The sequence below is a fragment of the Nymphaea colorata genome, chromosome 10 (assembly GCF_008831285.2).
Source record: "Nymphaea colorata isolate Beijing-Zhang1983 chromosome 10, ASM883128v2, whole genome shotgun sequence".
NCBI classification, from domain to species: domain Eukaryota; kingdom Viridiplantae; phylum Streptophyta; class Magnoliopsida; order Nymphaeales; family Nymphaeaceae; genus Nymphaea; species Nymphaea colorata.
This window is the reverse complement of record NC_045147.1, coordinates 16,456,714-16,527,022: the sequence shown is the minus strand read 5'-3', so window position 1 is coordinate 16,527,022 and position 70,309 is coordinate 16,456,714. Positions and strand designations below refer to the sequence as shown.

Sequence of the window (70,309 nt, the reverse complement as noted above, 5' to 3'; positions counted from 1 at the left end):
TACTGCAAAGCTATGAAACACCCAAAATGACATGGTTATGTTTATTTTTTGCCTTTTTAGTCGGGTTATTTGGTTGGGAGATTTGAATTACCGAATCTCATTGCCCGAGTTGGAGACCAGATCTCTTGTGGAGAGGCATGAATGGAGAAGTTTGCATGAAAATGACCAAGTATAGTCTCACTCTACCTTACCTATATGTGTGTTTGCTTATATATATATATATATATATATATATATATATATATATATATATATATATATATATCTGGTTCTTGTTTATGGCAATATTAAACTCACTGTTATTAAAAGTTTCCAATGGCTTGACATGTGAAGCTAAGGGTAGAGCTCTCCGAGGGTGGAGTTTTCCATGGATGGCACGAAGGAACCATAGAGTTTGCGCCAACATATAAATATTCTCATGGTTCCGATGAGTACTATGGATCCGATAATGGTGGAAACAGGAAAAAGAAGCGCGCCCCGGCATGGTAATTGTTTTCTTGCTTGATTTCTTCCACTTGTAAGAGATCATTAGTTACATAAATGAAAAATGTTTTGAAACAACTAGTTTTAATTTAAAACAGTAAGTACCCTTGACAGAAATATGGATGACATTTGCATGAATTCTTCAATCTGTAGGGATGCATGGTCAATGGCAACGATCTTCCGTCCAAGTAAATAACATGGTCGTTTTCTTCCTGTACATAGGTGTGACAGAATACTGTGGCATGGGAAGGCTATAAAGCAAAACCTGTACGAGAGAGGAGAGATGAGGCACTCGGATCACAGACCAGTCCGTGCCACTTTCACGATAAGAACGGATGTAACCAATAGCACTAAAGCATCGAAGAACCTGATCTTCTCGTCAGCAAGATGCGAAACGAGAGAGAATTGGTCAGTTGTTGGCAATGGAAATTAATTAGCCGTTTAATTTGTTCATATTCCTAATGGCAGACGTACGCAGAAGTGGACATTTGCGAGTTAATTTCTTTCTCTCTCTCCCTTCTCTACCCGCATGCAGCGGGCTTTCAAGCAATCCATTGTCTCTGTCGATATCTTTCTTTGTCGTAAAACCTTTTCAAGTAATATAACCTTAAGAGGATTCAACTAAGACTGTACAACAGTGGAGCCTTCTCGAACTCCTTTTTTAACCAGGCTCTTACGGTTAACCTTGACCAGAAATGAGTTGAGCTTGAGATTAACTGAAAGCTTGAGCTTATAAATGAGTTCAACTCAAGTAAGCTTCTTTAATCTAAGTTATGTATCTATCTTTTTGTAACTTTCAAACTTAAAACCAAAGAAATGAAACAAGTCAATCAAGAGTTGGTAAACGAGCCGACCTCAACCTGGGATTCGGTCTATCTAGTCGTCCTCAAGCTGATCTTCTACAGTTCAATTCAAGCTCCAGCCGAGCAATATATGAGTCGAGCTCGAGAAGATTCAACTCATATGTAATGCAGAAATCAATGTGTCGTACAAACTCCACAGACCAGCATATCAGGTCACGACTTCTGACCAAGGGCCTTAATTTCCGCCCACTAGGGAGCACTGCACCTGATTACTTAGAACATATATCCAATAGCCACACCTAATCCATCGAAGTTATTATTCGTGACGGATCACAGACTATTGTAGGTCTGGCTTTCTGGAACTCACAGTAAACCATTTAACTCCTGAGCCAAAAGGTTGCAGGTAATTGCTGTTCATTTCAAATCATCTAAAGCATGATTCCTTTTCTTCTGAAACAAAACTGAGTGTCCTGCATAATTTGAAGGATGAGACAGCATGATGCAAGCACTCTGCGATTGCTTAGTTCCCATTTTTACAGAGAACCGGATCAAATATTGGGAACCCATCCTGACAGAAGAAACTTTCTACTAAAATTTCCTAAAACCACGAAAAGGGAAATATATATTAGTGAATATTTAGAGTGATGATATGATCAACGATTCATGGTGTGGATATTTTTTTGCAAAATTGTGGCGAATATATACCATCAATCTCAGCACCATCGAATAAGTATTTTGGTGAGCAAAAAGGACGGAGGAAGCATCCGTTTGTTCTTTCCTGGTTGCTGCCCATATGCATGCTGGTTCGTGCCTAAAACTCATAAAGCTGACAACGGTAGATAGACAAAGACCGGAAATTTTCTAAGAAATCCCAAGATTCTCGGCTTGTGGCCACAGATTTTTCTTAGTTCTTTAACAGACAGAAGATATTTAACGTCCGGCTCCTGCTTCGGTGAGCGGCAGTAGGAAGTCGCCGCCACGATCAGTATCAGTCACATCAGTTCACATCTGCCAACAGTATGCCACCAAAGACTTGAGGCTTGAGCTGTGTAAATATTTTAAAAGAGTTTTTGCATGGCGTTTTCCACCACAAGTCAAATGTGCAACAGCATGGCCGTTGTTTGCAGATTGAAGATCTGAGAGTTCTTTAATAATTATGATGTGGGACGCATTCAGTGCTCGGAAACTCCATAGCCACAAGTATCTGAAAGAATCTCCCTCTGCAATACATATGCAAGGGACTCCTAAAAACAGCGGTGCGGCAACTAGCAGGACTGTTGAAAATTATCATGAGATTTGGTTTTCGACGGAGAAATTTATGTGGCATATCTGGTAGCAGGCTTGCCATCTTGTAAATTTTTGTCTACAATGTCGCACACCAACAATGGTGTATCTGCAGTTTCATTACTTTTATCTTATTTGGGTTACAGCTGCTCATCTCGATGTCACCGATTCTGAGTGGTCGGTTCTAAATTAACAACTGAATGCGCTTGTTTATATCTACCCCTTAAAGAATTGGAAGGAAAACAATTAAAGAATAACAGGAAGAGCAAATTCTCAAGAGATCCTGCAATTTGCGATGACAGGATTTTGTTTGAAATTTCGTTAGTAAAACTGGCTTATGACAAGGATCGCTTTGTTGAAATCTTCTCATGTCCAGCTTATTCAAATTGAGTTATATTATGAAAATGAAAGCAAGGAGGAGGGCTGGCCATAATGAAGCTGCAAGCCAGAAAAGTCCTCAAGAAGTCCGCGACCATTCATTTCCAGGAACGATGGCGCCAGATTGTTTCAAAATTGTTCCCCGTTCAGTGGTAGAGTCAGAATTTTCTTTCTAAGGGCATTCTAAGATTAAATTTCAAACTTTAAGGATCACTCCTATTGTAAAAAACTGAAAATCAATGAAGTTTATATATGCAAATAAAGTTTATTTTGTTGGCTGGTGTCACCACTAGCCCCCGTTAACAAACTGTATTTTAGTAACCTACCCTCAATAGTTTGAGGTGTTATTGAAGATGACATCTAGAGGCATCTGAAAGAGCAGTGTCTTCATCTAAAGAACTTCATTTAATGATCTCAGCACAAAACTTTGAATTTATATGTTGATCTCGGTGGACCTGGTCCAGTATAGCAGGTAGGCCCATGAGACCCAGATCACTGCCCCAAGGTCAATTGAAAATTTGTTAATTATATATTTAGTACTCTATAAAAAAAAAAATTGGCTGCCGCCTTGGGAACTACAAATAACAACAGGCAAGTGTATACCATATTGCATATTGAATGCCCACATTCAGTAAACAATTCATTGTTGATATTATCCAAATAACTGACAAACACTGGTAAAGTATTTCCGCAAACTTTTCAATTTGCCATCTAAACGATGTTGTCATGGTTATTAACCTAAAACCCATGAATCATACAAATAAGATCGAAAATATACTTGGAAGTTCATTGCAAAATCTCTGATCCCCACTTTTCTGGCTCAAACTGTTCAAAAATATATTCAGCAGTACTGTTGATCATGTGTTCAACCTCCCTCACAACACGTCATAGTTAAAAAAGGCATTATTTTATGGAAAATTTTTAACATTTATTAACAGTTTATATGGTTTATAGGAGAGTACTTGTGTCTCGAGCATCCAAGCTATTCGCGCCTGCATGCGCATGCAATCGGCTTGGAGGTCACAGCAGAAGCATTTCATGGTGTGACCTTTGAGGACCTGATTACCAAGTTTTATAATTAGTATTTTTAATGTGTCGAAGTACTTGCTTCACTTAACTGAAAGTGAAATTGAATAATTGCATGCATATGGCAGTTCACATAGTATAACATATGATGCTGAATGATGTGGAAAACCAAAGCAGAAAAACGGCGACATCAAATAAAACAAAACAGTAAGCGTAAGAGGATTATGATCGCCTTCATTGAATGAATAAAATTATGGTTCATTTACAAAGACATGGAGATGTATATAATTGCCTTTCACTGCTCTTTTGAGTAATACAACAGATAAACAAGAGGGTTGAATATATCTCCACACGGAGAAGGCAGTAATCTCCTTAACCAATCAGCTCTGCCCCCATCTTTCGTATGATCTGCATTTTCTTCCGACTTTGAAGCAGTTTTGTCAGATACCGGATCCAAATCGGATTTATTAAAACTCAAGTCAAGTCGTTCATTTTCAAGTGCCTTTGCATTCAATATTAAGTGTACACTTTGTAGTATATATGCTATCATATTGATCCCTGCTTATATTTTTTCCAAAATTAAATGAAAATCAAGTTCTACACGCTTTGTCTGTTTGTGACATACAAATTTAGTTTGGTGAAATATGAAATGATGCCTTATTATCTCAACATAGCTCTAGATGGGTTGTCATGCATGAGACCAAACTCACCAAAAAGGCCATCAACCAAACCAATTGACATGGGGGACATGTAAATTTTTTTTTTAAAAAAATCATTTATTCTATATAAAAGATTTAAAAAATTATATTTTGTCTCTTGTTAAAATTTTGAAACTATAAGTTGAAATCCCTCATAAAAAATTTCTGTCTCTGCCCTTCTAGAGCCATTGATTGGTAAATAAGGAGTTGGATGCTACTAGTGAAAGCAGCATGGTTATAATCACTATATGTTATAGTCCCCAACATGGGACCATGTGTTATGCGATATAAATGACGAAAATGCCTTCACTTGTTAAATGGAAGACTCTCACCTCTATGAGGGCAAAACTGGAGCCCAAGAAAATTTTCTCCAATAAAATGATCAAAATGTCCCTTTTCGTATAAGTGAGAACATGTGTTCGGGGCATAACATGGAAAGCCTCCTTGGATTATCATGTGACCGAGCTAAAAATATCAAATCCTTTATTTCATTGGATCGAACTGTTCAAAATTCCAGCTGTAGTATGCGCAGCATGAATTACTACTCATTTGTCATATTTAAATTTTATTATTATTTTTTTTATTTTAGATGTTTTTCTTATTTTTTAAAAGAAATAAAATTGTAATATGTCGGTTAACTGACTCAGTTTGGATCATCTAATCAATCCAAGCCCGCGTCTCGATTAAGTCCGAATTTAACTAAGATGTGAACCCATGAGGCAAAAGTTGCATCCCGTATGCAGTCTCCCTTGTGTTTACATATCTTCCAAGTTTATTCTTGCAACCGAGCTAGTTATCGGTAAAGCCATGAGCTTCTTTCTTACCATCATGAGGGTCGTTCATGATTCATCATGGAATAACACGGTTTCCCTAAACACTCGATTGGCTCGTAAGGGAAACTGAAAAGATCGGGCCGCCGGTTTTTCGAATTTTTAAGGGCGTAAGAACGCATGATCAACTCTTCAAAGTTGCAGGCTTTTTGAGTCAGAAAGTCGCTGGTCGATTGAAGATCGGTAAAAGAAAGAAAGGTCAAATCAGGTCACCATTCTTTAATTGTTTCTTTCAACTATTTTAATTTTTTTATAATGTCAAAGCATACTTTAATCTTCAAAGTGATTCTGCCCTTATAAATCATCTTTTTAGGTTGTTTTTTCCTAATTTTTGGCAAACCTTTTCAATTTTCGCGGACCTTTCTTCCTAAATTTTAGATTATTAAATTTCTGTTAATTCCAAAGTTGGGTTTTGTCATTGGTAAAACAACTTCCTTGTGGTTAATCTGGACCGATTCCCCTTACGGAAACGGGTTCCATTTAAGCACTATCTTGATGCCGTTCCTTTCTCTTTTGGCTCCGATCTTAGATTCGTTACCTTTCACCCTTGCCTTGGTCCCTGTTATTCGCTGCTTTTTCGCGCGGCGTTCCCTTTTTTGCTGTTCTTCAACCCTTTGAAATATTGCAGGATGCTCGCACCTCCTCCTTGTGTCAAAAGGATTTTATCAGATAATGCTGCGGTGGTCCTTCCTTCTCTAACTGGGAGGAGGGAGAGATCTTCGTCACTCCCATAGCGGTCGCCATGGATACCAAGAAGCTTCAGAACAAGGAGAAGAAGTCTAAGAGGAAAGAGGTCTCTCTCTCTCTCTCTCTCTCTCTCTCTCTCTCTCTCTCTCTCTCTCCCTCTTGCGTTGATGGAAGTTGAGGTGGAGCGCACCACCATTGAGGTTGAGGTTGAAAATAGTTATTGCCCCACTTGTTTTGGAGTATCTTCCCTTTCATTTTCTTTTTTGTCCATCTCTTCCTTAATAATCTTCCCCAAAATGCCCATTTTTAGATGGCTATTGTTTGCGTGATTAGATGAATTACTGAGTTTAAGCTCCATATTTAGCTTCTCTATCTGACTGTTACTTTTGATCCTTGTAATCTTATAGCAGGTTGGTCCTTGATAACACATTAAACTGATGAATTTTAGCATGTTGAGATTAGGACCATGTGGTTTCCAACGTTACCGATGGACTTGTGTAGTCAGAAACTAAGAACCATTTTCCCTTGTCTACTCCTCCTACTAACCTTTTCTTGTTGGCGTCTTAACATTCCGACTGATATATCTGTTGTAGCGAATGATGGAACATGTAAATCAATGGAATTCATTAAGAACAATAACTTTGTAGACTCTAGAGCTACAATAAGTTCCACGACCAAGATATGGTGCCACTATTGACTTTCAGAAAGAGGATTGTATTAGTTATACTGTAAGTTGAGAAGGTTTGTAATTTGGTTCAAAGCTGTCCACCCCGTAGTTTATTATTCTGGGCTCTGTGCAGTTTCACTCGCTCGGCTTCTAAACCTAGTAGGAGGACGACGTCTGAGTTGGTTGCATTGTCTTGGGTCCTATTACCCTAAATAATTTCCTGTAAGGTTCAACTGCCCTTCGCACAGACTAGAGGATAAATAACCATTCGAACATGGCTACCGCTCTGTATCATAGCCTCCTGGAGATGCTAGAAGTTGAATCTGTATCTCATCTTGCATTCTGCAATTCTTGGAAGATAGTCTATTCTGTTAAGCACGGGTTATTAGCCTCTTGAATTTATTTCGTGGAGAAAAGTGTGTGTACTGTCTCAATTCAATTTCTACGACTTAAAAGTCTTGCAGGAGATACCCAGAATTAGTTTCTCTTGCCTACTGATCCATCGAATTGGAGAGGAATTATACTGTAAAGAGAGATGCTCTGATACTATAGTTTACCAATAGCAGGAAAAGAAAATCCCTTTCCTCACGGCTGGAGCCTGGGGTTAAGCATTTGTAACATGCGGATTCAGCATTAGCTCAGGACTGTTAGTCTAATTAAATGGCGAGTACAATTTCTACTTTTACCTTGGGGTCAGCAAGATCATTTTTTGGGTTTCTGCCCATGAGCTATTTATTTAATTTCTTGATGGAAAGATTTAGGTCGAAAGAATCCCACCTCTTGTATGATGATAATAAAGTAAGAAGTGGAGATCACTAGAATTCAGAAATTTTAGAGTTTGGTGTTGTAAATAATTAAACGCCTGATACTTACGCCTAAAAACATTCATGAGAAGCGTAGGTTTGGAACTCTCTTTCCTTGTAAAGTTATCGCTGGCAGATTGTGCTGATATTGGCACAAACTGTGCACTATATTTATGTTTGGGTTCTGCTTGATGCTTCTTTGAACGTGCTGATTAAAGTTGGCATCATTTTTAATTCCTTTTTTCTTTGAAGCTCATATTCATACAATGGATGGAAGCTAACTGGGTGCCTCTGCCTTTTGTGTTGGTTGAATTCTTATGAGCTGTTGTTTCTTTGTTGTCAATTTTTTTGAAGGTAGTTGAGCAGGGCTTTTTACTTATCATTTTGTGATTATATTCGTACAGGTTGTATTCTACAATAATATGCTAATGTCGAACTTGTCTGATTGGAATAGGTTCTTGAAAAGAGAAAAGCAATTGATGGCATAATAAAAGCTGCATCAGCTGAAGCTGACCATCTTGCTTTTTTTCAGCCCTTTCAGAAGTTTGATAGGAATGGTTAGTTTTGATGCTTCATGGGAAGCTGCTACCTTTTGTTGCTCGATCCTGCCAATTTCTGATTGCAATGTCCAGCTATACATATTTGGGGAAGCAGATATATTCTGTAATAAACTTGAAAGAGAACTAAAAGGAGCCTCTGCTTTAAACTATGCCATTGTTTGTCCATTCAAACGATCTCCTTCCCATTCCTTAATCTTTAGCCAACTCCCATTATTGATTTCCTCTCTTGTTCATTCAGCAGCTCTATTGACAAAGTGCTAAGTTGCAAGTTTACTTGAAGAACCTGATGTCATGTTCTGAACTTGTCTACATCCAGGACTCACACTATGTCTGGAGTCAGGAATTGGTGACCAACTTTCTTCTCCTATGAAAAAGTACATTCAGTGTCTGTTAAAGGTACATATGTGACTTTTCTTTTTCCTGGTTTCCCAAGAAATAGGTGGTGATTTTTGTACTCTTCAATTGTTTAAGTAGTGTATCAGCCTAACCTACTATAGATTTTCAGCTTAATATGGAAGGTCCATATGGACCAGAATGGCCTGCTGAAGAGAAGATCAAACGCAGAGAAATGGTTGCTCCTGAAGCACGTTATATATTTATCCGAAGAGCCAGAGGAACAGTTGCTAAAGAAACTCTCAACGATGATTCAGATGAATGCCAAATCCACTGGATGGCAGATGGAGATTCAGTTGTGGGGTTTGTACAGTATCGCTTTATTGTGGAGGAGGACATACCTGTTACATATGTTTATGAACTTCAGTTGGAGCCCTGTGTGCAAGGGAAGGGGTTAGGCAAGTTCCTGATGCAACTCATTGAGCTTATTGCTCGAAAGGTACTGTTCATATTTCTTCATTAAACAGTTGCAATTTACTAGTTATTGAATCTTTGCTGTTACTCATGGGCTTAGATAAAGGTTTTCTTTTTCTGTTGTGTTCTACTTGGACCTTGCATTTTTTATTTTTTTTTTACTAGAACTATGCAGAATCAGACTATATTCTTTTTTGTGTACAGAATCGAATGGGTGCTGTTATGCTTACAGTTCAGAAGGCAAATGTGTCAGCCATGCATTTCTACACAAGTAAACTTAGGTAATGCATAATGCATTGGTGTGTAATCATAATAACTTATGGCTGTTCTATATCAGCTTCAGGCTGAAGCATGACTTTGTATATAAACATTGATTTCACATTGTTTTGACAGATACACAATTTCGACCATTTCACCTTCGCGAGTTGATCCTCTGGTGTGTAGCATCTCAACTAGAGGAACATCCTGTTAACAATCAGTATACAGTTCAATTATTGTTTGCTACTCTTTCTTTTACAACTTGCCATGGTGCATTTGGCATCCTCAATGGATTACACGGTTTTGTTTCCAGATAGGAGCTGAGAAGAGTTATGAAATACTGTGCAAAACATTCCATCCTGAAGCTAAAGACAAATTAGAGGTTAGTTATTATCCTCAATAATGAAATTTGGAATGCTATTATGTGTTTTATGCATTGTAGGGGCAGGTTTCTGGTTACTAGATGAGTAGGGGAAAAAGACAGACCGTGAAAGTAATGCAGATTTAACACAGCCAACTCTCAAGTGTTTTTGATGATCTGATTTTTGTGCAGGGAAACAGCTTTACAGGTGAAGCACACCATTGATCCTAAAGTTAAACCATGGGCATCTCAACTTTTTCACACAGTAGGTGATGGTTCCATCTGAAGCTCTTATCAGGTCAATGTCAAGTGGCGTGTATTCTTTTCCACAATGTGCATATATAGTTGTCTTAATCAAGGCAAAAGATTTTGTTTACGAAGACTCAACCTTGGTATAATGAAGTGAACATTGACAGGCATTGTACAAATTAAGTCAACCTGCTGACATGATATCTGTTCACATACATATTGAAGTCCTTGGCAAATTTTGTGACGAGAACACTTCCCTGTTCTGTTCAACATAAACCTCCTGCGCTGTTACCAGTTATTCTGAGTTTATCTGTTTCATGCGTTTCATATTCTTTATAGAGATTACATGGATGGAGGAGGCAATGGTAACTTGATTATTCTTTGTATTCACAAATACTCGTGTTACTACAGTCGAGAGGCATGCATTTCGCTTTCTGACAATAAGCGATGGTGACTTTCTCAAATTTGCTGCATAGGCCGATCTCCCCATTTCTACATTTGAGCCAGGATTGTAACTTCTCATCATCAATCTCATATCTTTGTTTCCTTTTCATATTTAGAGCTTCCTCGGACTGCCTGCTCCCTACTATATGTCTCCTTTGAATAACGTCTCTGTTGATGAAATTTCCAAGTCATTTGCAGTGTTTGTTATGATCTAGTAACGCAACCAAGTAGAGCAGCCGTCTTAGTGTATTTTGGGACCGCCCGTGTAATGATGAAAATTCGTGTCTATTTCATGGAGGTAGTTATTTTGGCTGAACCTCTCACAAAAATGAAAATGGGTTCTCTGCGCCAAGCCCATACATGCACACGAAAGCGCACTGGTATCCGTATATCATGGAAATTTTTTGCTTGTGGAGTGGGAGTACAAACAAATATTTGTGACACTCAGCAACATGGTACAAATAAAGAATCTTGCCAACTGATGTGAGTTCGTTGATTCTCCTGTTTAAGTGGGTAAGGTGGTGCACCTGTTTAAGTGGAATAAGGACTGGCCTGCTTGGTTCTCCTGGTGAGTGCTTAGTCAAGTGGAAATGGTTCATATAGGTGGAATGTTCTACAATGTGGGTATCATGAGCAAATGACTGGTCGTAGAGGTATTTCACTCTTCCAAGTGAAATCAACGCGCGTGACTTGTGTTCACCCTTTTTAAACAATTGGATATGGGACATGGGTTTTCCACAGTGTACAATGATGAGCAACTATTCGAAATAGCAGAATTATTCAGCACTTGCATGATATGAGAGGGTTTGAACTGAAAAATGAGCAAAAAGAGAGCAACGAACCATGGGAGAGTGAAGGAAGAGTTTTAGTTCTTACTGTTTAATTTGCATAACTGTCATCTTATAATTGATTGAATAAAAAATGATGAAATTCATATTAAAACGCACACGCCTCAAGAAAGAATATAAGGAGTATGTGACTTGTCTATTGCTGTCTAATTTTGTTAGACGATATTGTCTAGAGTTGCTTACTCTAAAAATTGGTGTCTCAATGAATCTAACCCCTGCTATATTTTTCACTTTTCTATAAAATTTCTGGACCCTCTGGGCAGCTTGAGAACTCCCCATGTGACAAGACTCTACATGGTTGCCGTATTTCTCATATTTTTGCAATGCATTTTTCATACAAATATGTTAACTAGTTTTTGCTAGATCTCCGTTAATGGTCAGGGTAGTAAGCCTGGGCACTGGGCTGCACTGAGCTGGTCCGTTTAGCTGACGTTGGGCTGACCCATAAAGGCCCAGCATGCTTATAAATGCATGAACAAAGCTCACCCCTGGGCCCAATAACAAATAAGCCGGGCCAGGCTTTGAATTGTGGGACACAAGTCAGAAAATCTGTTCAGTACTCCTTCAATTTAATTTAAATGGATCATCAAAGCCAACTCCTAACATGTACGTATCCAGCCAACAAAAGTTCAGCCAAGATCTTTCTGTGAGCCAGCTCACAGTTTCTTTCTGAAATAGGTTATTGCATTCTTCTCCTGTTTCACAGTTTGAGGAGCAGTCAGAGAAAACGAAGAAAAAATAATAAGAGATGGGTGATAATGAGGAAGTAGGCCTGTAGGGTTACGGTTTTCTTTATTGCACCCTTAACCTGACTTTCCTAATGAGCCTAAGGGTTGATTTTCAACCTGGGCAGAAACCAGTTTTACAAGGGACTTCGGATGAGCAAACCTCTCAAACCGAGGCCTTCGCAAGATTCTTTCTATCGTTACTACCTTCTTCGGTAACTAGCATTCCTACTGCCCATAGGTTTTTTTTTTCTCTTTCTTTCTTTTCGACATAGGCATTTCACATAATTCTGATATATATATATATATATATATATATATATATATATATATATATATACACACACACACACACCCTCAGCAACTTTCTTGGCTTGGCACTTGTGGAAGCTGCATGTAACTGGGGGACGGGAAAGTACACCCAAGGGAATGTAAGTCCCTAATCTCACATTCACTGTCAGGAGATCTTGGTTTGAAAGCCACTCCAAGAGTGGGATGTGAATTTCTCCCACTTCGTCAATTAGACCTGAATATGAATCACTTAAGTTCAGTAAACAGTCATTGGTGGTGTGACGAAACCCTCGTCACAGCAGGACAGCAGGCAATGCAATGAAAATGCACATCGACAGCTCGATTCTTGTTAGCGTAGTACCTAGTCGACATTGTACTATACCCACTTCCTACACCAAAACAACCCTAAACTCTGGAAGCAGGGGGAGGCTTCAGCTCCCATTCGGGCATCAGGTTCCTCCCACTTGCCTGAAAGAAACCGTCATCCTTTTAGAGAAGTTAGTTATGGACCTTCCCTTGATGCTTCGGGATGACATTAACACTGACATGGTAGGACCTTTTTCATCACTCTGCCTTCTGCAACTCTGCCTTCTGCAAGTCGTTCTGGAAGACCAATACCTTTAAGACAACAGTTGGTCGGAATCCCATCAAATGCGGGGGCCAAATTGTGCCTTGCGCGTGAGAGCTTCCTCCTTTACCTCCCCCTCCTTGACACTTTCTCCGTTAACCAAGCAGATTCCGCAGGACCAACGTACGACCCCACTTAAGTCCCTCGAGGCAAACCTTTATGACCTTTTTTCTGCCTTACCATGCGGAAAAAAGGGCGCAAGCCTCACAGACCTTGACCGTATCGGAGGTGATCTCTCCTTCATTAGCATCGAGCCCACCCTGTATTGATCGTGCGTTCCTTTCACAATTGCAAGGAAGAAACTTGTAAATCACCACACTTGGGAGTGAGTTTTATGGGCCTGCGAGATTTCCTTCCCCTTTCAGGATTTGAGAAAGCTCCAATCTAAAGAACTATCGAAGGATGGGATCATAGGAGCCGCCTGTATCCATCTTTTGAATGGATTACAATTCGACCAGTGTTACCTTGCCAGTTACCATCATTCCCACTGGCTAGGTTTCCCCTGGTGGTTCAAGCTCGGAGATGACCTTGATCATGGTGCATTCTTCGAACTGAGAACCCAAAAGCCAAACCAGAAACCCCACAAGCTCGTTGTTTTTATATTATAGTTTCCCTGAAATACATTTTTTTAATCAAAAACCATTATTTTTTCACCTAAAATTGATTCCTATTTGAGGGAATAGAGATTCTTTTTCAATGAAAAACATTTGATAGTCTCAAATCTTAGATCTGAAAAATACGTTCACGTATATAAACTGAAGATCTCAATAATGTGGATCTTAAATCCACGTTACATAACCTGTGGATTTAAGGTCAGATGGTCCCATAGGAAAGGGAGGTCCAACCTTGAATCCATGATGATTTCAGACCGCCACGTATCTCACATCCCCCATGAAACAAACATACTCTTGGTGAAAAAAAAAAAAAAAAACTTAATACAGCTTTCAGTCTTAGGGAAGCGCACCTCTCCTATATAAAAGGCGTGCTTCTTAATCCTGGGAAGCTCACTTCCCACGTCCATAAAAGTGCTTTTCGCAAAGCAGGACCCACGTTCAAAAATGATTTGATAGATTGCACATGCAAAGTCTAAATTCATATATCAGATAAGGCTAAAACAAAACCACACTAATCCGGTAAGTAGAAAAACTGAGGGGTGCAAACAAAAGCGGGACATTCAAAGCGGGACATTCTAAGACAAACCGAGAGATCCATGTGGTGTGAATCTTCTCATCCCAACATCACTTCGCCAGCATCATCCTCACAAACTCCTCGTAATTGACCTGGCCATCTCCATCGATATCAGCTTCTCTAATCATCTCATCAACTTCTTCATCAGTCAGTTTCTCCCCAAGATTAGTCATCACATGGCGCAGCTGCACTTATATAAATCAAATCAGAGAGAGAGAGAGAGAGAGAGAGAGAGAGAGAGAGAGAACAAGCTACCTCTGCTGCAGAAATGAAACCATTTTGGTCCTTATCGAAGACCTTGAAGGCCTCCTTCAGCTCCTCTTCAGAATCAGTATCCTTCAAACATAAAACCCACAAGATAAAAACTCATACAAGCTAGAAAAAACTAGGGAGAAACAACCCTTGAATGACCGGCACTATGAGATTCCTACACATTCATTCGGGGGCCCGCAAGCTTTTTATTTTTTTTTTTAAAAAAGCGAGATTCAAAGAAATCAGATTCAGAAACGACTATTAACTTCATAATCCCAGAGACCAAAAGTCTGATTTCTGCATGAAAACCAAGTTTGGAAAAAACAAGTAGGGTGCTTTTGTCAATTGGTAGTCTCCTAAATTAGCTTTCCACCTCCCAGTGTAAAAACCACAAGAATATGCAAAATTCGAACCATAAAAGAGGAGAAGTCAAGCATTAAGTGTCATTTTAACAGACTACAAAATAAGCTTGAGTATTGGTGGTTCTGAGAGTACATGATTTTGCAGCTCCTTGGTTGCAGGTTCAAGAAATAGGAAAAGAAAATAACATCAATAGAACATAAGAACATAAATATGTAATGCAAACTATGACATGCTCAATATACTAAACTCACTTTCATCTTTCGAGCCATCAAGTTTAGAAACTCTGGAAAATCGATGGTGCCGTTTTGATCTGCATCAACTTCGTTAATCATATCCACAAGCTCAGCCTCAGTTGGATTTTGTCCTAGAGATCTCATAACAGTCCCCAACTCTTTTGTGGTGATACAGCCTAAATCAAAACAAAAACTCAATCAAACAGAAATCAAGTTTGCTCATCCTTGATTTGTATATGATTCCAGTGTCACATTTCTGCGGTAGGAATCTAAATGACATCACAAATACTGAAACATTATGTTGTAGCAGAAGAGCTCGTAAAACAGCCAGTTCCTCTCTAGAATACCAACAAACAGAAATGACAATGCTGAGCAAATCCAGTATTTGAACAATAATTATGCCAAAATGTCTACGTGGTCTTCAGAAGATTTCACAGGCCAGAATTAATACATAGACAAAATAGTGCAAAGAAAAAGAGAGAGAGAGCTTTTAAATTGCAGTTACGATGCAGGCACGAGAAGGGGGGGGGGGAGAAAGAAAAATAAAGAAAAAAACCCAAAACTCTCAAAAGGAGAGAAAACTAGAAAGATTGTCTGTGTTGATGAGCTGGACTAAAGGATCTAAACTTCTCGAACAGCTAACATACAGAAGAAACATTCGTCAGAGTGACCAATAGAACCACAGCTTAACCATGATAAAAGGACTAACAGAAATAAGAACAGGAAGCATTGAAGAAAGCATCTACTAGATTATGAAGAATGCTTGAAAGAAATCACTGATAACTAATGACAAAGTTTTGTATACTCATAAGTTAGTACACTCACATTTTTTTAATGTATCAACCTAATTATGTCTCCAGATAGTTGTGCATTTAAACAATAGAAAAATTAATAAATGAACAACAAATAAAATAAAACACATAGTGTGGATGGCGCTTCTCAAGTCTCTCCCAGTCTCCCCTTCTAATTTATGAGCTTAAAGGGAAAAGGAGACCTAGAAATTACATACTGATACTGTAGAAAACCAATAATTGAAATTAACATAGGAAGCATGTTAAGACCTAAAAAAAAAAACAAAAAAAGAAGAGAGAAATCTAGATCTAGATGATTAAGAAAAAGAAAAGCAGAAACATGCAGAATCTCGTATCTAAACTAAGAGGCATCTTGGTTTACTATACTATCAGGAACAGAGAAATATTCCATCTACATTATCTTTAAATTGGATAAATAAGTTGAAAACCAAATTTACAATCCTACACCACTTCCCATTCTTGTTTGATGCATGCAGAAAGAGCAGTAATTTAAGGACACGAAGGTGACGCAGCTCAAATTAACTCTATCATAGTATCATGAAATCACAATCTCATTATCGGATCTTTTCTATGGAAAAAAAAAGAAAAACAAATTCCATTTTTGCGTCAATCCTGACTATGCTAATATTTGTGAGTATACACTATCACTCCTTTCTACACAGTGCTTACAACAGCAAAGAACTACTTTATCATCATGTACTGGTAATGGAGGACATAAAGATCATCGATTCAAACCATACTTGAAGCAAAACTTTGGTTATAACTCTATAAATACAAAAAAGTTACAAAATTCAGCATCTAACAGTTAGCAAACATAGAAATTAAATTAAAAATCCCTACCATCTGATACATTGCTGATGACAAAAGGAAAGCACGGGCATAAATCAATAAGTACATCGACCAATAAATCTTCATCAGGAAGACCGTAAGGCGAAGGAGTACGAGGAAGCTAAACAGCACAATGGAAAGAGAGACTGACTCATATCGAAGCATACCGGCAACAAGCAAAACTTTCAGTCCCACAAATACCATACCATTTTACTACATTCACACAGAACAAAACAGAAACAAGACGCAGATCTCCGTTTCTATTTGTGACATTTCTCAAACGAAGGAAATACCCACCCAGATCTCCTCGGAAAAAATTAATAGAAAGAAGACGAAAGGGAATGAACAACTAAAAGCCCCTCGATCAACGAATAACTGAATGTGCCTCTATGTTTCCAAAAGACCAGTACATAAAAGCCCGAATCACCTGGATTTGGCATCGAATCACCTAAAAGGAAGATCCACGTGAGGTAGAAGGGAAGCAGAGAAAAACAAAAAATGCACCATTTCCCGCCAGAACTAACACTCTGCAACACTTTCCCTAGTTAAGGTAAGATCTATCCAGGTTTAACTCCAACAAAGTACAAAGAAGACGGTGAGAAGGACACCCGAAAGAAAAGAAGAGAGCACAAAAAACGCGAGAACGAAAGAAAAGGAAAAGCGAAAAGAAAAAACCTCCTCTCTTCCTCATTTTCGTGCCTAAACTTTCCATCCCAAGAAGACTAACACAGTGAGAGCCCGATCGATTCACTCAACAACAGAAGCGCAACCAGAACGGCATACCGAGAACCCTTAATCGCCCTGCTTCAATAGAGTCCGAGGAGATGAAGTAACACGAAAACGAAAACGAAACAGCCGGAGGGAGAAGGTAGACCAGAGGGCATACCGTCGCCGTCTTTGTCGAAGAGGCTGAATGCCTCCTTGAACTCCGCTATCTGCTCCTCCGTCAGCTGCTCCGCCATCTTCCCCGCGGCTCACAGAGTTTCCTACTTCCCCTCTTCCTCTTCCTCCTCTGCCGCCGCTCGCTTGCTGGCTCTTCTCTGCCCCCTTCTGCACGGCACAGAAGGGGAGAACTTGTACGGCCAACCCGGACGTGAGCTGGCGAAGTCAGAAAGAAAACATTACGAAGTCTTTGGAAATTTTCTCAAAATATAATCACCGCCTCTAGAAATAGCATAAAACCCTGAAAATGAGAATTTTTTATTTAAAATGTAATAAATTCCATTAACTTTTTTTTTTGTTTAATGAAACCAAATATAAAACTCTCTGTGGTAAAAACTCACCGATGAAGCCATAGAAAAAAAAAAAGTGTTCTCTCAAGACAATATAAGAATTTTTAGTGATATTTAAATCCATGGGTTGAGAGAAATATCTTTTAGTTTTTGTGTCTATTTTATTTATGTTTGGATGGATTAGTAGGAGGTTGTCCTATCACCTATAAATGAAAATTGAAGTTACTTTTTTCTTTCTTAAAATTAAGAGCTGTGTGATGGGACAGCTGCATACACGAGACCACCCAATTCTTTGGTATAGAAACATAAGCCCCCACAAATCGAATTAGGGCGTGCACACATGTCTCATGTCCATTCGTTTGAGCTATGCGACTTGAGGCTGTGTCAAATGTTTTAATAAAAAATTGAATTTCATTTTAATATAATCCAGTTAGTAGACCAAGAGTCAACTTAGAGAATAAACCACGAAACTTACCAAAGTTCGAAAGTTGACTCATCAAACTCTAAGAATACAAAACAAAAGTCTTTATACAAGTTTTGAACTGCAGACTTGGCTAAACCTTAATAACACACGGTGTTTGAGTTTTTAAAAGTTGATGGTTAATCTAAATGGCTAGTTTTACCTTCTTATATACATTAAGGATTCAAGTAAAAATTATCAAAATACATTTCTTCCAAAAGCTGTTGTGTAAATTCTCCATGCTGGAAAAACTCTGTCACTCGACTTGAGCAGTAGAATGGCTTCTTGCCCTCCTATGGTTACACTATGGGGGGTGTTTAATTGCTTTAACATGATCTGTCGTTAAGATGTTTCTTTCTTGAAAATCCTTGGATTTAAGATCACTCTTTAGATCATTTCTTTGACAAAGTGAATAACAAATAGGGGTCTCCAATCTGATAGTATGGGCTTTAGTTTTGGCAACCAACTTTAGTTGGACAAACCATACATCTTGTTGGGTAGATCTATTTGTAGCGTTAGAAACTTGCACAGCATGGGATTCATTAATCTGAAATCCTTAGCTTCCAGCTCTGGATGCAGAGAAAAAGAAAAGAAATATGGCGTAGCTTCCAAGCACGCTGAGTGTGCTCTGAGGGAGGGTACACAGTACCCACTGGAAGTGGAACGCATGCATGTAAGAAAGGGGACGGTGTTGGGGAACTCCACTCCGTTATCGAGGGTAAAATGCTGGGGGAATTCCATTCCGAATATCCGAGTCGTGAAACATCTCTCCATGTTGTGGTGATGAAGAAGAACATTGATGACAAGGACGTTCTGGAATTCTCCATAATTTTCTTCACACTGCCCAATATCTTCTGTTCAGGTGCAGGGAGATGAGAAAGAAGAGGCACCGCGGGAGCAAGGATTGAGAGAGATGTTTGGTGTTCTGTTTCCAAACCGCAGTTTCCCTCTGGACTTATTATCGAGCTTCACACAAATCGACCCCTTCAACTGGATCCTGGACATGAACTCCTCCGTAGGTACTCTCTCTCTCTTCTTTATTTCCTATTCCCATCCTTGAATTTCAATCAAATCCATCAGTTGGGTGACTTTATGAATTGGGTATCCCAGGGGAAGCATACGAGCGAGTGAAAGAGATGTGCATCTTCCTCCTGAACGGCTTCACCCTCCCACCCGACAAGACCTCCCTGTCTACATCATCCCCTAGCTCGGCCTTCCAGTACTGTGGCGCCGTCTACTCCGGCTGTCCTTCTTCTCTACTCTCCCTTTCATAGCGAAACCCGGCGGGTAGATGTAGCTGACCTCTGATACCACCCCTTTGATGGCTAAAATTGGCGTCTCCGTGACAGAGTTGGCGATGCTGCCGGCGCTCAATGGCGGCCAGAAGAAGCGGATAGAGCAGCTGGCCAAGAGAGTTGGGGAAAACATCTTCAACTTCATGCAGTCATTTTGTTCCGAGGAAGGCGATCGCCTCGTCGTGCCAATTGACATTTTGAACAGGTGGTTTAACATGTTCCAGGTAGGGGTGAAGCGGGATCCTGAGTACTTGAAGCGGGATCTTGGTCGTCTTTTTCCTATTCAGAGTAGGACGACCGGGGACCTGTAATTTTTCTTAGTTGAATGCGAAGAATGAATTTGGAGAAAGGCAGAGTATGTTGCTTCGTATCGTTGTTATTGGAAAGTTGGAATTGCTCTGAGAATGTGAAAAGAACAGTTGAAGACATTTGTCTGCTGAATCTGTTCTTTACTGGTACACTTTTTATTGGTCCATAGATGTTGGTCCAGTTGATTTACTAAATGAACCAGATCACAATGAGATATCTTTGAATACAACCCAGACTGTTTCTAGTGCGGTCATAATTTGGCAATCCTGCTCCACTAGAAAATGTTTTATGCACTTGTTTCATAATCCAGTAACTAATCAATTGAAGTTCTTCGCCTCACAAGATGGAGCTCATTCCTTCACTGGAAATGGTAATTCAAAGAATAGAAGCTTTTGTTTTTTCTAAATGTTGTTGTTCTCCAATGGTCGAATTTGGTGGACCATAACATTTTGGTGACACCTCAAGGCCATTATCATTTGTTCACAGTTCACCATGACTATCAATCTGTCGATGTCAAGGAGCGAGAGATCCATAGCAGTGTTGGATTAGAGACACAGGGCTTCCATAAAAATATTGTAGTTCGTTAATAGATTATGGAAGTTGAAAAATATGGCTACTTATTTAGTGATTTCAGCTTCAGTCAGACGGCAAAACTTCCTGCTACAACAATTGGTAACATTGCGTATCACCTGGTTTAGTTCATATGGTCGACGAAAGTTTGTAGCTTCTAATAAGCGTCCCTTGTTCCCTTCTCCCTGTTTCAGAACTGTAGCATAATGCCCTTTCAAGTCGTTTATTGTCACTTTTAGTTATGTCAGTTTGGATTGCATCCCCAACAGACCGATAGAAGGAAAGGATCAAGCATCAAACTCCCATAATTAACATACTCTGCAGGTACCTGCTTTCTCAACTTATCGCCGAGCTCGGGATATGCTGAGGAACAAAGTATTTCAACCATGACTAACATAGTAAATGACGAAGGCCTGAAGTTTGTTAGCAATGGTTGCCCTCTAATTATGCGACTTTATGAACCTACTCTAGCAAGTGTATATTGGGTGGAGCAAAATGCAAGTGTAATCCCATTACATGCTTGTCAGGTCGTGTATATGCCAGTACAACAAGGGAGTGCTGGAAGAAAGCGATTTACAGAACATGCAACAACAGCAGCAAGTTGAGTACATATAGAGACTGTCATGATCAAAGGACCAACTAAATATACACCAAGATTGAATTGAAGAAGCTCGCAAATGTGTAATGGCACAAAAGGAAACAGAAGGAATACCAAGAAAAGCTTCAATGATACAAGGAAGTTTACACTCAAAACCTACAAACCGTAGTAGGTAAGTTCAAAGAATATGTACAAACCTGGCAGGGAAAACAGCACTAAGGTACAGTTAGTTCTGATTGCACAACATAGCACCAAATCAAGTCACCAGATTGTCAGGATGGATCACTTGGTGGTTGGTTCTCCATGTTAGCGCCTAGGAATATTCTACACAAGGGCTCTAGACATTGGTGCATCTGGAACAAGGCACTGACTGCAGACTTTCCACTGCTTGTAATACACTGGTGAAGAAGTGATTTATGTCAACGACAGCTTCCAAAATACACACTCGCCTTTTGATATATATAGTTTGTAAAGCACAACACAAAGTTGTTCCGTCAAGCCAACACAAACGGTACAGCAACAAGTCCTAAAGAAAATGAAATACACCATTAAGAAAAAATGCAGCAAAGGCAGGAAGTTGTTGCTAACCAAACTTATGACTTGAAATCAAGAGTCATGCTGTGTGCTAGGTCATGTGTCCAAAAGTCCATTTAGGCCTACCAGAACCAACAAAATGAAAGATGAGATGTACCTGATCTGAGAAAAAACTCAACTACAAGTAGAAGGAGGTGATACTGTTTCAGGACACATGGATGCCACTGACATTGCATCTTCCTTCGTTAGTGCTACAAAGTTCAATTTTGACAATGACATTCTGTGGGTGTCTCTGAAGAAACCATTCTGGCGCCCAGAGTATGATCGTGGAGTTAGAAGCTCTGGGGTTGCACTGCCAAGAGAAAGGCGGCGAGGTGTAGGGGTTGCGGATCCATTTGAACGGATGCCATTTGGTTTCTTAAGGCTGCTGCTTCTTTTAGGGCTTGGCTTGGATCCATAGATGGCTTCCCTCTCTGTGAGCAGAAGATCTTGCAGTTTTTTATGATCCTGCAACAACAAAGTTACACAGAGGTTAATGGACATTAGTTTGCACTTTGCAATAGGAAATATGAATCTTATCTTGAGCATCACAAACCCGGTATCTTCTCCTCTCTTCTTCTTTCTGTTGCCTTGCCAAAACATAATCTTCCAATAAAGATGTCAATCGAACCTGAAAGATGAAAAGGATGCAGACAAGGGAAGTCTCAATCATTAGAACAAAGTCAAACCTTCAATATCTGGATAATGCCTGTAATAGCTCACCCCATCATACAGAAAATGCATTTTTTTTTCCTCTTCCCATGCTAATGCTCGATTCATCAAATTGTCCACCATAGCTGTAAAGAAACCAAAGGCTTGTCTGTAACAACTGAGCATGGGAATACCTATGTCACATAAGTGCGGGTATAGGTGCTGGTACGAGTACGGGAAAGCAGGTATGGGTACGGCGTTTTTGTTGATCTTGGTACGGCTGTACGACGATAATTATATATTTTTAATTCTAAGAAACAAAATTGATATCATCACATCATTAAGGTAATGTTCCTTTCATAGTTCCTACATATAATCTCACAAAAAAAAAATAAACAGACCGAGACAATTTTTTTTTTTTTGTGGTTTGGATTGGTTCCGACCTAGAACCGATCCAAACGTACCCAGTCCCGGTACGGGTACGTTGGCTCCCCCACATACCACTGTCACTTAGGGGAATACCAAAAGGGCTTGAACTCACTTATATGAAAAAAAATGTAAAAGAATATACCAGAAATCTTGGTGATAATAATTCTAGCTTTTTCAGCACGTTTAAGATTTTTGTGAGCACCTCTTCCTGCATTGTACTTGTTATCATCCTGAAATACAAATTTCTTCATATTAAGCCAGTGGCTCCAACAAACAAAGGTATGCAAATTCTAAGGGAAACAGCTATAAACGAGAAACAAGGATCTAATATCTACTGTGATAATGATATGCTTGAAGGACAAACTTGGTTATATTCTTCAAGCCATTTTTCTTCTTCACAAGCAGCACGCCATTTGTCTACCCTGTCCATTATGTCCTTCCTGCTCAAGGCATCTGCTTTTGCTTTTACAATTTGAGATTCAATGTTTGAAAGCAGTTCTGAAGGGTCCAATATTCCTGAAAGAGAGCAGGAAGACAATTATCCCATGTTAGAATGTTTTAACTGGTTAGTGATGCAGAAGCTGGAGACACGTCCTCACCAGAATCTATTAAAGCAATGGATTTCTCTGGAGCTGTGCTCATGTCTGGATCAAGATGCGCTTTTTGGCATATATCCTCCAGCTCTGACCTTCTCTTAAGGACCAATTCTTTCATTTTACTTGCTTTCAGTTTACTTAACCTTTCAACTTCTTCTGTTGCCTAAATGGGCGGAGAAATTAATCTATAAGAGATATAAGAGGCATCTGATGAAAACCCAGGTATGTGAAAAATAGAAACTCCACAAACCTGCTGAATTGTCTCATTTGAAAGAATACCAGGATCCTTGATATCACTTTCTGAGCTGCCAAGGATGCCAGTGATCATGTCAAAAAGCTTCTTTTCCTCATTGGGTGTGTCCAACAAGTTCCATAGTTCCAATAGTGATGGAACAATGTCTTTCAGCTACATGATCCCAAGTCAAAATAAGTACTTTTGCTTACAATAAAATGCATGCAGTACAATAGAATTATACATACCTTCTGAATTCTTGCTTTTTTTTCCATTTTCAGCTTTTCAATGGATTGAGAAAGACCCACCAGTGTGTCATTGCTAATGTTCTTACATTGTGTATTACCTGTTTCATGGAGGCTTGGGTGCACCTGACTAACCATCTTCCCGAAGTCCAAACCAAGTGAAGCACAAAGGCCATGTACCTCATTCACGTATTCAAGAACTTTATGAAGACGGTCTGACTGAGAAGGATATACAGCAGCGTGACATTAGTATGTTAAGTTAGTCTATGGATTTACTGGTAGATCGTCAACCTGTAGTTTCCAAAACTTCTTTAAGTCACACAGAATCATTTTTCAGACAAGGAACTTTCCTAGTCCTTGAAAATTAGATATAAATGATTTTGGAGTTGATCAATAGTATGTTTTTATTAAAGGTGTTTTTAAGGCTCAAGATTGTCCCATAAAAGCTGAAATTCATAATAGAAGCTAGAGAAGAAAAAATGGACAGAAAGGAAAAAGAATTGAGATCATCAAGGTTTCTTACCTTCTCCTTCTGCAAAGACTGAAGATGTATGTGGTATTCGTTCAGTTTCCTTAGTGATAAGTCATGCTCCTCGACAGCATCTGGACTGGTTATACTGTCATTTGGCTCTGCATAACCATTTATTTCTTTACTGATCTTTTCAATCTGTCCTTTTATATCTGCAAATTGCTTGACACGCTCTTCTTTCTTTGCACGCAAGCCTTCTAATAATGGTGTCACCAACCCAAGTTGCTCCTTCAATGTGGATGGCCTTCTTTCTGGCTGAAGAAAAGGACACGTTAACCACTGCATTGTTTTGCCTTCTTTTGTTCTTAAAATGCTAATGATGTAAGGCTTATCTTTATGAGAAAAGCAAGATAGTACGTTCCATCAGACAGGAAATTAAAGCCTCATATATCATGTAGAAAATACTAGAATTGTGACAAAAACCAGCACGTACACAACTAGGTACCTGCAAGTCTGCACCTGCTGAACGAGGCAGCAATTTGTAAAATGAATGCCAACACCAACTCCAAGGAATTCAGATAGTCTCATCATTTCACTCCAAGAATCAACATATTGAGTAGTGAATGAACCCGCATGATTTGCAAGACACTACCAGGGCAATATGATGAGGAGCAGTCTAACCATTGTCTGTTCCAAAGCTTATCTCTTAGTGCTTTTTGTGATGACCCAGATCATAGGGGTGTTATTACAATGGAACAGTGAAAAATTAGTCATGCCTCATTGGGTTCCATACTCTATAAAAGGAATGACGTGAGTACTAGATTACGAATTCGGTCAGACATTAGAAGCACCTAATGTTCCAATCCTTTATTTCTAACAAAAAAAGAAGGTGTACATGTAAGTAATTGGCTGTATCCTATGATTTCCTCCAGAACAAGGACAAGGAGGCGTCTAATGAGCTTCACAAAGGAACTGGCAACTGGCCAAGAAATATGATTTATCTCCACTACATATTGACCTTTTATTCACTAACCTTACATTATGCCAGACAAATCTTCCATTTTCCGATAATAAACCTAAATCATGGGCCTTGGGCCCTTGCTTCATATCAGAAACAAGTCTCAGAACTCTGATTTAAATATAAACAAATCCAATGAAGAGTTAATACTAGTGCCTGCACCTAGACTATGATGATTCTGCAGAATGGCATTAGGTAGAGAATGCTAATGGAGACAGGAAAAATAGCAAGTGAGACTGGCACAAGACAGACCTATCATGCCGTTTGAACAATAAAACCAGAATTGCCATATCATAATGCACCCACTCCATTGGCCTGTTCAAATGACATTTTGTTGCATCACCATAACTAATATTCAAAACCTAAATACAATTATGCTGAGCTAAAAGAATAATTAACCTGCCATGCCCTGGAAATATTTGATAATCTATACAAAAATATATTGAAAATAAGAATTGAAGTCACCGTACATACAAACATAAAAACTGCCTCACCAGTGAATGAGGGTTGATATCTCCAATTGCTGCGACAAGAGCTGCAAGCTCAGCTTCTTTGGCTGCAAGGGATTGGTGTAATCTTGCCTTAGCATGGTTGGATTCAGCAACCTTTCTACGGTACACTTCCAAACATTCACGCTCAATTTCCATCAACATCCGATCCTTCTCTGATTCACTTTCACCAATTTCATCCCAGATATGCTGCTCAATGGAACACCAGCAAAATAAAAAGAGTGAAAATGATTATCTCTCGGGATGCAAAATAACTCGATGAATGAAAAACTTGAACATAATTTATGCAAGTCCAATTTTTCCATAACCCAGTACTGAAAGCCACTTCAAACTTGGAGAAAATAAAGACCAAAACGAATTCAGGGGCGAACTTTTCTCAAAGGAAAAATATAAAAAAGAAAAAGAGTGAAATTATCGTACTTTCACCAAAGGAAAGCATTCTTGGTAAAATGATTTGGTTCTGCCCAAACACCAAGGAAAAAATGAAGTAAAAAAGGAAAACGAATTCAGATAGCCATCGGCACAAAACCTACGTTTTTCCGTTTCACAGCTTTCATAACCTCAGTTTTTGAAAGCAACAAAAAGGTCACAACAGTAATAGAAAACGATCAGTTGCCATGCATAAACGGGAACCTGAATTTTCAGCCGCAGAATACCAAAACACCCATCTTAAGAAGAGAAAGAAAGGTGGCCATTGGTAGTCTAGACTCTATGCACATGTGGATTCAAAGCGAAAACAATGAGGTATATTCGTTGGTCTCCCCGTTACGCCACGCTCGTCTTTTTAGTCAATTCTGGATGAACAGATCGAGTAAGCAGGCACAAAAGGAGAAAGGAAAAGGCAGGAACCTAACCTGAAGTTCTCTCAGCAGAACCCCGCAACTAGAGTCCATGCGGGCGCTTATCATCGTTAGGTCAACTCTCTTCCTTTCCTCTTCCTCTTTCTACGGAAGCCTATACCTCGTGCAACTTCCTGCAAAACGAGACCCTGAAAAACGAGAGACCCTTAAAACCTCATATTTGAAGCAACCAAAAAAGCACGCGGCCAAGAACAGTATAAAGAAGAAACGCACCAATCGTACCAAGAGGAATCAGAATTCTAGAGCAAAACAGAAGAAAAGAAGAACGCCTCCATAGTGGGGACTCATCACTCATGAAAGCAAGCAAAAGAAAAATGCAGAGAAAACAGCAGAGAGGGAAATGACATATTCTAGTTGGAGATCTAAAGGATCTAAAGAAACCCAGTTTCTTCTAAGAATTCTAAGACATAAAAATGTATCCTTCATCTCTCTAGACCAGCCTCCACATTTCCCAGAAAGGAGAGAGGGGGGAAAAATGTTGATGGAAGGAAAAAAGGAAAAAGAGAGAACACTCACATTTAGAAAACGCGAACCAGGCTGAGGGGCCTTCTATTTGGCGCTCAAGTGGGAGAAGCTTTCTGCTGGAGCAGCTGTGATGGGGTAAGCAGGCTCTGAGGAAGAGTGCCTTCTCTCTCTTTCTCTCTCTCTCCAACTTCAATTGCAAGCAGGGGAAGAAGCTGCGCTACTGAATCCACTCTAGGCCAGGGTGAAGCACAAGTTTTACCAGATTGTTTTCTATTTGTTGCCAGACTTATTATTTTTCAGTTTTCTAAAGCAATTAAGGAGTGGACTGGAGCATAATATCCTTCAGGTGAAGCAGTATTTGGGTTTTCACAGAGGGGTATCTTACTTCACTCCAGGAAGTACGTACAGCGTCTGTTGAAGATGTTGGATTTTTTGATAAATGCAGTCTTTAATTATAGGCGCCGTTGAGTGGGACGCCAATCATAGCAATTTGGTCAATTTTTTGTTCGCTCCTCCTTTTTTCCTTTTACTGAAACTCTGCGCACTGCGCAGCAGCCCCTGTTGGAAAGCAGAAGAAAAAGGCCGTTGATTTTATTCACATTCCCCACCTCAACAATAAATAGCTTCCTTTCAACAAGGCCCTGTCAAGATTTCTATTACAACTACACTGCTATTCGAAGTTTTTGTTGCACCACACCAGGCACCAGAGAATCCAAACGCTTAGGCTTGGACACAATGTAGCCATCAACTTGGGTGTCATCTTTGAGTTTTAAACTGCAAACAGATCAGTAGATCACTACATTAGAAAAATCAATTTCTACATTTAGATTTAGCCTAAGATCGCAAATGCCAAAAGTGACTACAAAACGAAAACTCGCAGCGGGAGGAAAGAAAGAATAGAAAGCATTATCGGTGCTTTTGGTGTGCCACTTAATGCGGCCAAAGGAAAAGAGCAAAAAGAAAGCAAAATATGTGGAATGTCCATGTGACACTGCTCTCTCAAATGAAGGAATGATGATAAAAGCTAAAAAGGTTATTTTTTTCCTTTAGATCCACGGCACCCATGTTAGATGGCTAAGGAAGTAGTACAGCAATCGTGTTGGCAGCACGTTAATGAATTGATCTTTTCCATTAATTCAAGTTCTTGGTTATCCTTCCTTAGAACGAAAGACATGGCCGGTGCCCCTTGAATCATGGCAGCGGCTGCTACCTGCATGCATTCCCATAGCCAACAAATTCCAAGCATGGCTGGAGTGGTCTTTCACTTTAAGAGTTTTGAATCAATTTTCGAAGTTAAATTTATCAATTAAAATGCTTTTTCTCGAAAAAAATTACTCTTAAATAGAACAGCATATGTACACTTTCTTTTAAAAGAAACAAACTTCTTTCTTAAGATTGCAACGTCAAGTATATATATATATATATATATATATATGTGTGTGTGTGTGTCCACAAATTAGTGACGGTTTTGAAAAATGTCGACAAAAAGTTTCTCCCTAAATGAATATGATGCAATATATGATATAAAATATGTTTTGAACACAAGCTGATGAGAGGAGCCAAAACAGGCAACCCCTATTGTCATTTGGCTCCTTTATCAACAGACGAACTTGTTTAGAAACGAACTGAGCTGAACAAGGAGCTGACCTCTTCATCCCTATCAATAAGTCGGGTACATGATTCCAAATGCAAGAAGCTTATTCCATTTTTAAGAGCAAAGAAGAAAACCCAAGTCTCCACACCTTTTACTAGCAATGGTAAGGCCTTATATATATATATTTTTTTTTGCCGACTCCAAGGCGTACGTTCAACTTTGGCTTAATCTACATTAGTTTGGTATTTGGATTTCCAACAAAAGTGTTCCCATCACAAGAAATACTGTGACGGCAGCACAGCACGGGGGCCGATGGCCCTCCTAAATTTTTGAAAGATAAAATTTTACTATGATCCCCACAAAAATTTAGAAAAATATATTTAGCCCCGTGTTTTTCGCGGTCGCCGAAGATGTCCTTGAACGGTACTGTTTTTGATGGTCTGCAAGAACATTGTGTCAAATCATTTCACTGGGGGATTCATCCGGACCGTCAAACACTAGCTAAAGGACAAGGAGAAGGAAATTTTCGTAAGGTTCAAGCCAGTGAAACCAAATTGTACCAACGAACTAAAGGACACGAATGGATCCATTGGAAAAATTTTTTGAGTTGTCTACCAACCGGCTGATGGACGCAGTTTATGATGTTAAAAACTAAAAGTGACCTCCTGACTTGCATAAACAACTACACGAACACCACCTACGCTTAGAACTTGATTTACTTCATCTTCTTTTACAATGTGGAGAACGCCAACAGCGAGGTAGAGTAATGAAGCAGGTCTTTCACCTCATGATCCGATTCAGATGAGCAAATTCAGAGAAAAAGTTAACACTGAAACCGTGCCAAACACAGTGCGAGAACACTAATTTTAGAACTCAAGCATCACCCGCGGCCTAGCCATCACCTACCATACGGAAAGCTGGCAAGTTGCAGCTAGTGAACCAGAAGAAGAAGGACTTTGGCATTGAGGGAGCTCACAAGTACAGAACATGCAGAAGTAGATTACACGGCCCTTTGTGAAGTAAAGAACAACCCTTCCGTCGTAGGCCTACGGAACAGGCTTCCAGTTCCTGACAAGTTTTATCAGCAAAGTGCTTTCTGGCACATTTTCTAAAATAAAACTTTCTTTTGTTTGTCACGTCAACAAAACACACGCTACCATTTAGCATAAAGAATATAATATATAAAATTGCTTTGAAATGAATTTATGATTCTTCACTGGTTAGTTTACAAACGTGTAAAGCTATTCTTCTAGTGTCAAGGTGCAATGTAGGTTTTATCTTTTCAAAAATTTATTTTACATGTGACACTTTGTAAGACATTAAATAAGATGATAAAATCACATATGAGGTCTGCATATTCACTAAGTTTACATATTTGAAGTACTAAATATACTACATATTGTGTGCTCACGGTCACTTTCGGGATGCATCATCTTCGTGGCAAAGAAAGCTCGCAGAAATCTATGGCAAGACTTTCCAAGATTTTGTTGATTATGAGCTAACCATGGTGGCCGACAAAATCTCGGCAGAAAACTAGAAAGGCACAAAACATTTCTTCTCATGCGTTTGAAAGGCCTCCAAAGTAGGGACAAAAGGGGTCAGGACAGGGGGATGCTGGAAGGATCAGAGCCAAATTCAGCACACACAAAACATGCATAGTGTTGGCATTCTATTAAAGTGTTAGAAAAGTTAACATGTTTGCACATGCGCAAACGGCCCCACAGTCACAAGGGATGGTCTTCATGCATGCCACGCGTCAAATGTCTATTGGACGAGCCGTCCAGATGGGGTAGCTCCAAGTGGCATGTTCCAGAGAGGCCTTTTTTGCCCACAGTTTTAGTCTAATTGTTCTTGCAAAATTAGCGGTGATTTAGTCATTTCTTAAGTTAAAGAGGGCTGGGCATTGGACCGAGCTGCATGGACCTGTCAATGAATCTGCAAAGGTTCAGCAGGCCTTGATGGGCTCGAGATTAAGCGGCCCGTTGGACCCAACGATCTGTCTTAGTACCTCGATTTCAATCGACCAAATTAGATCTAGTCCATCAAAAGAACTTTGTTTTTGTCAGATTTTTGACTCCACCTTTTTTCCATTAATCTCTAGTTATTTAATTATATCTAAGGATTTTATGAAAGTGGAATAGATCCAATATATAACCAAAACTATAACGATCCACTCCTTTTCAGTGTAAATTAATTTCTATCACTAAAAAAAATATATACATGAATTTCGGGACATAATAAAACTAGAAAATTCCTCCTTAACTATGGATTATAATGACTTTATGTAGTTTAATAAACTTCTTTGAGGGCATCCAATAAAATGAGAACCTCATATAGTTAAACAATCCCCACCGTGTTAAGAGCCCGTGAACTGGTCCAACCCAACCCATTAAGTAAATGGGTCTGCCTAAGCTCGATGTCAATTTCTCGACCCTGGCCCGGTCCTTTATGAGCTGGGCCCCTGACTACCCGGTTCGATGCCTAGTCTTCTCGTTCTTATCCGCTTGTGCCAGCAAGCATGCAACTTGCAGTCGCCGAAGAACCTAAACGAGGAGTCCCCACAATATGGTGTTCGTGGAGCAACCATGGTCTAGATCTCACTAGTGCGAGTAAGTCCATGTCATGGTGGTCGTTTGGTTGGCAAACCAGAACACCCTGTTCTGACCCTATAGAAAGGGTGCTTATGAGACGACTCCACTTATGGTGAATGCATTTCTAAAACCCAGTCACCTCATAAGACAGAAAAAGAAGAAAAGGTTGTCTGAATGATGTAAATGAATTAGATGTACCTAATTATCTATTTGTTTATTAATGGGATTCCAGTTTTGTACAAAGTTTCATAATCACATCCAAATCTGAGGTTACGTCTGACTAAATCTTTTGTTAGGACCCGACTCAATTACATGTAATGTAAGTTTTGGATTTTACGCTAGCTAACCCCAGTTTGAATTTTGAAAAAATGAATCTGAATCCAAATCCAGATCCGAGTACCTAAAATATGGTTAAGCAGGATTTGGAAAAGGATGGATCCATCCCAAATCTGAACCATTGAGTCTATTCCATGTGTAAATTGGAAGAAGGCAGATATGCTGTCACATGTAAAGGGCGTACAACCATTAGCCAAAAATGGTCTCTTGCTTACAGGAAATCAATAATCCAATAAAGATGATGCCAACCATTAATACCCTTGCGAATTATTGAATGTGTCACATAATGAAGGTTATCAACAATCACTTTACTCTTTCTGAATTGATAATTGTAGTAGGTGTCATGTCCCTTGTCTTCCTTTATATTTTTTAAGAAGATGGTATCATGCCTCTCACGGATAAACTTGGACGTCACTTTTAAGTATTCAATTACCAACTTGATGTTGAAATAAGTGGCTATAAACAATCTCTGGCACATATAATGCACATCAAAACAAATTGAAAGAAGCATAAAGAATGCCTAAAAGGCAAATAAAATTAGCACCACCATTGCAACAAACAAAATATCAAATCAATTTAAATACAAAACTTCTTGTTGTAACGGTTGGTGGGCAAAGATCTATAATGGCGAGAGAGGGTGGCTTTGTGTCCCAAGCCATGAAAAACAAAAAGAAAACCATTGCACGGCAGAAGTCAGACGGAACATCAATTTCATATATATATATATCTATATATATAAAATTGTATTGGCAGGTGGATAGTAGATATTATTCAGGGGGCGTACATGTTTATATGCACATATTTATGTGGGCATCAGCAATTTTAGGAAACCTACTCACAAAATGTGGAAGTAAGCAAGTACAGTTGCTAATAATCATAATAATTTTAAATGTTGTTGAGAAAAATCTGAGAATGGTCCTAAGTAAGAAAGAAAAAAAAAATCAAGACATAAATGAATCAAAATCTTTTTTACATTAAAACAAAGTTCCAAGAGCTTATCCTTAATAAAGGAACAATGTTGAACGCAAGGGATGATTCAACAACATGCTCTATCAAACGAAATCATTGGTAGACACCAACTTTTTGGGTGAGAAAAAGCCACCTTAAGAAGCATTGAAGCTGTTTTCCATCTCTCATCCTTTGAGTTTAGGGTGGTTTTAAGATTTGATTGGATCTGTAGTACAGATATCAACTAAAGTATCATGTTGTTATAGTTTACATTTCAAAAAACCAGACTGCCAGCGAGATGACCAACTTTTTAATATATGATTTGCTACATTAGATTAATTTTATCATAACTAAGCCCCCACAAATAATTCATTTAGCAACGGAAAGTTGATGCGTCTTAGTTACCCAACCAGCTGCTTTTTTGGTTAAAAGTCAAAACCAGGGAGGTCACATTCCTGCTTGCTTGCCCCCACACGCACGGCTGCAAATGATTGATCCGAAATTGAAAAAAGCTGCTCTGAACCTTCTTCTTCTTGACAGCCACTGCAGTTCGTGAGCTAATGGACGACAACATATACGTATTTTATATCCGTTGCAACCCATTTTAAATTTTTCTGACAACTGGGCCTGAACCACACGGAGGGGTAGGGTTGCAAGCGGGTCAACTGTAGTAGTCTAAAGATCTTATCCATTTCTAGTGGATCAGATCCGATTTTGATCAACCTTTTAATGCACTTTGTTGCCACAAAATCCGACCCGTCTTCTTTTTAGATTTGTAAAAACACGATGCATTTTAGTGATGCAAAAGAAAAAAAAAAAGAGAGAAATGAGTAAAATACGAATTTCCTGAGAATTTTTAAAAAGTTTCTAGTTGAATGTCTTTGAGTTCAACACTTGTGCACGAGGCGTTTTTCTTTGTGTTCATAAATAGTCCAGATAAGCTGTAATTTTTTCTTCTTTCCAGTTTTACTGGCAGAGACCGCTTTTCCTTCTTTTCCGCAATTTGAGTTTCACTGTGAGGCTTTGGCCAGTTAGGGTTCTACCCAAGAATCCCTAAGCAAGTAAGGTGCATCCTTTGCTGGTCCAATATAGTGAATTCTTGCCTACTTAGATTTGTTTTTGTTGAAAAAAAATCAGTTTTTTTTCTTCATTTGCTATTAAAAATGGCTAAATTCTAAGGTACCAAAAAAAAAATTCAAGTTTACAACTTTGTTGGAGAAGTTTATCTGGACCGTACACCCATGTATCAAACATTTAATCAAAAAATTTGTTTTTACCAGTTGAAGAACTCCTTTTCTTTTTCAGCCCATTAAACGCAGTACTGAAAGTCTCTGTCTGGACCCGATCGAATCCACTATGTTTTATTTGAGATGTGTATGGACTCTAACAATCGGGTAAAATAAGATTATAGTTCCCATGAAAATTTCTTCACCTCCTTTTTTTCTCAAGGACGCGTGAATAGGATCGGATTTCAATTCTATCCAATTCTGTGAACATTCATAAGATGAAACGCAGACGCGGTTGATGGAGTTCAGGGCAGCTCAGCCTCAGAGCTTCATTTAGCTAAATGTATAGCACATCAGATCCGGATCAAATTGGTACAAGCGAAAAAGCTGCAATAACCGCAGAACCATATCCGATCTGTTTACAGACCTCTATTCACGAGTCAACTCTATCTCAGAGAGAAGCATTATTTTAATTGTATGTCCTTATGGTGACTTTCATGTTTGTAGACGTACATATATTTCAAATGGTTATTTAACTTTTAATTTTCTTTTACTACTAAACATAAACATACAGTTGCCTATTATTGGTAGTCCCCTAAGGTATTGGTACAGCGGATGGGAAGGGGTTATAGGTAACTAGCCTTTATTTCAAATCTATAGGGCATCAAAGAATGAAAGAGGGGCATGACATGCAAGTTGAAGCGCAAAAATGGCAGAATCCCAAAGCATCTAAAGCAAACCCGACACTTTAGAGGGATAAAAGGGTTTTTGGCCTTTAGTTGGGTGATGGGTCTCCCTCATTCACCTGAAATTACCTATTATTAATTAAAATTTATTAAAAAATAAACGTGTTTATCATGCTTACTTTTTTAATTAATTGCAACTTCTTTGATAAATCGAAGGAGGAGGCAATAGCGATCAGTTGGCGGCCGCCTTAGAGGAGGAGTAAACAGAATATCCACCAGCTACAAGAATAGTTGTACTCCGAATATATTGAGCTGGATCGTAGAATAAATGACACCAAACTAAAAAAATATTGATCTTTGAGAAAAAGATGAATGTTTCTATTCAGTGGCAGGCCAAACAAGAATCTACATTATGATGAGACGCCGGTTATTGTTCGACACTGTAGATCTATACCATTTCTCGAACAACTGTAAACCAGATGACACTTGTGTAGCTCCGCCCGTGGTTTCACTCGTTAATGATAAAAGGTGTGTAAGACATCAACAAAATATGTTTTCTCACATTGAGAGCAGGCATTTTACCATACTATTGGAAAGAAAAAGGGGAAACAAAGTGGACAAAAGTTAAAGAGCGGAAGGCTTGAAACTGTGCGGGAAAGATTAGGGGCGATTTCTTTTTCGTTTTTTTCACCAGATGGACCAACATTCCTTAGAAAACACTACAATAACCTACCAAGTGAACATGGAGGAGTCAATGGGTAGGCCCATTTTGTGATTGATCGTACACCCGCATTAAATTTTTAGTTACTTTTCACTTAAATTGTTTTTTGCAAGCTTCAACTTTACTCCACAGTATAAAGGACAGTGGTCTCCGAGCCCCTCTTATACGGAGGGAGAGAAATGGTAAATGCATATACAAAAATGGGTGATGAGAGAGATATTGAAGGAAAACTTGCCAGATTGTCCGTACAATTGAAATGGAAACTATGCCGAACTCTTGGCTTAGCTGTGTTCATGATTTGACTGAACAAATCTGTTGGTTGGACCATTAGAGTTACAGTTTTACGGATGGTCAAAGAAGCCAACAGAAAAGCAGAAGAATAAAACAAAGGAAGTATAAAGATAATGATCCAGCCTTGGCCCTTGGCCCAGTTCACAGCCGATGATACCCTTTTTTTGGAACAGTAAAGGGAAGAACTTACAGGCTAACAGCTGTAGGCAAAGCAAATGTAGAAGAGTGGAAAAAACTAGAGAGAAAAAGAAAGAAGTTGTTGAGCCATTACTTCAGACAGCTTGTAGTGAGTAGGTGCGTACTGATTTCTCTGTTTCCTGGCGGGGAAGGGATGGAAAAGAACAAAAACCTAGCATTCGGCTTAGCATTCTAGATCAATACATCGCCATACTGGATAAAATCTACCTCTCTGATTTGGATGGGGCCCATGAAATTGACATGCTTAATTCTAACCATTTGACCTTTCATGGGGTAGAGCTCCACCACCCTTGCTCTAGTGAAATTTTCTTTGGGTTCAAGAGTATGGCTTAATGTCTCACCCAAAGAAACAAAGGGGTTCCCCAATGGAGCAATTCAAAATATAGACCTACTTGCAGATCAAGACCCAAGTCACTTTATGATCCTTGTGTGGGTTCACGAAAGGGAAGAGGAAGTGAAGACTCAACGCACCACCACCAAAGGAAGGGCATAGGTCTCACACTCTACATGATCCCAGAAAGCGATTGGGATTCAAACTTGGTTCATCTGTTCATCTCATTGAAGAAGGATGACAACATTGATGGTGATTTAAAACCTCATTCTTTCTATTTTGCCTATTTTTCCTATAATTTCTATTATTAGCTGCCGTGCCTTGTCTTTCTTCTAATATTAGGATGAGAAGCATCCCTCCCATTCACTGCAATCATTTTCTTTCGGATCAATTGAAGGTCCTTTTCGATCAACTCACACTGCTTTTCTAACCACAAGTAGTCTCCCCCGGCGTTATTAATATCTTGGTGCCCATGAGCGCGTAAACAGCCTCCTTAGAATATCGGCTGATGCCGCTGCATATATCATTTAATATATTAGTACATTAATAAAAAAAAATATGTTAAACATTTCTACTTAATTTATTGCCCTCCCACACAGAATCGATATAGGCCGATGCATATAAGATGATGGAGCATATCATTTAGGTCTGCAAGATGAAATGGAAACTATTGTTTGCAGCACTGGTCTCAGCAGTATTAAATTCAGTCTGCTTCTCTTCTAGTGTCAAATTTTAATTGGACCTAAGTTTAGACCTGCTTGAGCAGATCATGGTGGCCGGTATCCAGCACAGCAACAGCAGGATGCTGGACCCATCCCGTGAGGGATAGCTGCCCAACTCTCTATAGGAAAATACATGGCCCTGTCGGCAGGTGGGACCCCGGCACATTAAGTTTTAAATAAACAATCTCTATCTCTCTCGATAAACCAAAGTAGGAAATCTAAAAAAACGTACAGGAAAAGCAAATGATTGAGACCAAACTAAAGTAAAATCCAGCCGGTTCACCTCCAGTCACGGAGACGTTCGAAGTTCTCGACTTCTAAATGAGACCTACAATATGGAGAAACTTGACCTCTGGTCCTCTAGTCCAAAGGCTTTCTGTACATCCAGAACTGTCACCAAGTCCCTGTTGAAGGGAAAAAGAAGGGAGAGAACAGACCTTCGAGGCCTGTTATCTTTAGGGTTCATCAGCCCCTTCAGAAGCGCTTCTGATTAATCACGGTGATCGCCTTTGACATACGAAAAGCCTGCATCTTCACATGGCTTCAACGTATGGTGAAGGATGAAACGCACGAGCTCCTCGATGTCTTCGAGTTGGTAGGCATCCATGGACATCACTGAAAGGGCGCACTTGCTTGCTTGATATCTCAATTCTATGTACAACATTCACTTGGGGGAGATAACCAGAATAAAGCATGACAAACATCAACGCTTTAAAATGGAGGTTTGACATGTCCAAGCGACTCATTTCTCATCATGGGAGCCAATATATTTACCGACGCTCATGTACGGTATTATAGGGTAAAGAAATTCTCATGTATAATACTGCAAAGTTGTATATCTCAAGAAAATCTCAGCAAATTTTTAAAAAATTTAAAACATTTAAAAAATCTTGAAAATCATAAGAAAATAAAATAAATAAAAATAATAAAAATGCAAAAAACATGAAAAAATGCATATAATATGTATTTTTATCATGTTTTTTCATATTCTGGTGTTTTTTTAAAAGACTGTCGTTTTATATGGCTGACTTATTTTTCATGTATTTAATGCATCTTTTTCAATTAATTTCGATTAAAATGCCAAAGCATAGACGCCAAGTTGGCTAGATAAAAGCACTGCTGAAGGGGCATGCTACCGGTAGCGAAAAAGAAGGAACGCCACCAGCGCCACAAATTTTACTATCACAATTTACCCAGCCACGATAACTCAGAAACAGCCTAGATTTTTTTTTTTCTTGAGAAAATTAGCAACAAAATGGTTGCCTCTTAAAATTATGGAGTTACCAAGTACACGCGATTATTTAAGGGCTGTTGAAACGCTAACTATACGATCTCAATATTTTCCGAGATAGTGATTCATACCCCCACACTCGGTGCAATTCTAAAGAAGGCAGGTTGGTGTGAGCCTGTTCTTCAGCTTTGAACAAGAAGGGAAAACGACTCAGTTTCCTTGGGATGAGTCAAATTTTACTAGTTTAATATGGTCTGTCTACTGTAGTCTTTTCTAGTTTCTTCGAGTAAAACTTCCAACTCCATTGCCCGACCAAACAGTCTTCACGTCACTTTAACCTTGCAGCAAAGGGTTCCTAGTTTTAAATGGTCTGTCTGCTGTACCCTTTTCTAGTTTCTTCTGGGGTAAAACTTTTTACTCCCCTCATTGCCCCTCCAGATAGTCTTCACATCACTTTTACCTTGCAGCAAAGGAGAGACAGCTCATCGAACTCATGACGCTCTCTAACTTAAATGCCCCAAGCAGAACCCTCACCAACTTGCAAGCATAGGGCGGCATCAATCGACATTGAGAGGCCAGAAATAGACTCCACTCCATCGGACTCTTCCAAAAACATCAAGGTCAAACCATCAAAGTGACCCCAACAAAACCCAAGGGTAAGGAAGTGGTTCTTCACATATACAACACCAAATATCTCAGGAGAGGGGGTGGCGGGACCCGTCATGTCCGGTACCCATAGCTCCTGTCGATAGAAGCAACTGCTTGGGGCACTTATACCCCGCCCAGTTGAATTCGTCATATTTTACAGGTTTCTAGGATGAGGACAATTCGAGTGCATAGCAGCGTCCCTCTCCGTTGATGATTGGAGAGGCAGGATGGTGAACTTGTTTCTCCATGACGATTAGCTTAAACTGGATAGGTCCTCTTAGCCTGATAAAAGAGCCGCATTATGGTTGGGAATCTAAAGTTGGTGGCAAAGAATCAAGTGCGATTGGAAAAGAGAAGTTAGGACGTCACCAACAATCTCCACAACCGGATAAGGACAAGCTAACAAGGACCCAAGGTAGGTAATAGTTGCACACCATCTGCCGCCTCCAACTAATAATAATAATAATAAGTTCCTCATCATCCACAAGCTACCATTTATTGGCACGTGTTCTACAGAGCAGTATAATGCTTTTTCACGCCCGTTCAGTATATATTATTTTACATTATAAGCGTAAGTTGGTGTTAATGAATAACCAACATAGAAGCATATCCTGCCCAAGCGCGCAACGGACATGAAAATGCCACATTGAACTAGAGAAGAGGAAAATCACTAGAAAGAAAAGACGGGTTTCTCCCAAGAGACTGATGTCCTGAGCTGCTGCTGTGATGGGACGCTGGTATATCTTGGTGAGTTCCAAATTTTGGGATCGCAGGGCTAGCATTGTCATGTAACAAAGGGGCATTGGCAGCTTGCCAGATGGATGAATGAGTCCATGCTACATTTCGAGGAAGCTTCTTTTTGTGTGGTTTTATTGTCAGTAAAAGGAAGTCCTGATGTCGTCTTTCCCACTAAGGAGGGGAAAATTCGAAAACAGTTTTCACCCCGAAAGAGATAGCCAAATTCAAACGGAATTCTAGGTTATGAATTTATCCCAGCAAGCAGAGGGGAAAGATGCACAACCAACTTTCATTAGGGCAGGAAATAAGAATAATTGTTTCCCCAAGCTCCAAAACAAGTCAAAACTTGAAGGTCTGAGGGTTATGATCTTGGACGTTTATGACAAGGCAGTTTCCCCTAACATTTTTTCTTTTAAAGAGCAAAGTCAACAATTTGCTTTATGAGGTTCTGTAATCTCTCCCAGGTCATAGAGGAAATTCAGAATCATCTTTTTCGTCATGTCAGAAGATAACCGAACTCCAGAATTCATCTATGAAGTTCTTCACTTTTGCCTTTCCTATCTTGTCCACCAGGAAGTTGCAGCATTAATGAGGTTGTCGTCAGCTACGGGAACAGAAACATCTGCTCTCCAAGGCCAATCAGCTATGGGAGCAGACACATCTGCTCTCCAAGGCCAAGAATTGAAAGGAGCTTTTAGTCATCCACAACCTTACGAAAAGAATCCTATGCGCCCTTGAACTCAATCGAGGGGCCGAAGGTATGGACCCAGTTGGAGCAAGCATGTAACCTTGAGCCTTGAGGGACAGAGGGCTGTAGCGGAAGAAGGGTTGGTGAACTAATAACTACAGTTTCTTGCAGATACTACTTCAAATTGACTTCCACAATAATATCTTATGACTAATCTCTATTTGACACCTTCATCTACATATTTTACACAAAATACGCAACAAATAAGAATAAGCCAACAGTAATTCTACTCGTTTGTCGTGTCGTCTTTATTTTCTTCGAGATTGCCCCAGGGAAGAGCAAATTCATCACTATCCACATATTAGCAGGTCTCTGGTCGGTAAAGCCTTCAGTAAGTCAGTGTGCCCATCAGGGTCTACACCCAACCTGACATCGCTCTCCAGACAAATTAGGTATGTTATTCAGTAACCTCTGAACGGATGGGGGTCACACACTTGATCGAATGGCAGCTTAGGTGTAACTCTAAAAACTGAAGCGGCAAACCCGGTACTGGGCAACATGAATTTCACACTCAAAGAGCAGAGAACGTTGTTGTGATCCTACTCTCATTCCAATGTCATGCTTAAAGAAGTATCGACTTTACCCACATACTGTTTTCGAAATCAACAGTTCTCGCGGAGGCATAGAGCACACACTCTTGCCACATCTTCCAAATAAATCCTATTGAAGTACGTCCACTCTCCTCTAACCTTCTCTAATCACCATTAGCAACTCAACAAGATCTTCAGATGGTATGCTACAGCAATAAAGTATAAATAGTCAACCCAAATACCCGTGGTTGACATGCCAACGAGAGTGATACTTTTCTTTATTGGCTAGGTTATGATCCATGCAGCCATTAGATTCTTCATTGATGGCATGTAACCATTTGTCTCTCTTCAACGTTTAAATTCTGTTTTCATCTTCTCACACTTCCCTGACGAGCTACTTTTTACTTATTCATTTATAATCTATCACATAGGTGCAGGTACGAGCGGAGTGTGGGAATGGCAGTATGGGCATGGGCACGCTAGTTTTGAAAATTATGGATACGGGGGTATGGCATAGCGTACATATAAATATGTCCATTATATATTTTATAGTCTATAAAAAATTTCAAAATGAAAGAAAAAGGATGGAAAATATAGAACATATGTGAACGGGAAATAAAAAAGAAGGGAAAATCCAAATTTAAACCAAATTAAGTTAGAAAAGATAAAAACTTTTTAAGTTTTAAAATACAGTTGTACCCACGTACTGACACAGGTACTCAGCCATATCACACATATCCATATGACATAGTTTATAACCAATAAGAAGCTTTTGATACACTTTTATTTTGCAAATTCTCATGCATTTAGAGGCACAAGCAGGTGCAAATCGGCACTACAATGCATTTGCATCCCCAACGGCATACCACTGAGGTGGAAATGTCAAAATTTTATTGCTTCACTGCTATATCATATGGGTGCTCCTAATCAACTGCCACACCCACATCAAAGCAGCACGGCTGCTGATGCGGCTCCAACACGGCTTGTGGTCAGCCCGACCAGACCAAAACTAACCATTTTAGATGCGCACCTGACTAAACTAATCCTAATAAAAATGTTTATAATGACAAATGAATATAGATAAATAAGGCTATTAAAAATTAATAATTATATAACAAAATTATATATGTCTATGTGTGTGCGTAAGTGTGTGTGTGTGTTCTCGCTGCACCCACTTTTTTTTTTTTTTTTTTTTGAAAATTTCCGCACCACCCATCTGACATAGCTTCCTTGCTATTTCTTGTAATTTACTTAGAATAGACAACAAATGCAATCCGGTAACTCTAAAAAACAAATACTAGCAAAATGCCTGGCTATTCAATACACATATTTAGCATTTTTTCATGATATCTCAAACCATGCACTTGGAACCAGTCTGCGATAAAATTGACTGCTTTTCACGTGCTAGGAATCCTACTTCTAATGGCGCCGAGGAAGTCCATAATATAACCTTCGGCACATTGTGAAAAGTTAACCAAGATCTCAATGCACTTATTGGTTATGCACATGTTTCAGAAAGCATTTCACCAGGAAATCCAATGTGATAGCATTTTGATGTCCTAGGTGGTCAAATACTTTGAAATGCTGATGTACATTGGCTTACAAATATATACCAGCTAATTTGTGCATAGATGGTAGGCGACTTTAACTGAAATGGATGTCGTTTGCTCCTTCCACATTGACAAGGTATCAGGTTGCCAATCTAGATACATCATGCATGAAAATTCACTTACGAGGACAATATTCAATGTGGGCTCAAAGTTGAAGCTGCCTAACATCAAATAACACACACACACAACATCCACAATTTCCTTAGCTTATTTCTTCATTTTGTCCAGCAAATATGTCCTCTATCATGTAAATATCTTCTCTCTTACTAATTTATGCTATTTATTGTTATATTTTTTCAGCTATGGAGATTTTATTGAAACTTGTAAATAAATCTATATTATCACGAGAATATACCTTCCCAGCATATAGCCAAGACTTGAGGTAGATAATCATGAACGTGGTAAAAATACTCTAGCCTCCACATAACTATTGCTGCTAGCCTGCTATATATTTCCCATAAGAAATTTTAGCCATTTAAGAAGTTTACATGCTTGCAAGGAATGCCTTGAAATTCAACCTAGTAATGCTTTTCCCTGAACTCATGATCAAACTCAATCCACAGTTTGCAAAAGAATGGTGGAACAATCAGTTGAGACAATATGGCAAATAATTTAACTGAGATCACATAAAACAAAAAGATACCAGAAGGAGAATATGAACCAATACTGTAATAGAAAGAAAGATTAATACATGAAACTCTTACCCCAAGGGAATACAGGAAACTCCCATGGCTGTCGTGGGATTGTCAACACATATGCTGCTATCTTCCAATTTCCACGCAATACAAACATACCTCAAGAGTATCAAGTACAACCCAAAGGTAGAGACCAGTTCAAGAAATGGCGGCATATCATCAGAAAGCAACATACCAAGATAGATGCAGCCAGAGAACGAGGAGAATAATGGTGCAGTGAAGTCCCTTCATCTTCATAAAGAAGATCCATTATGTCCATGCAAACAGAGAGTTTCAAAGAATCCCCAACCTTCGCTATTTCCCTTACAAGGAAAAGATATGACTCAGAAACAGCCCAAATTCAGTGGTCAAAAATGTTTGATTGATGCACTTCCTCAAAAACATTCTAAGAACTTAATTTGGCCCTTTGATAGGGCCAAAGTCATACAGCAACACTTAAAGCTTGATTTAAATAAGGACTTTCAATACAACTCAACAGAAACAGGGCTTTACTATGGACAGTCTGAAACTAGAACAAGAGATGTCAAGCTTATAGCTGGTTCTTTCCAGAAAGCCAAAGGCTTAAGGACAGAAATTTGCCCTGCTGAAGACAAAACCCTACACATGAATTTTCATTTACATATAGCTCCCTTAGCTTCTAAACAAAATTTATTAGTTGTCAGAAAGCAAACTCTCACTTCCAAGGTGGAGAGAGTATAGTGTTAAAATATAAATCCTTCACCAGCACATTGAAGAGGAGTCTCTTAGGATTCCATCTCCTTGTAGAATGTGTTAAGATATTTAATGTCCTTGTAACATGTGAAGAGTCTCCTAGGATTCTATGTTGTAGTTAATATCCTTGTTATATGGGAAGTCTCCTAGGATTCTATGTTGTAGTTAATATCCTTGTAATATGTGAAGTCTCTTAGGTTTCTATGATGTAATTAATGTCCTTGGAGCTTGTGAAATCTCCTAGGATTCTACGATTGGAGACTCTTAGAATTCTGGAAATGGGATTATAAATAGAGGCCGTGCAAACCATTTTGGCTACGGCTTCTTCTCCTCAGTTTCTTCTTGTTTTCATTCTCTCTCTCTCTCTCTCTCTCTCTCTCTCTCTCTCTCTATCTCTATCTTCCTGCGTGAGTGCTGTTTTTTTTTTGTTACAGATATTGGTGCTAGATTTCTATCATATAGAGCATGTCAAGCTTCGAACAGAAAAAAATGAAATGATATTGAACTTTATTCTAGAATTCTTGTACTGAATTTCGTCCTAAAACCCTGGTATTTCTAATGTTGATCTGTCATGTGCATTTTCCAAGTAGAAAGTCAGACACTTACCTGAACTGGTAAAGTAATTCTTCAAGGAAAAAAAATGCAATATTTGCTGCTCCTATCTCAAACCTCAGCACCTGCTACTTGGAAAACCTTTAGATAAGTAGCTCAAAGAATATACTCAAATCACACCTTTTCCCAAATACATCACCTTCATAAACACCATCTCCTGCAAAAGACAAGAAAAAGGAAAACCAAAAGAAAACAATCTAAATAAATAGAGAAAAAACAGTTCGAGACAGAAGATACCAGTAGACTCTAACAAAATCTACAGAAGAAAGCAGTATTTTGGCATAAACAAATGACACCTGAGAAGGTAAAATCAAGAAGTTTCATTTATAAGATGGATAGAATTGGAAATTTTAGCCAAAATCATAGACCAAGAGTCACTTACTGCTTCAATAAAATCTCTTGCAGTGAAATGTTGATCACTGATCATAACATCTGCCAAAGACTTCAATGTCCTCACAGACAGTGGAGAAACATCATGCATCTGACATCAACAAATTCAACAAATACAAGAACCTGAGATCTAGAGAAGAAACAAAGAGGGAGGAAGGCAAACAGAAAAGATTAAATTACGTTATGAAATGGATCAGGCGTAATGAGAATTTTAGGTTTATGAATGCAATGCAGAGTTCACAAATTATATAATGCCTAAACAAGTTCTAACAAAGAGATCGTAACTTTTGATAAAGGTTGATATTTCTTCAAGATGCCTTGCAGAATACTGATAAAGTGAACCGCCTTAGATGTCTTGCATATAATCCATATTATCATTTTCCAAAAGCATGGTGTTGAAAGACAAACTCTTGGCAGCATTTAGCAGCAATAACAGCCATAGTTTTGGATGTTGGTGGCAGCTGCTACATTTATAAACATGTAACAGTTTTGGCAGTTGTGGTGGAGAAAGAGAACAGTACCTTGCTGGAAATCCATATAGAGATGAGTGCAAAAAGCTGCAAATTACTCTCATCCATGGGTTGCAGAAGCCAGCTTGCTTTGTAATTCTCTTCAATTAACCTGAAAGTCTCAAAAAGTTAGAAAATAAGAATAAAGCTAAAAACATATGAACAACATGCCATAAAGTTGAATATTAAATTAAAATTTAAAATAACTACGAAAACCTTTAATAGGACGGACACAGGAGTTACATAAAGACAGGATATGCACAACTATGAAAGTGAAGATAAAAAGTTCAAAGAATCAATTTTTCCTCTATATGTAATAAGCTAAATATGTGATAAAATTCATGCAGCAGCTGCCAATGAACCGTGGCCTGCTCTGACAATAATAAGAAGGGACGGAGTAATTTTTTGTTACTTTTACAAAGAACAAAAGCATTCAGCAATCTCAAGAAAAACATTTAAATTTTGAACCATAAAATCATGCAATTTTGTATATGCTAGAAACAGCTGCTAGTTCTCATCATCGAATGATCAGTAGTACCTCACATGGCTAAAAGGCTGCTCACACCTAGCGAAGTTTTGCAGATTATTTTTCAGTCACTTTTCCAAACAAATCTGAAGGATCCAGTTGGATTTGATAGGTAATTCAACTTTTAACTGATAGAGGATTTTGCTGAACTATGCAGTGTTATGCTAGAATTTGAATTTGAATCAATAAGCTAGTTAGGACATCTACCATCAAATTATGTAGATAAATCAGAAAGAGACAAACCAATAGCGAGTTATATCATATTCAGTGATGCTACATCCAAACTGAATTGAAGAATTTTGTGACAATCTTAGCACCATCTGGTACAATTATTGAGGAAGTGAAGTGATTAATCTGAATCATTGGCGCAATCTATATAGACATGTATTAAAGTCTTATTTAGAAGGTCCAAGAAGATGTAACATGTATGTAGGAATAGGAATATTTTCTTGATTAATATCTCAGAAAACCTTTTATATTTCGAGGCCTTTGGAGAAAAACAAGAGTATCACTAGTCCAATTGGCCACATTTTAATAAGCTCTACCATAGCAATATATTTGACTGTCATCACGCTTTTCATTTGAGACAATTTTCTTTTTTTCTCTCAAAATGTTTAACCGAAAAATTGAACAAATTACACCGCCTCTAGTTGGATATGCCAGCTGAGTGCAATTAATCCCTTCAAGAGAATTTAGCTACTGCTTACATCCTCAATTATAAATGCAGATATGATAAATGTCTTAATCACAAAGCCAAGTGCTGGTAAGTACAACAAATTTCACCGAGGTAGAACCCATGCATCTCCCAATGCATGTAAATGCCAAACCCCAGTCTCATTCCAGGAAATGAAGCCGGCTAGTATGAATCTTCATATTTCAAATATCATCAAACGATTACTTGTTATAGCTTTGATCCACTCGTACACACTTTAGTTCTCCAGAAACAATAATTAGTCATTAAAGATAAACTTCAGTCACATTGCTTTTATTTCTTCTCAGCAATTTCAAGTCATATCATTCACTCCCTCAAGGCGAAAATAATAAAAACAGTAACTGCAGGTGAGAAAACTTAATCGAACAGAGAATGAAATTTATAAGAACGGAGTCATTTAAGCATCAAACATACAAGTTGATTTGTATAAACAAAAGCATTTTACGAACAAAATGGTAAAAGGAATCAAGGTGAGTTGAAACCTATTGCTCATCTATTCAAGAAAGTTTCAAACAGAGCAGAAAGAGACAACGAAAAAGAAGAATTCAGCGAATGAATCGGCATTCCTAGGGTGCATCTTTTTTTTTTTTTATTACGTAGGAGGTCTACTCGGGATTCGTCATGGAAAAACCTCAGATACCCGCTGCATATTTGAACGAAGGTAGAAATAGGTAAACGAATCATGGAAAGAAAAGCTGAGGGAACGCATATGATTCTTGCCTCTGGAAAGAGAAAAGGAAGCGATCGGCGAACAACGAAAGCGCGGTGTACTTCACGATCGGAGAGAGGCGGAGATGCTTCGTGGTGGAAATTCCGCATTAACATGGACGCATCAGAAAAGGTGTGTTGCAGAGAGACAGAGAGAGAGAGAGAGAGGTTTCAGACGAGTACTGTGGAAGAGAGGAGGAAGAAATCCACCACGCGACGTCGCACCATCCGCGGGACCGCCATGACCAAAACCAGCTTCACTCTCACAAAGAAAAATGGAGGGAAGGCCGCTCGTTTATTATACATACAGGCCACGGCTGGTTCCCTCCATGTCCGATTTTTTTTTTCCAGACATCCACATTTTCACTGTAATACCAAAAACATACCTCATATTCCAAATATTCTTGGGAAGCTCCTTACCTTTTTCTAGCAGCAATAGCAAAGGACTCCAACTTTACTATTATCCTTCGGGTGGAAATCAGTTTCGGGGAGTAAAACGACGCTAGTTTTTTCCCTTCTGAGAAGTTGAATAAAATATTAAATGCAACTACAGCGCTGTTTGATTTGAATAATTTGCATCTGTGATGGTGGAATGCCTCAATCACATGAACATAAAGATATTGTTTCGTCACAAGTGAAATATATGCCCACATTTTGAAACTCATATCTCTTTTCTATTATGATCAAAAGCTTTGGCATTGATTTGTTATTGTTTCGGAAATTATAGGTGGAAATTCTGCCACCCCTAATCTTCCACGTAAATTCTTAAACGCCCTCCACTCCGGATTGATTTCTTTACTCGCCTAGTAAAGCAAAAGGAAAAGGGTAGAGCATTGTCTGAGCTTAGGTCGAGTAGCTTCCACACTTTGAGCTCGTTAAACCTGTGTCGGCAAGGTAAGAAAATGTACAAGTGCCTAATAATCGGCTACTATCCTTGCAGAAATTGAGGCATTTTGTAAAAATTTGTGTCAAGTTCTCATAATATACAACTTGACGTTTCCCTTTCACGGTGGTTGTGTGTGCGGGTGTGCCGAGAGAGCGAGAGAGAGGAGTTGTGGATATTATTATAGCTCAACTGACCTACTGCCATTCCAAGGGCTGTCATAAAACAAGTCGAGCCTTAATGGGCCTCATCGAACACGTACAAGTTGTTTCCTTACTAGCCTGTTTAATTGCACTCAACACCATTAATTTAACATTTTAGATTCTCTAGGCATTTTTAAAAAATATGTTTACATTAATCAGATGCAGTTCTTGACGAGTGAAAAGAGAATTAAGCGTAATATCAATAATGAACAGCACTGGGTTTATTTAAAATGATTTTCAAATGTTGTTATATCTTTTAAAGCTATTCATGTACAATTTTCAGATTGTTTAGACGGTAAATCTTAACTATTTGCAAATTTAAGCGAGTAGACGACTGATACATCTGCAGTTAAAACTTCAGTTCACTTCACGAAAAACTTGACCATGGCTGCAAGTATAGCCTGACTTTTAGGTGCAATTTTTAGAAACCTCGAAAATCAAATTACATCGAAGCGAACAAGACTTACATCGGGAACCAGTTATAAGCTCATTCACTGGCACATCTAGATGCAGCATGTTAGACCGTACAATGGATGCCGAGATCTTTTGGAATAGCTTGCCATTGATACACATCTCATGAGGAAAACTAGGTGAAATTTGCTGACGGGGCACGTTCACGTAGATGTGCATCAACAACCCTCGTTTGTAGCATCCCAGTGATATCTAAATGTGCGAAATGAGCTGCACTACTAACAAGGCTTTGCCAGCTCAGGCTTGGCTTGCTCGCCCTTGGGGCATCCATGCCATGTATGGTTGTGCACCAAGTTGGGCCTAGGCAGCAACTGGTTCAAGTCTTAATGATGTCCACCCATTGCCATAGCCAACACGTACCACAACCCTAGGGACAGGGGAGTGGCCTTGAGAATTTGCACCCCAAACAGCAGGAAGTATCTCATCCTGGAGGTGTTTCCCCAAGTAAATACCAATAATTAGAATCAAGACCACCTTGTAAAGGAGACAAGAAAAGTCTACATGCAACTGTATATATATTTGGCTTGCGTTCCCGTCTGATAACCAGACTGTTCACCTCATAGATATAAAAGCAACCAACAAGAACCGAAAGCACATAATCATCCACCAGTTAAAGGACTCGAGGAATTCCCGCAAGCTAGAGACCCACACAAGCAACACATAAAAATGTTACAGACTTACAGTAGGCTTCCATCTCCTTTCAGCCAATTTATGAAGCTTTATTGACAAAAGAGGAGCCATGTCTTTTGACGTCGTCTATCACATCTCATAATTACATACAGAAATGAATGAACTCGATCAAACTCTCGCTTTCTCAGCTAATGCAACCGCAAAAGCGGAAAACCAATGAGCGTGTCAGTAATCAAAACTTTGGAGCAAAACCAATGATTCGAGTCTGCTGAAAGACATACAACTCAGCTGAAAATCGTCGAGTGCAGCATAATAGCTCCTTTTCACTCGTCCAACCAACAGCATTGGGAAGTACGTTTCAGGACCTTGGATGATTTTTGACAGCTAAAGCTGCTGCTTTGTACCACACAGCGGCCGCCATAGCACCTGGGTCTGGAACTGTTGCTAGTATCTCCCCAGAAACATATGTTGAGCGGCCAGCCTACAGGTCATCGAAACATTGATCATAAAAACCAAATTCTCAAGCATAGTCGAGCCAAGACTCAAAAAGTACCATGTATGTCCAAGTTATCATACCGGGCCAGAAGCATACGGAAAATTGTAAAAGGCAGTACCATATGCCATCAAGTATGCTAAGATTTGCTAACTAAGGACATATCATATCGTATTACAGAGTGGAAGACATTGATAAGATATATAACCAAAACTTTTAGAGAGCTGCATTGGGGGATCACTACGATCACTACGAGTCCCTAGAAAACAAAAGCAGCTGCATTGGAGAAATCACTGTTTTGAGTTCTCAAAAAACAAAAACACAGTCTAAATCAAAATAAAGGATGTCGAGCATTTGTTTTCAAAACATTTAATTCCAGTTGATGAAACAAGAAGAATGTTGGTGCAAGCTTTGCCTTACATCTTGCTAAGAACAGCATGTCACAACTTTCAAAAAGTCATAGTTAATGGTACCTGTGCTTGCATATGTTTGGTAGACTCAGCACCAGCCTCTGCTGCTTCAGATGACAGAAGGAAAGCTGTTGAAGGCTCATCTCCAGCACTTAGCCTCTGATAAATGGATAATATCAGTGTTCCTAGTGCTTGACAAGGTATCGACCAAAATCATCAGTTACCTCTTGTAAAACAGCAGATGCTGGAATGAGAGCATCCAACATGGTCCGGTAACCTGCTTTAGCACCTCCATATTTACTTACTGCAGCAATGGATGCTTCAAGAGCATCCGCCCCTGCATTGAGAATGCATTGTTTAACATAAAGAAGTCATGAGATGCAACTGATGCGGATGCACATCTTACATTTCTTAGCTGTGATGGAAGTGGACAAAGGTGAGCCCTCTTTTAACTTTGCATATGCTGCCTTGCAGAATATGTCATAACTGAAGAGAAATAAATATGTCAAAAAGACAAATTTTACCAAATGCACCATACACATAGCTAAAGTAGCTGTAAGAGATGACATGGAATGTGGGAGTTGAAAGACAACAAAGGAAGTTCAGAATTTACAGGCACGGTTTCTCTAATCCTATTAGGTACAGAAACTTGAATGTGTTTTCATATAATAGTAACAAATTGCAAATAGTACAAAACAGACTTATTCAGAAATTGGTCAAAAATTCAGACGCTAAATGGATTTTACAGACATGATTTCTTTCTTAAATGCCATAATCATGGAAGGCCTGAATAGTTTATTAATTATTATATGACAATGATAAATAGTAAAAAATACGGAACACACCTATTCACCAAACTGTACAACCGTTCATGACATTGACCAAAAGATTAAGAAGTTAAACACATAAATAAGGGTCAAATGGCATACATGATCCCACTGGTTCCTCCCATGACTCTTCTGATAGAAGCCCCAATTTCATTGATTGTTTCTGCTGCATCATTCAGTGGATAGCTGCAACATCAGACCGTATGATTATCACACAACTATGAGAAAGTCAAAGGATCTTCCGACTCTATGATCAGAAAATTATGGATAAATTATAAACTGAACAATTTTAAGTTCTGCTAGATAGTGAACTAAGCCCATCACATTTAGTATTTGAAAACTACATAACCAATACATATTAGTAAATAAGTAAATAACCCATTTCGCTAAAGTCATATGTAGCCTTACACGTTCAAAACAGAACCTTTTTGCCTTTTAATTTGAGAAACGAACACATGCAGACAACCTTAACTTCCAACCATATCCATATGTGAAGACAGGATACTACAACTCAATCCATTCTATGTCAGATAACTGCCATACACCACAACAAATCAAGCCAGACTCTGCAAACATTGGTCATATATGCCAGACAGCAAACACCGTCCTGCACAGAAGGTACATACAGAAACCAAAAACCACCAAATACATACACAAATGAGCCTGCACACATATATAACACAATTCAATTGACTAACAATAATATTTCAAGAAAAGGGAACAAAATGACTAAAGTCGTAAAGACATGCACAGGTAGATAGAGAAAACTGCATCGAGCCAACTCAATGAAAAAACAGGAGAATTCATGAAAGCATGGTTTGAACGAACTGGAAACGAAAAGGTTAGCAGGAAATAAACCAACGGAAATTGACTAATACAATTCCACTGCAAGTCAACATACAGGGAAAACTGGAAAGAAAGTTACAAGGTAGAACCAAGATGTCTTGAATTGATCCACTGGACAAATCACGAAATCACGTATAGCCACAAATAATGTAAATTCTACTTACACCTCTCAGTTGTAGTTTTCTTGCTCAAAAAGCAGACCAAAATAATTTAAGTCATCCAAAAAGCACTCTCAAGAGGGGCGAAGGGAGGGGGAACCCGCCTGGGCCATGGCCCAACCCCAACGAATTGAAAAAAACAAATTACATTGAAAAAATTGAAAATTTTTAGTTGCGCCATGTATGGTTTGGATTCAGATTCAGTTTGGCCCTACCCGGATCCAAAGGTTGGACTGTTTGGCCCACCCCTAAAGAAAATCTTGGCTCTGCCCCTGCTCTCAAGTGCAAGTCACTATGGTGTTGGGGGGGTGATTTCTCAAAAATACCTTGATTCAAAAATTGTGATACAATAAAAAAATGGCTCCAAAGTCAATGTAATTATATCAAAAGTTTTCCACTTTCCTAGAACATCCTTTTCTTTATATTTTAACGGTACTTTCCATTGTTAATTGTTTTAAAGTTTAAAATTAAAATAGTTGTCACCTTTTTTCAAAAAATAGTTGAAAGTTCAGTTTCAATATCATAGTTTTTGTAATTATTTTCAACTCTCAAAATTTTCTCCAGTAATCCTACATGGTATTTTGACGGAGGAGGGAAAAATGAAATTTCACTGTAAAGCAGCGGTAGGGGTGATATTTCAGTGATAAATTGTAACTGTGCACACCAACCCTTTCAGCAAATCTATATTAGAAATGATAAGCTGAGGATTCAATTCTGAATTTCAACCTGTGATTCCACATCATACCTATGGTAAAAATGACATGTCTAAAGAGCCTTAACTTTCACGAGGGGCATTTATGTGTCAACATAGCTAGTGACCTTTGTGTATTGGTAATCATACTAACTTGCAAAATTAACTGTGGTACAGATGTTCCCCCTTAACTACATTATTTACAAAACCAATTATGCTTACATAACTATGCCACATGGACGTGGCATGCAGGCTGCTTCACCCAACTCAGGTGCAATAACTGAAGCATCAAGGGAATGTCATGTGTAGGATGTAGGCACACCACGGATGCAGCCACACCAAGGCTATTGAACAATGCTGCATGTTCACTCGCATTCATGCAACATAGTTATATACACAACTTACTATGTTACCTAATTTCACATTGCCCATTTTTGAGGTCTCACAAGCAAAAGGATGTGGAAACAGTTAAGACTGTTGAATGAAAATGGGAAAGACATGGTTCTTGATGCATAAGCCTTTAATCATCGGCCAATTCACCATGGTTATCTACAAGGGTGGATTGCTTACAGAAAAGGGTGGACAACCAGAACCATAAGGTGGCAGTAGAATATCATGAACTAAATTCATGAGAAAATAGACAAAGAACATGAAAGCACAAAGCCAGTTAAAAATTAAGTACACTAAATATTTAGCATGTAAACATGTCGTTAAAAAGTCATATGGTATAGCACAAAATAATTAAACCAAAAACCGAAGGATTTTATTGGAAAAGGAACAGTTCTGACTTCTGACATGGACAATCCATCAAAAGAAAAAATCATGAAGCTATTAGAAATAAAACTTACTGTTTTTTCATGTCCTCAAGAATGGCTGCTGCACCTTTGTACATCTAAAGAAAAGGAAGATGAAACACATGTTACCTAAGTAGGAAACGGAGGGCAAAAAAAAGAAAAAGGTTTACAGAACTTACTGTTGTTCCACAATCTCCATCTCCAACTCTACTGTCCCACTCATTCAAATTATCTTTGAGGTTGATCATTTCATTTGCAGCTGCTTCTATGGCAGCTTCGAGAAGATAGCCTTGCTTGCTTAGTTCCTGAGGCCGACTTAGCGCCTGTCTCATGAAAGGAAAAAATTATTTCAAGGAAAGATTTAAATTATGTCAATCCAGCTCAGCATTTTGAATGTATATTTGAGTTGGTTCTTTATCTAAAACATAACCAATTCCTAACGCCAGTTGGATAATCAAAGATAACAAATGCATTATGTCATGGTTTAACTTAGAAAAAGAAGTCATATACCGATATTGCTTGCACCACTATTTGAGAGCAACTCCATCACATTTTTAAGTTCCAGCACCAAGTTATATACTCAACAGGAAAACATATTGGAACTTGATTAAAATGGTTCTAGCTGAAAGGTGGGGGTCACTATTTTTTCATTCAATTCTCTATCAACCATATGCATACCTTGTTTCTCTACAGAAATTCCATACCAATGGTCAAAAGGAGTATCAATCACCAAATTACAATGATAATAAAATGTCATCAGAATTTAAGTCGATCCTATAACTTAACATTCTTTAATGTATGCCTCCTCTACATCTTACGCTCTAAAAGGATAAAAAAGCATTATTCATACTTTTAACCATAAAGAAACTGGTAACAGGGTTTTCCCCTAAGGGTACTAAGAATTTGACATGCAAAAGCAAAAAAAAAAAATGGTTTCTAATTCTATACCATAATGACAAAAAAATCATTAACCAAATAAACCATTATCATTATGCTAGACAAAGACAACAGTGTACTAGCACCTCTTCCACAAGGTAGAAAAGCATAACACTGTTAGAATAGAAAGCAAAAATTTTCCAGAAACAATAATGTAGATTTTTTTATGGCAAGATAGAAAACAAGATTGATCTGTTCCAGAGAAATGAACATCACCTCATCTATCCTTGAACGTGATTGTGGAAGAGGAACTGGAATCTTAGCAGGTGGGTGATTTCCTGCAGGCACAGGCATTCAACCATAAAAAACTTTCACATACCTAACTCATATTTGGCTGCAACTTAAGCATCTAGGACAATAATGTCATGAAAAGCAACAATAAGGTTGAAGTGAAGAAACAGATAAGGGAACAAGTTTTCAAATTTTCAGCCTAAAACCATTTACAAACAAAGAGTGAAGGTTTACATTCCTACCATCAACTCCAACAGGCCAATATGGAGCTTTAGTTGGTGCATCCAAACATTCCAAAATGGCTTGGTCTGCCATCATAACTGAAATAGAAAACCCTACAAAAAGCACTTATTAGCATTGATGAATTCTAGCATATATATATGTATATATATATATATATATATATATATATATATATATATTCCTTTGACAAGCACACCTGCCATATCAAGAGACGTCATAAAAGATCCAGTATAAACTCTATCAACAGCAAGCCCATGTTCCAACTGCAACTCAGGCACAGCCTTTCTTGCCACAATCATAAGCTCCATCACAGGTGTGGCACCTAATCTTCAAAATATATAAAGTGAAGAAGAAAAAGGGAAGGAGAAAAATAAGAAGACATCTATGCATCAAAAACACGTCATTTCCAAGTTTGTTACAAAAGACATTTAAAATCTTTCTGTATTAATGTTTTATCAATTACATCAATAGACTATAAGAAATAAATAGATTCCCTAAAGCCTTCACAGGAAATTAAAGATCATAAGTCTGGAGGCTTTTCTAAATAAGCTAAGGACCAAGTTCTTATATGATATGGTTCAACATCAGCCATCTACCAATTATGAAGACGTGGATCTGATTACGGTATGTTTCTGTGGAAGTATAGCCTAAATAACAGAAGAAAATAAAACATGGAAAGAACTGCCAAGCATGTGCACACTCACCCGTTAACCATGAGTACAACTCTGCTTCCCCGTGTGATTGGCACATAATGTGTTTCCTGTGATAATGTAGATGTAAAAAGACATTTGTCAATATCACCAACCAAAAAGGTATGACAAGCATACCAGAGAAAATCATGGCAAACCAGATCATTGAACAAACCGTTGACAGAATTTGATTCAACACATGAGACACCACCACATCCACAGGCTGAATGTCCGCCACAGCAGCTCCAGGTTCTCCATGCTGAAAAAGATCATGACAACAGCAAAACATCCGTTTCAAATCAAAGCATATGATGTAGGAATCATGACAGTTCATCAACATTGGCTATGTAAATGGTGGTATGGCAAGTTGGACAATCAGAATGGATCTTGTCTCAAACTTCATCTGTTTGAGTTTGATGTAAGCATTGTTAGCGTATGGAGGTTCGGGTCTATTCAGACCCGATCCACTTGTTTTCTAATCCACACGCCTAAACATACTAGGCGGTGGCACATCTGTAAATGTTATATAATTTGTGTACATTTTGTTATAACCTGATTAGGTTTATTCTTTAATATAGCTTAAGGATCACACGGCTAAAACGGCCGGTGACTCTCTTTCTCCATTTGTCTTCTCTTCTACTTCTTCTTCTCATTCTAGCAGATTTCAGACAGAGAGACGTGCATAAGCAAAGATTCTTACATGGTATCAGAGCCAGGTTCCCTCGTCCTCCGGTGAGTGGTTTCAGTTTGACGTGATTATCCCTAATCTGCCCTAAGTATTCATTTCTGGCGTGGATATCCCTCATTTCTGTTTCTGCCTTGAATCTTGTGTGATTTGCCCTAAATCCATTTGCCCTAATTTCAGTCCGTTTTTGCCCTAATTCTGTTTTCTGCCTCACGTTGTCTGCCCTAATCATCTTTATTCAGTCATGGATCAGCCGACGCCCTCTCTTCTATCCTCCAGTTTTCTCTCCCAACTTATTTCCCAAAAATTGAATCATAGTAACTATTTGACTTGGAAACGTCAAATTGTTCCATTTATTAAAAGTCATAGACTCTATGGCTATGTCACACGGATACGGCAGAATGGTTCAAGTACCGGCGTCGACACGCCGACACGGGGATCCCGACACGGCGATACGGCTGGATACGTTTTGGATCGGGTCTGGGTCAGACCCGATCCAAACCACTTTTATAACCGATTTTTTAACCCGTTTTGTTTTACGCATTAACACTTACCCTCGACGGTCGACCTTCCTTTACCCTCGACGGCTTCCGCCGCAGGCTGGCAGCACAGTTCGGCAATGGCGGGCGACGGCGACGACCTCCGGCGACTTCCGGTGGCGTCCGGCGGCAGCCGGCGACAGACAGGTAAGTGTTTCTTTTGTCTATTATTTTCGATATTAGAAGTTAGGGTTTCAACTTTTATTTGGGGATTTTTTAGATTGGGTATTTCTTGCCGATTTGGGGATGTTTTTGGTTTAGAATCATATTCTTCAATGCTATGTGCGATGTTTTATTTCACTGTTTCATAAATTTTATGTTCATTATACGTTTTTTCCATCTTTCTTTTATGTTTAATGTATATTGGATATTTCTTGCCGATTTGGGGATGTTTTGGTTTGAAGATTGGACGGTTTAGAATCATATTTTTCATCTTATGTGCGATGTTTTATTTCACTGTTTCATAAATTTTATGTTCATTATACGTTTTTTCCATCTTTTTATCATTTTTATTTTTTTTGAATTTAATATTCGCCGTGTCCGCGTATCCTAAAATTTTGAAACTTGCCGTATCCCCGTACCCGTACCCGTACCCACAGGATACCCGTACCCGTATCCGTGTGACATAGCTCTATGGGCATATCGATGGCACTACTCCAGCACCTCCAAAATATATTTACCGTGAAGTGAAGAAGACCGTAGTGGGAGATCAAGCTATTGGGGCTTCGGCTGGAAGTGAAACTAGCATTGAATATGATACTCTTACGGAAAGTAATCCTGAATATGATGTTTGGCTGGCCCACGACCAGTCACTTGTCGCATATATTACTTCTACCTTGTCAGAGGAGGTATTAGGAGGCATTGATGATGATTTGACAGCCTTAGAATTGTGGTCTACCCTTGCCACAACGTATTCTCAAGTATCGGAAGCACGGTTTCTGCAATTAAGAAGACAATTTCAGGATATCAAGCGTGGGACGCGTACAGTTTTGGAATATCTGAATGAAATAAAAAACGTAAGTGATCAACTTGCTGCCATTGGACATCCTGTCAGCGATAAAGACAAAGTGCAACAAGCCTTGAGTGGCCTGGGAACAGAGTTTGATATTTTTTGCACAGCCTTGGAGGTTTTACCTATCCTCCCATCTTTTGAAGATCTGAAAGCCAAGTTATTTCAACACGAAGCTAGTCGTGTCCAGCGACAGAATTTGACTTCTCCCAACAGCCACAATGTATTGATCACAGGAACACATGCATTGCAAGGGAATCGTACTCGACCTTGGACTCCTCAGGCAGGAATGGGAAGAGGGATTCTCCCGACACCACCAGGCATGAATACTACTGCTGCCACATCTAGAAGGGTTCCAACTTGCTTTTATTGTAATAAGAGGGGACATGTGAAATCAGAATGTTGGCACAATCCTCAGAATAAGAATAATCAAGTCAGGCATGAAAACAAGGCAGCAGCAGGGTCCGTTTCATCCTCATCTAGCTCAAATCCAACATCAAATGTTTCATCGGAGGTGCAACAACTTCTTATGACAGCCTTATCTAAGCTCCACTTGAAGCAAAATGAGCAAGGAGAGTGGTATGTGGACTCTGGAGCAGCAGCCCATGTTACTGGTGACACAGGTACTTTATCTAGTGTTTTCCCTTATTTAGATCAAGGCTCAGTTGTCACGGGAGATGGTTCCCATCACACAATATCGCACATTGGAAATGCACAAATATCTATGGGTTCCTCTTCCATTCCATTAAAGGATGTCCTTGTTGTTCCAAGTGTCAAGAAAAATATTATCTCAGTGTCCAAACTGATTGATGATACTCACTCCTTTGTTGAATTTACACCGTCTTCTGTTTATGTCAAGGATGCTCGAACCAAGAGGACGTTCGCTGAGGGCACTCGCAAAGGCGACATGTATGTCCTTGAAGAAGCTCCAAAGTTGTCAAAATCTCACTCATCAGATCCATCCTTTTCAATTCATAGTGAAATCAATGTCGCAGAATATAATAAGCCATCCATTTGGCATGGTCGGTTAGCTCATTGTAGTCAGTCTTTTGTTCGAAGTCTTGTTGCAGACGGGCTCTTAGATAAGTCCAGTCTGAGTTCAGTCAGTGAGTCCAGCATGTGCTCGAGTTGTCATCTCTGTAAGAGCCATGCCCTTCCCTTTCAATTAATAAATAAAAGAGCTTCAAAGGTTTTTGACACTATACATTCCGATGTTTGGGGGCCTGCTCCAATTCCTTCTTCTTCTGGGAGTAGATATTATGTTATTTTTATTGATTCATATTCCCGATATACTTGGATTCACTTCATCAAACACAAATCAGAAGTCTTCCGCCTGTTTACTCAATTTCATGCTTTGGTTCGGAACAAATATTCCAGCAATATTGTGCATTTTCAATGTGATGGTGGTGGTGAATTTATTTCTAATGAATTTACTGAGTATCTACTAGATAATGGGATCACTACACAAACTTCATGCCCGCATACACCTCAGCAAAACGGAATTGCTGAAAGGAAACATAGGCATATTGTTGAAAGCGCCCTTAGCATGATGCATGACACAGACTTACCTATGACATTGTGGACCGAGGCTTTTCATACAGCTGTTCATGTTATAAATCGACTGCCATTGGCTTTGCTTGATGGAAAATCTCCATTTTTTCTATTACATCAAGAACAGCCGTGTTATGAAGATTTACGTGTTTTTGGATGTGTGTGCTATGTACATGTTGATGTTTCCTTACGAAACAAATTTCAAGATCGTGCTGTTTTGTGCAGATTTATAGGGTATGCAGAAAATTACAAGGGTTATAGGTGTTACAACCCTAAAACTGGGCGTGTACATATTTCACGGCATGTTGTTTTTGATGAAAGCAGGTTACAGGACTCCAAGGCAACTTCTTTAACACTCAAGGACAAAAATGAGGTTTATGATACTTGGTTACATGCTGAAATCTTAAGACAAGGGGCGGAAAAGTTGAATGAACACAAGGAGCAAGCTGTTAATGAACCCGAAACACCTGTCAGTAGCTCCTTGGACAGCGTGCCTCCATTTCCTCAACCCAATGATCCACCTCCATATAATCGATTTTCAGGCCTGGTGTATTCTAGGCGATCAGTTCCTACGGCAGAACCTACCGCAGTTCCACGCCAGTCACAACGCGTGAGACATCCTATTGATAGATGGGTGAGCTATAACACTTTTTCTTTGGATTTTCAGTTGTTTATGACAGAAGTCAACAAAAAGGTGGAACCAAAATCTTATCACCATGCGAGTAAGGAAAAATGTTGGGTTGAAGCTATGAATGAGGAAATGGCAGCCTTACATGAATGTCAAACTTGGCAGATTGTTCCTCGTCCAAATACTAAGAATGTTGTAGGTTCTAAGTGGGTTTACAAGCTGAAATATAAGCCAGATGGTAGCATTGATCGACATAAGGCGCGTCTTGTGGCACGCGGGTTCACTCAACAATATGGGGAAGATTATGATGAAACATTCAGTCCAGTCATCAAGATGGGAACAATACGCGTGATTATTTCTCTTGCAGTCTCATATGGGTGGCCTCTTTATCAGTTAGATGTTAAAAATGCATTTCTTCATGGGATTCTTAAGGAGGAGGTCTACATGGAGCAACCCCCTGGCTATACTACTCATGATCCTCAACAATGGGTTTGTAAATTACAAAAATCTCTATATGGGTTGAAGCAAGCTTCTAGATCATGGTTCGATCGTTTTTCTCATCATATACAACAAGTTGGTTTTCTCCGAAGCTCTCTCGATCACTCTTTGTTTATCTATCATTCCGGAGAAGCTACCACTTGGTTGCTTATATATGTTGATGATATTGTTATCACTGGGAACTCGACATCACATATATCCTATGTTAAAAATATGTTGAAGCAAGAATTCAAGATGAAGGATCTTGGCGAATTACGGTATTTTTTGGGTGTTGAGCTTGACAGGACAAATGATAGATTGACTCTTACGCAACACAAGTATACCCTAGATGTTTTGGACAGGGCAGGCATGACTAATTGCAAACCCATAACTACTCCTAGTGTTCTAAACACTAAGTTGACTTCATCTGATGGAACTGCAGCATATTCCGATCCTACATTCTATCGCAGCATTGTTGGTATGTTACAATACCTCACTTTTACTCGCCCAGATATAGTATATGCTGTAAATCAGATTTCTCAGTTCATGCATGCCCCCACAGAAGGACATATGGATGCCGCTAAGCGGATATTGCGGTATCTCAAAGCTTCTCTTGGAGATGGACTAGTCTACACAAAATGCCCCAATCTTTCTCTTGGACATAGCATATATACATATACTGATGCAGACTGGGCAAGCGATCCCGATGATCGACGATCAGTTTCAGGCTTCTGTCTTTTTCTTGATTCTAATCTCATCTGTTGGAGCAGTAAAAAGCAGCGTGCTGTTGCACGATCCAGCACTGAGGCAGAGTATAGAGCAATGGCTGCAGGGACCGCTGAAGCATCATGGTTACGACATTTGCTTGGAGAGCTTAATCTTCCTATTGCCCAATCATCATTACTATGTGACAATCAAAGTGCAATAAAAATTGCCTTCAATCCCATTTTGCATAATCGTACCAAACACATAGAGATTGATCAACACTTCATCCGTCAGAAGGTTGAAGAAGCCGAGATCGTGCCTACTTATATATCCACCAGTGAACAGATAGCTGATATCTTTACTAAAGGACTCACAGGGCAGCATTTTTGGGACTTGAAGAACAAGTTATGCATGGTCAAATCTCATGCACAACTTGAGGGGGGCTGTTAGCGTATGGAGGTTCGGGTCTATTCAAACCCGATCCACTTGTTTTCTAATCCACACGCCTAAACATACTAGGCGGTGGCACATCTGTAAATGTTATATAATTTGTGTACATTTTGTTATAACCTGATTAGGTTTATTCTTTAATATAGCTTAAGGATCACACGGCTAAAACGGCCGGTGACTCTCTTTCTCCATTTGTCTTCTCTTCTACTTCTTCTTCTCATTCTAGCAGATTTCAGACGGAGAGACGTGCATAAGCAAAGATTCTTACGATTCTTACAAGCATGGCCAAAGAACATATTGAGCTCATGTCAAGAGCAACATAACCCTATTCACAAGGGCAACAATCTTCATCTCAAGCCAACTTATAAAGCGCTTGGTTTGTTACAAACACCCAAAATAAATAGAAAAATGTGTCCAATAGTGTAACTGAATCTGTCAGGAAATAGAACGTTTGTGCAAAACTAAGAAGAAGCAGAATAAGCCATGATAATATATAACTTACGATCCCAAGACCAAGCTCCATCTTTCCATGACCCAAACGATCAGATGTGACCTGACCAGGCAGGGTACACACAGATAAAGCAACTCCCATTGTGCCCACCATTTCAGAAGCTCGTTTGGCCTCTGCAGCAACGTCGACAAGAGAAAGACCAGCAGCTGCAGCTGCTCCAGCAACCTGAATTGAAGATAACATACAACCACTTTTTCAGAAGCGAAAAGAAAGCCAAAACAACAAATACCAATTACCATACATACATACAAACATACATACATAAAGTATACAAAATTATCAAGTGCTAACAGCCACCTCCATAGCCCAGTGCCCACATGCACATGGTGCTCGCCCAACTCAAGTGCAGCAGCCCTTTTGACATAGCAAAAGACATTTTACCTACCATGATACACCATAAAGTATAATCTAATCCCGGACCACTAAACATGCTGTGAAATGGATAGAACAAGCCCTTAGTAAAATGGTTCAGGCATGAGACAAAGGCAACATTCTTCAAACTGCCTAGGGTAAAGAAAATTGGCATGGATCATGAATCACAAAAAACATGTAGAGATGGAGGTTACACATCCTATCCAGAATAGCTTTCCTTAGCAGTTGAACTTTATATGGCTTGGCTATTTAGAAGAGCTAAAAAACACTCGCTAAAAGGAGGCCTAACAGTAGGAGGAACAATTAACATGCCAGAACATTTGAGTTGCTTTACAAGAATAATGCTTCATGCTACTCATCAATGGGAGGTTTCACATCCAAATATAAATTCAAATTTGGTAGGTAATAGCAACATGAAGAAGTCAAGAACAAATAGTGAAGAAACAAATAAAATAACCAAATCATGCTGCACAAAACCATCTGAAACCTCCAACTATGGGAAACATAAAACAAAAAGCTCTTGCTTGAACAAGATCACATCCTGTTATGACATCCTACCATTTGAAGAAAAAAAATTATGAAACAGCAAACCTTTCCAATAAAAAGAAAGGCAAAATGCTTCTTTGACTAAGAATCAGAAAGAAACATGTCCTCCAGCTATGAATACTTTGATTTGACAATCCCCTAAGGCCTAAACTACAAGACTTCCAAGAGGCCAATATGAAAGCAAAAATGGTAAACTTTTTTCTTCTTATCATCATTGGAAGCAGCCATTAAACAGATCCTGGTGCCCCTCATGGGCCTCTGTTACCTCAAGGAACTTGACATGGGACTTTCCTCCAACACAGAATATATGGAACTGTGGCATGACAGACGAACTGAAAGGAGGAGGGAAGGGGCAGCAGGAGGGGAGGAAGAAAATACCAACTGAAAAGCTTTAAGAACTTTCGGTCATTTTTCAGATATCCAAAAATGTCAGATTCATCTGCCCATGCCACAAGGATCCAAATAATCAAAAACATAATCACAAAGCATTTAGTACCATAAGGCTTTAATGTCATAAAAGCATACTGCACAAAACAGAAACATGAAGTTGATTTCACCAACTTGATAAAATGAGGCATGAGATCTCGGCCAATGACACAGATTCTGCAGAAGTATACTTGAAGAGTAGGCAGAAAAACTGCATAATAAACAACAAATGTATCTATATATAATGCTCCACAATATTCCGCAAGAAACTCATTTTCAGAAGCTACTAAGCAGATTCACAGTTTCACATTTATCATGATAATAGGAGATTCCACATGTATAAGCATCTATATGCTTCAAAGAGGAGAGATCTACTAGCCACCAATTACAGCCATAAGGGGCAAACTACCACCATGCATTCAAGAAAAAATAATTTGAGTGCCAGAATTATCCAACGGCAGTAAAATTATACAGGATCAAAGAAGAGAATGTTTAAATGAAACAGCAGGGAGAAAATAACACCAACAATTAGATGAAAGGCACAAGGGGGTATTTAGATGAAATGGCATAAACAAACTTATATAAGATTTAGAAAAGAAAAGCACATTCTAACTACAAGTCATGTCAAAAAAGGAGCACAAAAGCATGACATTTACCTTATGAACAAGGACTGTCCCTGCCAAGCCTCTACGCCCAGCTATGCCTCGTGGTGGTGGAAGAGCACAGTCGTCTCCAACAATTACAGTCTGGAACATCAAATCAACATAAACTAAGGTAAGAGACCATCAATATGATGCAAGTGAACATAAATAGGAGATAATGCATACCTCAATCTTATATCCTTCAGACTTTGCCTGCTCTGCTGCCAGACCAAAATTTAAGCGATCACCAGTATAGTTCTGTCAAATACAGTTCACTGTTATTAGTGCCACCAGTCCTCAAACTTGTATAAGCAGAACTTGTTTTCATTCACATTATACTTGACAAGTTGAATGGTATAAAAAAAAAAAGCTACAGCTTCACCAGAAATAAGGCCAAAGTTGTAAAGCATCCAAATCATTCATGTGTCTGCCTTCACTAAAATTTGATATAGATCCTTCAACAAGATTTAAGTTCCAAGTATTGTCTAGAATATTGCCTTTTGTTCACAAAAAATATAAAAAATGAGAAAGTAAAGGAAAGCAAGGAAAGGGGAAATCACATATTTTTAAAAAATTTCAGATGGAAAAAGCATGCTCTGCTTTGCACTTTTAGCATTTTTTCAAGAAAAAAAGGTTTTTAACATATTTGAAGTTTTTTGTTCTTTTCATGCTTTAGCTAATTTAAATGTTGATCAATGTTTATGTAAGAAAATTAACAGAAAATTTAAAATTTTATTAATTTTACATTTATTTTTATATTTGTTGACTTTTTCCTAATATTTTCCAGAGAGAAACAAATTTTCAGTAATAACTATAAGAATGATGTTTGGGACAAATACAATGGTTCAAAGTCAACTAACAGCACAGGCTAGCTTAATTTCTATTACCTTAACTATTAGAAGACATCCCTTCGGGCCAGTCACAGCTCGAATTCCCTAAAATGTGAAACAACACATGACGTTGATTACTAAAAGATCATAAAATATTTCATGTGCCAAAGGATAGCAGGATTAGTACCGCTAAGATAGAATCAACAGGAGGAGAAGCAAAAATATCTCCACATATAGCAGCAGTTAGCATCCCAGGACCCACATATCCAGCATGAGCAGGCTCATGGCCACTTCCACCACCTGCAGACAAAGAATATGGATTTTTTAGATACCAATATCCATACTTTCTACTAAGGACAGCTAAAACAGGTTAGCACCTTGTAACTATAACTATGCGGGCATATGAAGATTAGGCATAGACTATTTCAGGAATCTTTTGCTTGAAGAGCAAGGATTTACTTGATGAAGAATTAAAGTGCACTAAATTTATTGGAGACGAATTGGCAAATCTTGTATGGTTTGTTGAAACCAGCTGTCTGAAGTCACTAATGGCTAATGCAAGAAGAGTTGCATGCCACACCAATGATGCAGATCGACTGAACTCTCAGAAAGAATAGGCGAGAATCAGGAAAAGAGAAGTTCAAAAGAACAGGCATCTGCAAAATGACAAGCAAAAAAAGTATTCCACAAGAAAATGCCTCAACATTCTCTCTTATAACTATATATTAAAAAAAAGACTAAAAACGGAAGCTGTGGGAGGGGAAAGGGAAAATTGCTTTCAAACATTGTCACAAAAAACGGCGTTATATTAAAAAAAACGCGTATTTAACGTCAAAAAAGTTCCAGACGAAAAAAACGGCAAAAAGACGCGTTTTTTTGAAAAAAACGGCAAAATTTAAAAAACGCGTATAAAACGCGTATAAAACGTGCATAAAACGATTTTTTGCATTTTTTTTAACGTGCGAGTGCAAAATGGCAAAGCTTGTAATATTTTTTAAGACATTGGCTTTTCTTTAAACTTGGTTGACCTTTTAGTGGCAAAAAAGTATTTTAACATAAGAAAAGAGGGCTTAGGGTTAACTTGAAATCGAAAATTTGTTGAGGGCCTTGAGCTTCGAACGTTCGAGTCTGTCTTGTCTTCAAGACAGAGAGGCGTAACAGGGCAGGCTTCTTCGAGTGAGGTGAGAACTTCTTCCTTCGTTCGTTCCTCGACCTCACCTCTCAATCGGCTGAAGAGAAGGGCATTCAAGATTCGGCTGGTTTCCAAATTTCGTCTGATCGTCTTCTTCTCGTTTTCATCATCTTCTCGTTTTCATCCGGCTGAAGAGGAGGGCATTCGAGATTCAACTTCCTTCGTCTCCAATCTCCATCTCTTTTTCATTGGAGCGGTGACAAGTTCTCTTTAGTCTTTCCAAGTTTCCATTTCGTTTTTTTACAACGTCACTATAGTATACATGTGCTGTTCGATTTTTCTTTTTTCTTGTTGTCGTATGCATCAATGATTCAATTCAATGCATGCCTTTGTCTCCATCTCATCTTCTGTTTGTTTCTAAAACTTGTTAGATGAAGCGTTCTTCACTGTCTGTTAATTTGTTGAATGGTTGAGGTGGTGGTGATAAATTTTTAAAGCCATGAAGGCAAAAAACCTTTGTTAGTTATGTATTTGTCATTTCATTATCTAATTTTAATGTGTTGCTTATCTAGTCATTTTTCAATGTTTCTTTTAATTTCTCATTTACTTTCTTTTTATATAATTATCAGGATTATTTTATTTATTTTTTAAAAATTTGTCGTCTTTTTCCCGTTTTATTCCCGAGATTTTCAGCTTCGCCGTATTATACCCGTTTTTTTCATCGCCGTATTATACCCGTCCATGTCTTTTGTGACAATGCTTTCAAATAACCTTTTAAAAAAATGTTAAACTAATTTATTCCAAGCAGGATGATCCACAACAATTCAAGCAAAAAAAAAAAGAAAAAAAGAAAAAAGAAAGAATAATCCTCAAAGCTCCTCAGAACAGTTTAGTGTTTGAACAGAAATTATCTTTGGGCTTAATAAAAGTGTCGGATACCAATCCAAACTCTAATAATTAATCAGACAGCTACACACACCAAATTAGATGGCAAAAGCAGGTGCAAGAGGGAAGGAATGGTGTGAAAGAAAAAGAGAGAGAGAGAGAGAGAGAGATTTAGTGCTTGCATTTTGATATGGTCATTACATTGACTTTTAAAGCTTTAGTGAACTAGCATTTCCCTAAAAATACATGTTTTGGAAGGAAAGAAAGAAAGACATTAACACTCCTAACAAACTCTATATTTCCAAGAACCTCAGCTGCTCAGCATCATTGCAGATTTCAATAATCAACCATAATCAATTATTTTCTTATAAATATAAACCTGAGAATGAGATATTTGACCTTGTCCAAGTTCATCCCAGTCTCAGGCCTTTTGGATTGTAAAATCCAAGCTGGCTTGTTTAAATAGAAATCCTTTCCTTTTCTAAAGGACATAATGAAGGTGGAGCCCCCTACATGTAGCACACATGCTCGTTAACCAAACTACTGAGCTTTTATGTCTCATAGCATATATCATATAGAAAAGCAACATATATTACATAAACAAATCTACATGGGCAAAGCCAAGATGAACACCAACTTTACGTCATCAGCTTGCCAATCGAATAGCTGCTCGTAGATAGGCCACCAAGCTCAGTCGGTAAGATCCACAAGCTTGCAAGCTGAACCCCAAGTCTCACTTTGTTCACCAGCTTTACTCGTCAAAGTCATAGCTATGACGCTCCACGAGACACGTGATACAAGCAGAATCAAGATATGACGAAGCATTGTCCATTAAATTTTGTAGGTATGATTTATCTACTGCAGAGAAAAAAAAAACATCCAGAAAAAAGATAAGTCACCAGCATAAGTTTAAGCACCTGAGATGACAGCAACCTTGTCATACGATGGTCCTGATACGTCAGCACGCAAGACAACCTTGATCTGGAAGATATATACAGTATTAAAGGTAAGCAAGTAGTTGAAAAAATTCAGAAATGCAGAAGGTACAGATGTAGGCTGCACGTTGGCGCCCACATCTACGTCGCCTCTAGTTCAGACGTTACCTCGGGGAAGCCATCCAAGTATTGCAATCCAGGATAAGTCTCGACCAAACCCTCAATGAACTCCGTCACAACATCTGCAAAAGTAACATCAACTTGAAAGAGTGCGTGGGTGTGTGTGTTTAAGCTACACAAATCTAAAACAGAGAGACTGGACAGCAGGATTGGGGTTCTGGCGGAGAACATGCCTTAAGCAAAACGAACAAAGTAATGAACAAAACACATTTTTCACTGAAAAACCATGCAAATTTTCGCATGAACCAAAAAATTGTGGATACATAGCCCCGATACTGGAGAAGGTAGAACATTTGTTCCAAGAAAGAAGAATCAAAAGAAAGGAATTCAGATGCTTCCAATAAAAGATCACAGAAAATCTGTTTTCAACAGAAGAAATACTACAATTATTTCAAACAAATTACAGAGCAGGACCTCCACGACTGTAATGCAACCGAGAGAAGGCAAAATAACATCAAAAAAATGTGAAAACATCAGAAGGAGCCCTGGTTATGAAGAATTCGGGCACCGCAGAGGAACCGGACGAATAGGAATGCAGAGAGGGAATTTGAAAAGAAAATGCTGACCGTTAGGATCATTTATGAGCTTCTTCCCTTGGAACGACATGCCGGAAACTCCGATTGTTCTCCCGGAAAGTATCCACACGCTCCCGCCGGCAGAACACGAGCGACAGCTTGCAGAGAGAGAGAGAGAGAGTAGGCGTGTGCGCGCGCGCGCGAGGGCGGAGGAGTCGGGAAGTTGTGAAACCCTAGATATCCGCTACAACGGAGGAGGAGGAGGAGAGGAAGAGCAAAGAGGAGGTACAGAGAAGGGGACGAGGGAAGGAGGGAAAGAAAAAGAGGCAGGGAAAGCGGGCGAACGCAGTCGCTACCGTCGCCCGATCACGGCGGGTCGCGTCTAACGCGCGGGAGCGGGGGCTGGGAGCACCATTTATAGCCTCCGGCCTCCAACCACCGAACTCCTGCTCTGTCCGAGGGGGGAGCGCTACATGAACTTATCTTTTTCACCTTGACCTTCTCCCGAAATTACGGACTTCTCCTCCCAAACGCCTCTTTAACCGCACCGTCCCCCGTTCAACGCGTGAGGGGCGGCGTCGCCTTTCCCCGTTTTTCCTCCCCTTGTACTTTTCTTTCTGGATAAGGACGGAAATGCACTGGGTCCGCGGCCTTCGAACCTTCCTGGTCCGACCGAGTCCACGGCTCGCTCATCCAGCTCAGCCTTTTCGGGCTGAGTCTGGTCGTGCGTGGCGCAGGCCAGTGTGGCAAAAGTTCCGGTCATCGTGTTTTTTTTTTTTCTCGATGGGTTTCCAAGCGGTTTTAAGGTTTTCCACGAGTCTAGTCAATTCGAGCTATACTTGAATTTGGTTAGTTAAGTTCAACTGAAGCTTGACTTGTTTGTCAAAATGATTCGAGTTCAAGCTTAAATTAGAACTCTAGCTTGTAAATAAGTGGATTTCAAGTCACAAAAACTTGACTCAATTAAACTCCAGTATGCTCAACGAGTCGAGCCAATTCAACTCATAGTCTCTGAAGAGCTGAACCTAAGTCCAATGGACTCGAGTATTAGTTCGTTATCGGATAAGGTCAAGCTTGCTTTGTTAAGATTGACTCGAGTTTGAGCCGAGCGATATATGAGTCGGCCGAGGTGGAGATCGACTTGGCTGGTGTATGGCTATAACATAAGGGTGTGACATGTGGGCCACAATCAATTGGGAGGCTTATCTAGGGGAATGGTGATTCGGCGGAGACCTTGTATATAAAAGTGCACATAAAAAAGCTCCAACAATTTAAATTATTGAAGCAGCCAGCCAGAGAGACGTGCAAGAACAAGAAGAGATAAGAAGAGAGAAAGTGCCACAATTAACCTAATCTAAGATTCCACCGCAAAACTTTGTTGAGCCAAGTAACTTTCTCCTCAAACAAGTATCATACATTTTAACGAGAGGCACAAATATAATCAAATTAATTGTTAATTGGCGAGAAAGCCATTCGTACGTAAATCTATGTATTTTGTATACAGGCCCTCGGGAGCACAAGGCCCAAAGTACGATTCTGCAAACAGACGGCGGCTTCTTAGCTAATTGTAATCTGATTTAGAGGTATAAAGTATTTTTTTCATAATAAACAAAAAAATATAAATATCATATATATATATATATATATATATAGAGAGAGAGAGAGAGAGAAAGAGAGAAAGAGAGAGAGAGAGAGTAAGAACTGGTCTTCAAGCCCCAGTAGACCCTCAGGCTTGCTTTAATGAGGGTTCCTAGGGTT

The 70,309-nt window shown here is 39.0% G+C and overlaps 6 protein-coding genes and 1 pseudogene across 14 annotated transcripts in view; 3 read left to right on the top strand and 4 right to left on the bottom strand.

Moving 5' to 3' along the window:
* The window catches only part of LOC116262897 (type IV inositol polyphosphate 5-phosphatase 9-like), a 3,322-nt gene extending 2,327 nt beyond the window's left edge, over nucleotides 1-995 (top strand). For both annotated transcript variants that reach the window (XM_031642432.2, XM_031642433.2), the window contains exons 5-7: nucleotides 61-169; nucleotides 334-485; nucleotides 706-995. In XM_031642432.2, coding sequence (XP_031498292.1) covers nucleotides 61-169; nucleotides 334-485; nucleotides 706-916 — 472 coding nt within the window. In that variant the 3' untranslated portion in view covers nucleotides 917-995. The remainder of the gene's footprint in view (nucleotides 1-60; nucleotides 170-333; nucleotides 486-705) is intronic.
* Nucleotides 996-5,491: 4,496 nt separating this feature from the next.
* On the top strand, nucleotides 5,492-10,201 carry LOC116261872 (uncharacterized). Of its 5 annotated transcripts, none has more exons than XM_031640785.2 (9): nucleotides 5,492-5,700; nucleotides 6,131-6,295; nucleotides 8,114-8,216; nucleotides 8,536-8,615; nucleotides 8,725-9,051; nucleotides 9,231-9,307; nucleotides 9,420-9,462; nucleotides 9,598-9,666; nucleotides 9,838-10,201. In XM_031640785.2, exons 2-9 carry the CDS (start codon nucleotides 6,245-6,247, stop codon nucleotides 9,868-9,870), a joined length of 783 nt encoding a protein of 260 aa, XP_031496645.1. In that variant the 5' UTR covers nucleotides 5,492-5,700; nucleotides 6,131-6,244; the 3' UTR covers nucleotides 9,871-10,201. The 5 variants fall into 5 exon arrangements, 4 of the variants coding, with proteins under 4 accessions (XP_031496645.1, XP_031496644.1, XP_031496643.1 ...); XM_031640784.2 differs by having other exon boundaries at nucleotides 5,492-5,710; XR_004174374.2 differs by lacking the exon at nucleotides 5,492-5,700 and having other exon boundaries at nucleotides 5,919-6,295; nucleotides 9,420-9,504.
* A 3,680-nt stretch (nucleotides 10,202-13,881) lies between these two features.
* Nucleotides 13,882-17,629, bottom strand: LOC116262295 (calmodulin). Its single transcript, XM_031641524.2, has 4 exons — nucleotides 17,393-17,629; nucleotides 14,885-15,042; nucleotides 14,274-14,354; nucleotides 13,882-14,203 (listed from the first exon to the last, which is right to left on the bottom strand). The coding sequence occupies exons 1-4, from the start codon at nucleotides 17,466-17,468 to the stop codon at nucleotides 14,069-14,071; spliced, it is 450 nt and encodes a 149-aa protein (XP_031497384.1). The 5' UTR covers nucleotides 17,469-17,629; the 3' UTR covers nucleotides 13,882-14,068.
* Nucleotides 17,630-18,701: 1,072 nt separating this feature from the next.
* Nucleotides 18,702-20,924, top strand: LOC116262431 (uncharacterized; annotated as a pseudogene).
* A 144-nt stretch (nucleotides 20,925-21,068) lies between these two features.
* Nucleotides 21,069-27,433, bottom strand: LOC116262430 (65-kDa microtubule-associated protein 6). 2 transcript variants are annotated; one of them, XM_031641788.2, is made up of 13 exons: nucleotides 27,069-27,433; nucleotides 26,547-26,680; nucleotides 25,678-25,881; nucleotides 24,220-24,480; nucleotides 23,700-23,915; nucleotides 23,470-23,625; nucleotides 23,223-23,382; nucleotides 22,988-23,139; nucleotides 22,766-22,853; nucleotides 22,267-22,340; nucleotides 22,100-22,174; nucleotides 21,662-22,011; nucleotides 21,069-21,496 (listed from the first exon to the last, which is right to left on the bottom strand). In XM_031641788.2, exons 2-12 carry the CDS (start codon nucleotides 26,598-26,600, stop codon nucleotides 21,679-21,681), a joined length of 1,773 nt encoding a protein of 590 aa, XP_031497648.1. In that variant the 5' UTR covers nucleotides 26,601-26,680; nucleotides 27,069-27,433; the 3' UTR covers nucleotides 21,069-21,496; nucleotides 21,662-21,678. The 2 variants fall into 2 exon arrangements, with proteins under 2 accessions (XP_031497648.1, XP_031497650.1); XM_031641790.2 differs by lacking the exon at nucleotides 26,547-26,680.
* A 9,507-nt stretch (nucleotides 27,434-36,940) lies between these two features.
* On the bottom strand, nucleotides 36,941-47,139 carry LOC116262944 (cyclin-J18; the record flags this gene model as incomplete). Its single annotated transcript, XM_050080163.1, has 8 exons — nucleotides 36,941-37,276; nucleotides 42,871-42,931; nucleotides 43,037-43,163; nucleotides 44,179-44,249; nucleotides 44,324-44,341; nucleotides 44,567-44,665; nucleotides 45,096-45,195; nucleotides 47,042-47,139. Coding segments are annotated over 8 exons (699 nt in total), but the record flags the coding sequence as incomplete, so codon positions are not given.
* Nucleotides 47,140-49,080: 1,941 nt separating this feature from the next.
* Nucleotides 49,081-68,993, bottom strand: LOC116261893 (putative 3,4-dihydroxy-2-butanone kinase). 3 transcript variants are annotated; one of them, XM_031640821.2, is made up of 20 exons: nucleotides 68,603-68,993; nucleotides 68,025-68,098; nucleotides 67,839-67,902; nucleotides 65,092-65,204; nucleotides 64,962-65,009; nucleotides 64,261-64,332; nucleotides 64,090-64,179; nucleotides 62,081-62,254; nucleotides 55,710-55,793; nucleotides 55,550-55,605; nucleotides 55,042-55,172; nucleotides 54,845-54,937; nucleotides 54,588-54,649; nucleotides 53,615-53,758; nucleotides 53,490-53,533; nucleotides 51,049-51,132; nucleotides 50,526-50,605; nucleotides 50,344-50,456; nucleotides 50,183-50,278; nucleotides 49,081-49,697 (listed from the first exon to the last, which is right to left on the bottom strand). In XM_031640821.2, the coding sequence occupies exons 1-20, from the start codon at nucleotides 68,640-68,642 to the stop codon at nucleotides 49,575-49,577; spliced, it is 1,785 nt and encodes a 594-aa protein (XP_031496681.1). In that variant the 5' UTR covers nucleotides 68,643-68,993; the 3' UTR covers nucleotides 49,081-49,574. The 3 variants fall into 3 exon arrangements, with proteins under 3 accessions (XP_031496681.1, XP_031496682.1, XP_049935820.1); XM_031640822.2 differs by lacking the exon at nucleotides 68,603-68,993 and adding an exon at nucleotides 67,559-67,691 and having other exon boundaries at nucleotides 68,025-68,096; XM_050079863.1 differs by lacking the exon at nucleotides 68,603-68,993 and adding an exon at nucleotides 67,564-67,691 and having other exon boundaries at nucleotides 68,025-68,096.
* Nucleotides 68,994-70,309: the final 1,316 nt, after the last annotated feature.

Coding starts and splice junctions, on each gene's coding strand:
- LOC116261872 (XM_031640785.2), top strand. CDS start 6,245: ATGGATACCAAGAAGCTTCAGAACAAGGAGAAGAAGTCTAAGAGGAAA. Junction 8,217..8,535: donor TCAGAAGTTTGATAGGAATG/GTTAGTTTTGAT, acceptor GTCTACATCCAG/GACTCACACTATGTCTGGAG. Junction 9,463..9,597: donor CTTCGCGAGTTGATCCTCTG/GTGTGTAGCATC, acceptor TTTTGTTTCCAG/ATAGGAGCTGAGAAGAGTTA.
- LOC116262295 (XM_031641524.2), bottom strand. CDS start 17,468: ATGGCGGAGCAGCTGACGGAGGAGCAGATAGCGGAGTTCAAGGAGGCA. Junction 15,043..17,392: donor CTTCGACAAAGACGGCGACG/GTATGCCCTCTG, acceptor GTTTTGATTTAG/GCTGTATCACCACAAAAGAG. Junction 14,355..14,884: donor TGATGGCTCGAAAGATGAAA/GTGAGTTTAGTA, acceptor TTATGTTTGAAG/GATACTGATTCTGAAGAGGA.
- LOC116262430 (XM_031641788.2), bottom strand. CDS start 26,600: ATGATAAGCGCCCGCATGGACTCTAGTTGCGGGGTTCTGCTGAGAGAA. Junction 23,916..24,219: donor AGTCTTTGCAGAAGGAGAAG/GTAAGAAACCTT, acceptor TATCCTTCTCAG/TCAGACCGTCTTCATAAAGT. Junction 22,341..22,765: donor TATTATCACCAAGATTTCTG/GTATATTCTTTT, acceptor GTTTCTTTACAG/CTATGGTGGACAATTTGATG.
- LOC116261893 (XM_031640821.2), bottom strand. CDS start 68,642: ATGTCGTTCCAAGGGAAGAAGCTCATAAATGATCCTAACG. Junction 55,606..55,709: donor TGAATCAAATTCTGTCAACG/GTTTGTTCAATG, acceptor ACATTATCACAG/GAAACACATTATGTGCCAAT. Junction 51,133..53,489: donor CTTGAGGACATGAAAAAACA/GTAAGTTTTATT, acceptor CTGATGTTGCAG/CTATCCACTGAATGATGCAG.